At 43.0% G+C, this 72089-nt stretch overlaps 1 protein-coding gene and 1 long non-coding RNA gene across 2 annotated transcripts; one reads left to right on the top strand and one right to left on the bottom strand.

Annotated features, from left to right (window-relative positions):
• Positions 1 to 12664: 12664 nt before the first annotated feature.
• Positions 12665 to 26033, bottom strand: CALM2 (calmodulin 2). The gene is made up of 6 exons (XM_038132555.1): positions 25878 to 26033; positions 21591 to 21621; positions 16426 to 16569; positions 16241 to 16347; positions 15254 to 15389; positions 12665 to 13930 (listed from the first exon to the last, which is right to left on the bottom strand). The coding sequence occupies exons 1-6, from the start codon at positions 25878 to 25880 to the stop codon at positions 13902 to 13904; spliced, it is 450 nt and encodes a 149-aa protein (XP_037988483.1). The 5' UTR covers positions 25881 to 26033; the 3' UTR covers positions 12665 to 13901.
• Positions 26034 to 59752: 33719 nt separating this feature from the next.
• On the top strand, positions 59753 to 62578 carry LOC119699285. Its single transcript, XR_005256383.1, has 2 exons — positions 59753 to 59848; positions 61595 to 62578. It is a non-coding gene; the product is annotated as an uncharacterized LOC119699285 (long non-coding RNA).
• Positions 62579 to 72089: the final 9511 nt, after the last annotated feature.

Genomic DNA, 72089 nt, shown 5'->3' with positions numbered 1-72089 from the left:
CCATCATCATTAGCTATAGCTCCAGTTCACCATGTCTTGTAACTGTAAACTTCTCCTAATCAAAGATGACAGATCCTCAGACCTCATAAAAAACCTTGGAAGGAGCACGTTGTCCTTCAGATATACCTAGTTATGCCAAGCTTGAGGAGGTCCCAAAAATGCAAAAAGGCTTGTTGAGGGAAGCAACACCCACATTTTCATATTTCAGCTGACATCCAGCTGAGTGCTCTCAGCAGTGTTGTTTTCACTTTTTTGTTGTGCTGGGGGAAGAGCAATCTGCCAGGGCTCAGCCTACTCACTGCCTTCTCTCTGCCAAGTCTGTTCCACAGGGAATATGTGGGCAGGGGAGCAGGGCTGCAGTCCAGCCAATCCCTTACGTGCCCCTGTCCTCAACAAGCGGCTGCACAGAGGGCACTATGCCACAGACACACCATAGTAAGTATTAGGGATTGGCTCTCATCAGACCGTATCAATTTTTGAAGCGCAGTAAGTCTTTTCAGTTTCAGAGAAAAGACTGCCACTGTGGGCTGCCTGGTTGTAAAGTTAATTAGGAGAAAATGTCCAGGTAATTTTGATATTTTAGTTACTCCATGAATTATCACCTTCCTTTCTTTCAAGCAGCTGTCCGGAATCACTTGCTGTTAAACTGATGGTTTTCCTTTTATGGTTTACAGATTTGGTGGCTAATTGTGAAGAAAACCATTTTTGGAATGCCTGGGCAGTACAAGCGTGAATCACAGCAGCAAGCCATTGCTTCTGTCTCCCAACATGTATCATGGAACTATTTTCTTCCATCCCTTTTGTAGTACAGTACATTCTACATTATGAATCATTTTCATGCAAAAATAGAAACAAGTGATGACTATGTTCGCTTCACAACAGAGAAGAAAGGACTGGCATCCCATAATTAAATTACCAGGTTTAGTGGCATTGTAACCAATTGCTGCACACACGGCCTTGAGTGTCAGCTGTAGAGAGGTTAATAGACCCCTAACACATGTTTCCTAACAAAATATGATTTTTTAAAAAGTCAAATTCTGGTTCTTGGGGAAGATCCAAAGTAACATGTTGATATTTAGTGCCATTTTGGATGTTGTAACACTGATAATGCCATACCTAGAAGCAAAATGAAATGCTGCTGTTCACAATACCAAGCTATGTGCCTATCATCCCTATGAAGGGAACGAGGGGAACAAAGCATCTGGGAATTGGATGTACACTCTACAGGATTCTGGGGTGTGGGAGCTGAGATGGCAGCTTGTTCAGGCACTTTGTTCATCTCTTCCATCAATCCTACCTATGTCACACACTGGTGCTGCTGAACTGTGTCTCCCAGACATGAGCTACTTGGAGCCAGGAGCATAGTCCTCAGGAGCAAAGTGCCAAACCTGACCTAGTAATCCTGCTGGGAGGCTGAGAATACTAACTCATGCTTATTGCCCTCCTAACATGGCTGTTCTGGGGTTCTCTCCAGTCTGCAGCCCGCATCTGCTTGGGATGTGGGCAGGGAAAGCCTAAGCCTTCCTGCAGAAGATCATGGAGGGAGTCCCTTAGGTGCCTAGCTCAGCCCACAAGAGATGTCCATTTTGTGAAGTGTAGTAATGACTGGAGATGTTGCCATTTTCCAGCTGTTCATCATGGCCCATCTAGTTCTGCTGGAAGAAGAGACTTCAGTCACACTTGCATTTTCAATCTAGCAAATTCAGTCAGGTAAACTGAAGACACCAGCTTTTAAATCCCAGTCTTTCTGTCTGAAGTGATTGCCCCTTCTGTAATACTCCAGTGGTAGGGTAACTTGAGCATTCTTCAGTGAGAATACATCAAGCTGCAGGCTTGGGGGCCCTTTATTTTTTTGCTTTTTTTTCTTTACTGGGAGGAGTGTGAGTAGAGGGCTATTCAGTAGGGTGCCAAACCCACAGATGGGAATTATAGTTACACAGTTGATATTGCCTGTGCAGTGATAGTTGACAATTTAATAAACAACATAGACAATATATTGAATGGAGTAGTAAAATGGAGCTGCGGTGGCCTTGAGCTTGATCTCTCGCAGTAAATCAGGAATTGTATTACAGAGGCCAGAGAAGTCATGCTACTACTGAAGCGATTAGAGTTGGCCTCAATACTGAAAGGGCTGAAGGCATTTTAATTTTATGGAATTGTAATTTCAGCAAGAAGGAAATTTTACAGGTTTTTTTTTCCTGCCACATGGACATGATATGCATCCAATGCACTCACTCCTGTTTTCAGCAGCAGAAATATTCATCCTTTGGGCTCATCTACAATCTGAATTTATCTCAGCCACACTGCCAAAACACACCTCCTTGAAAATCTGGCAGATACTCTAAGTTCTTTTGAACTCTTAGTAGGGAAGAAATAAATCACTGTTTATCTTGTCTGGTTTTTAGAGGATGGTTAACATATATTGCTTTTCCCTATGCACACCAGAAATGACCTTCAAGGCTGAATAGGAAACACTAAAGTGTTTTAGTAGCCATCTGAAGATATTTTGGGTATAAATCCCAGAAACATGAGGTGATGAGTTGCCCTTTTTTTGGCAGCCATTTCATTGCAATTAAAAAGACAGTTCTTGCAATACAGTTCTTTGCAAGCTGTGCTTAAAAGACCAATGCTTTGGTGTGCCACAGAGCACAAAAGCCACAGGTCTAAGTCATGGGGGTAACAGGACCTCCCACATCAGCTGAGATAAAGTTGCTATTGTTTGTCAGGGTATTAATAGATGAACTTATCACACCTTTTTGCAACAATTTAAGGAGTTATTAACACCATATATGTGGTTGCCATGCTCACAGTGATGTCAAGAGAACCTACTCAGTGCCGCAACAGTTTCAGTGTCAAGTCTGTTGGTTTGGGTAAATTTTCACTTCACCTGCAGTTTAAGCAAGAAGCAGACTGTGGCAGTAAAGCAGCTGGGGTGGGGCACACCTCCGGTTCTGCTGGTTTTGCTGTGGAAAGGGACAATTTCCAAGACACTCAGTAAGCGGAGGACCTAACTCCATAGGCCACCACAGAGCCATTCACTGTATCTCATTTAGCAGTGCCTCTAGTCTCTGGCAAGTTCGAGTTTATTTAAACAAGGCAGCCCCTCATAGCTCTCTGGATTGCCAGCTCAGCTAGTGCTAAGCTGATTTGAATTACTTCTCATGTGCTCAGGTCACACATAGAGCTCCTATGCCTCAGCAAACATATGGCAATTTAGGTACACGTTTTGCATTTCAGATGTCCATTAATATTTTATTAGTGGAAATATTCATTTGCATAGTACTTACTGAAGTAAATTTTTGAGGTCCTTGGGACTGCAGAACAAAACAAACCACTTGGACTGAAAAAGAAGCAATTATAGTGTGTTAAGGCACCGTTGACACCGTTTCTGTTTTATCAATAATGTCTACTAGTTTTTACTTCAAAATAACTGGCTGTCATTCTAAGTACACTCAGGCAGTGTAGCCACATTTACTGTAAAATGAAGGACCTGTGTACATGACAAGGCACAAACAAGTCAGAGTGTTTTTCTTCAAAATGGTTGGATTTTAGATTGCTCTGGTCTGAAAAGATCTGTATGCACAGTGATATCCACCAGGTCTGTGTGTCTGCAGAAGCCTTATTTTCCAGATGCTGAGTGAGGACAGCCTCTAAAGTAAATTAGTATTTATGTCCCAGTTCAGCAAAGTTCATGCTTGATTTTTAGCATAGGCTTCACCTCTTACTCAAGTTAATTACACACTTAATTACTTTATTAAATGGGGATGAAATGAAGCATATCCTTAAGAACATACTCTATCAGGACCTACCCCACAGATGGTCAAGACTGAGGGCTTGATCCAGGTACCACTGAAATCAAAAGGAGATTTCAGTGGCCTTTAGTTGAAGCACATAAATGGGAGTCACAGGTGTGCTTCAATGTTGTAATACATAAATCAGTTTTCCTATCACATAATTTTCATCTGATTCACTTGCATGCAAACCTAGGAGCTGGAAGAGAGCTGAGGGTTTAATGCTGTGATATACTGTTAATGTCCTGGAAGCAAGTCAGCAGGGACAGCATGATGACAGGACCTTCAAGCTACCGATACTTCCCAGACTTCCACATGACAGAGAAGAACAATATGGTGGACTGAAGGTAGAAATTAACTCATGGATATCGCTCATCTTCTTGCATAGGTATTTTTCAGGGTTCTGTTCTTACTTAAGCACAGCTCCCCATAAGCTAAGGCTCCACTGATTTTCTAAAGCACTTTTTATAATTAAGTAATTGCACAAATCTGCTCTACTATAATAGAGAATGTTTTGGGGGAAAAAACGCTTTAAGATAAAAATTAAGACTTATGTCTTCAAACAAAAAAAGAAGAATTATAAATGGCAAATAGCCAAAAACCTCTTTGGTAAGTTAATTCAAATTGAGCTGAGAATATTGGATTTATTGCTGTGGGGAGGTTGACTGAGTGGCTCAAAATTCATATGCCACTTTTGTTTTCATCTCCGTATTACTGAGATTGCTGCACTGTGCCAAACAAGTAAGCCTGGAAAAGAATTTCCTTGCTAGGATCTACTTTGAGGCTGCAAGTTAGCAGAGGAGATAGACCCTCCCCATGATGAGTGAATTAGAATATACACTATCATGAGCAACAGCAAGGATCTGAAATGGGGCTGTTTTCTGCATGGCCACAGGTTCACGTAGGCTGTATTCAGTAGTCCTCTGTAGGCGCCCTGAACAGTCTTCTAAGCTTCACCGAATAGGTAAGTAAAATATCTGTTCAAGCGGCGAAAAGCTTTTTTGCTGGGTACCTGTCACACTAGACAGTCTCCTGTTCCCCAAGCTGTCTCAAGCACAGAGATTCAGGACAGAGTACTGCCCACAAGGATAGACAACTTGTGAACAGTGGAGTTAAAATGAAGTTATCTCACAAGAATGACTGCGGACGCAAAATGGTCAGAATAGCTGGAGTTCATCAAACAATTAAACACACCAGCTCTGTATTTTGAATAGAAAATAGGACCAAGAGGAGGGAGGAGCAGCAGTGTCTCTTTGTGATTTTCACAACAACTCAAAAAGTAAATAAGTAGATTTATTTGGAGATTTCTTGCATCCACAAAAGGGAGACTGGTGGTGAGAACTGAAGAAATAGGAATAACATGAAAAAAAATGTGTACCTCTCACTACAACACTCAAATGTCTCCCTGGGGGAATTAAAAAAACCCAGCCAACCTACTTCTGTACATGAAAATTATGTAAACACGAAAGCAAAATATTCTGAGGAACATCTTTTAAATCTCAGATGGTATCCTAGACTTGAGTTGGGCCTTTTTTCCTCAAAGCCGAAAGGCTGCTTTTAACTTGCCAATCATCCCGAAGGGCAAAATTTCATTGCTCGTCTTGTTCAACTGTAGCAGACATTGCAGGTCATATTTAGCTACAAAATAACAATTCCTAGAACCTCCACCCACTTACACTCTGAAAGTGAGCCACAGCTACTGTTTCTCATCTGTGCATAAATGCTTACCTTGTCTTTACAACGTAAGGTGCTGGGATTTCTTCAGGTTGCTTTTAAACCAGTATGTTGCTAACATTGTCCCTGTCATACCTCCAGAAATAGGAAGAAAGCACATCGAAGCACTTAGTAGCAAGATGCAAATTTGCGGTTTACAGATAGACAACCTTCTTCTGCCTTCTCCTTTGAAACTGTGTGTGGGCTTCACTTGTTGAGTTGGGCTTCTTGCAGGCAATGTCACACGGCATAACTACTATTAGCATTGGCTGATGGAGCAGGTAAGTTGAGTTTCTTGTGCAGTTTATTCTCTAAAGGCAGATCAAAAATAGAAACTCTCTATTTGTCTTTGTTTTAATTAGTGAAAAGCTGATGAAAGCACAAACCTTAATTGTTTCATCAGTGAAATTATAAATAGATTCTTACAAAAATTATTGAAATAGCAAAACAATCCAGACCTATGAAAAGCTGAGACAACCCTCTTGTCCAAAGAGGCTAGAGTATTCTTCAGAGTTGTACTAGATTGGAAGTGAAATTTTGCCCTTTGGGATGATTGGCAAGTTAGAATCTGTCTTTCCCCTTTGAGGAAAAAAGGCCCTCCAGTATCCAGTGGAGGATACTATTTACATGACTCCTTTCACCCTACTAAGCAAACAGTGAATGGATGTAACTCTAATCACTTTTGGTGAAAACAGGCTGCTTTGGCTCGGTGCAGAAGAGGGCTGAAGACATAAACATACACATTTAAATAGGGGATGCATTTTCCCCATGCTTCTGATAGAAAATGTAATTGCATCAGATGTTCTCTGAAAACTGCCAGTTTGCTTAAGAATGTTCAGCATATTACCTCAATAACTGCTTGCCTACACAGAATGCAAGGAGGTACTTTTCTCTCAAATGCAGATGAGAAATAAGGTCTCAGGCTTGATAATACTTCCAATCCGCTTCACAAGCAAATGACTGATTTTAATTATTTTTCAACTGCTAACATGGAAGCAGACTTATCTTTAGATAGAGGCAGCCAAGAAAGCAAGGACAATGCGTATGAACCCCTTTCCCTGTTTTCCCCAATTTCATTGCTTGTGTAGTGAGGATTACTTTTTAAGAAGAGAAAAACAGCAAAAACATTTTCTACATCTCTTCAGTAGCCAAAGAGAATTTATCAAAATCTTGGCAATAACACCCACATTCAAGTGTAATTTATGCCAGATAAATGAGGTATCTACATCATGGCGATTTAGGGACGTCCAGCTTGGACCACATGAAGATCTCTTCAGGGTATGTGGAGATGGTTGTCCTTAGCTAATGCTTCCTTGGGGAAAGGCAGAACAGAGGCAAATTCAAGGGAAAGCAAAAGCTGACAGAGGAGATTACTTTGCAGCATTTCTTCCAAGGCCCAGCAAAGAACCACAAAAGGGTTTTACTTTAGGGAAGCTACTGCCCTGCAGAAACCCCCACAGCATCCATCCACTTATGCTGCTATGCTGGAAGGAAATGGAAAAGCTAGCAGAGAGGCATAACTTCCCTTCATGATTAGCCTGGGCATCACAGTGCATTTCAAAAATGAAGGAACTTGTCCTGCTGGTAGAATAATGAATCATTAAAACGACAAGAAGAATTGCTAAAGTGCTCCTTTGCTCTTGGCTTTCAGATGAACTTCCAAACTGGCTTTTAATCTGCCTGGTGGGGATGACTTCCTCAGAGAGTCAAAAGAAGACAATCCTCTAATACTTTTTATCTTGGCAGCCTTTTAAAGTGCAATGCATGTATAAATAAATGCCATTATTAACTCCATGGAAAGATGCCTAGCATTGTCAGAGTTGGAAATGCAAATCAATTATGCAGTGTCTTATTTCTAGCATCTTTAAAAAAGGAAAAATTTTAATGACATATTACATTGCTTTGTGAATCAATTCCAAATTATTGGAAATTGTCACACATCCCCATTCATTAAGCAGCTGTATTTTTAAGCACATTCAAGACATTTTGGATTAATGTAAAGACTACACTGACCACAAAGCTTTAGAGTAGACCTTAAATTATGATTTTCCTAGTCTAACTTGGCAGCAATAAAAGACTCTGCATTTCCACTTCAGGCACAGGGAGCTTCAGAGGTCTTTCAAAGGCCTCAGGTTTAATTAGTCTTTGAAAAACAGTGGTTATTTAAAAGGAAAAAAAAATTATGATGCCTAGAGTCTTAAAGACCTTAAAAATAGAGGGAACTGTGAAACCCCACAGCCTTCCTGGGGTTGCAAATCATCTAATGGTTCAGAAATCATGACAGAGTGGGAAGATGGGAGAGAGCTAATCCTTCTTTTGCCGTTATATTTCAAGAGCTGTGTATCTTAGCAGGGTGAAAAAACCTCTCTCTAATTAGTTTAAAAAAACAAATTAGCTCTCACTCCAGAAAGATACAACTTCTCTGCAATTCCAGACACAGAAAAAGCTAGCAAATTCCTTCTCTCAAGAGCCATTTGTAGCACTTTTCTGGCTGCCAAAAAGCATGTGCCTTTTAAGAAGGTACCACAGGACCAGGGATGTGCTGTAGTGATGATACAGTCAGCAACTATCCAAATTTCAAGACTGTCAGACCTGGAAGGAAGGGGAATACCTGTCTAACCTCTGAGGGGTTGCCTTGTCACAAGGAACCAGCCAGCACAAGACAGTGATACCTAAATGACTTAAGGGAGAGGTACTGAATGGGGAGCTGGTATTGTTTGCTGATCAGGGTGTCAATTACTACTGATAAAAGTACTGGTTTACTAATAGGGAAGTTTAACTCCTGAGCAAGTACATGCCTACCCTAAGGTCTGATCTGACAGATGAAGATTATGCAATTGGAACAATCTAAATTCTCTATTTCAATCTAAATTCCAACTTTGGGGGCCATTAGAAATTTATAAACCCAGCTACCACCCTTGCCATTTGAGAACACCCTGCAGGAACAAGGCAGTGGTTCCAGCCCTAGAGTGTTGCTATTATTCAGAAAATAGTGGTGGATTCATCTTGCACCAATTATTAGACATTTGTATCAAACTTTTGTCTTCCTCTCATGCTATTCTCCTAATTTTATATTCTTTCACCCCTTCTTTTCCATCTCCTTTTTTCACTATATTTTCCTGTTCAGCTCCTCCTGAAAAGGCCAAGTACCAGTGTGCATTCGCTGCAGAATACTGCATGACACCCTGTTTGAATGGCAGGATCTTGGAGCAGGAGCTAGGAGCTATCTGCTACTCTGCAGACATACAGCACCCAGTTAAAAAAAAAAAAAAAAGCAGAGCCATTCTTCAACAGTGGGAAGCTGAAACTCTCAGTGATGTCATCAGGAGCTATTGTGTCACATCACCCAAGCTGTGCAGGGAATACGCCTCATCTTGAGGCTATTACTGTTAAAGTCATCTTTATTGAATCTTCTGTGTCCAAGGTGTCCCTGTTGATCTTTGCACAATTTCTTGAACTGTATCTCAGGACTGTCAAGTTCAGGACACTGAAATAAATGCTCTCTTCTCCATAGTTCATATTTGAAAAAGCCATAGGAATTCTTTTTCTAAGGAGCAGCTAGAAGGGAGTCAACCATTTCAATATGCTATTTTACATCATCCAAAGATGACACTATGACATAACACTTGCCCTTACAGGAAACTGAACAACTAAGGTCCTCATCCCTACTACAGTCATTTCTGTATTTTCTTCACAAACTTAGTGTAAGTCCTAAAATCCCTTCTTTTTTAGTGTATACACAGCTATCAACAACTGAATTCTTCAAAAACAGAGTACATAGATAACCTGACAAGCTATCTATTCTTGTAGGAGATAACTTTTTTCCAAAGCCAGAAACTGGAGCACATATAAGCTAGTTCTCCTCATTCCAATCACAAATCTGTACTAATGATAAAAGGCAGGTATAAACAGAAAAGAGAACTCTCAAATTCTCTGTCACCCCTTTCTCTGTCCCAAAGACAATTCAACCTCCTTTCCAAAGTTCTGTTAAGCATAGGTATAAAATCTAGTACACAAGTTTCAGAATTGTCCCTTTCGTTGAAGATGACATTTATTTGGTCATACTCACATTCCATCCCCCAGAATATTAATATACATTGCCATCTCAAATACCTACTATTCTCACTGGTAAAAAAAGATTACTTTTCAAGACTCAATTTTACAGAAATTTTACAGAGCTGCATGTTTTTAACTGAGAAGTCTGATTTAAAAAACTGAATTAAACTTCATTAATTGTCCATTACAGCATGAAGACTTCCATAGAACAGCCATTTTTAAAAGCAGTATTTGAAGGAGAAATTTTCAACTTTTTCTCTAGTATTTCCCACCCACCACCACTGGAAATGGCCAGCAAGTACATAATGGGAACTCCCCTTGGTTACTCAACAGTTAGCAAACCAGTTTTTCTCTTAAAAAAAAACTGGACTTCTCTTAAAAAACTGGACTGAGTCCAATAGACACAGTATAGCCACAAAGTGACACACATAAATGCAGGAAAGCAGTAATTTTATTACTCGTTGTGCCCAGGTTGTTGGTGAACAATTTCCGAGAGTGGCCTACTCGGCCAGAGCAGCAGACACAGCTGCCTTAGCCCTGAGAGCAGAGTCTTGAGACCAGTGGCTGAAAGCCAGAACACCCAGTGTGCATTGCCTGCAGCAGGGCCATCAGCTGCACTCCCTGCATTACCCGCTCATCTACCTTCTAAGCTATAGTATCACCCAAATAATAAGACTGATCTTATTAGCTGGCCCTTAATCCTCACTAACCTTCTCCTTTAGCCATTAGCTATCATTCATTTATTAAATGTTATCCTAACAGGCTGCAAATTGACCAGCTACTACTATTACTCATGCAGCCATGTATTTCCCCTTCAAAACTCCACAGCCACAAGTGATTATGAGCACCTTTTTTCAGGATGACTCACCTGCAACTTTGAGGTAGTATCTTAGTCCTGCCTGGTGATTCCTAACACTACTAGGGTGAAGTTAGAGACCTACTCTAAAACTTACCAGGCTGTGGCATGCAACTGTTGATCCTCTTTCACCGGAAGGATCATCAGATGAAGGTATGGTCGAACACAACAGTAAGCCCAGGAAGCCAGCAGAACCACGTTTGGGAATCATTTAGCTTGGCACAAACCACTTGAGAACACCTAGCTCAACTCCCTGCTCAAAGCAGAATCTGCTGGAGACATTTGCCCAGCACACCATCAGCTGGGTTTTCAATCTGCAGATTCCACATCTGTGTTTTACCACTTACTGTAAAATAAATGTTTTGTCCTGTTCAAAGAGAGTATTTTCAAATCTATGCCCATCTCCCCTTGCCAATGGTGCTACTAAGATTAATCTGGCTGTCTTCATTCCCTCCTGTCAGAGATCAGTAGGATATCCCCCTAGGCCTACACAGGGAGAAGTCTTCGGGCCCAAGATCTCCCACCTCAATGTCCAATTTGGACTAAAACACCACCAGCTGTTTTACTGCACTGTTGTGCCACAAAGGCTTTTGTTCCAGCTGGAACAGAACATGAGAACCTCCACACTGTTTGACAGGATGATGTATTGTCTCTTGTAAAGCTATCAGAAGCTGAACTTGAAATGTCAGAGTGTTCCTACACAGACACAAACATCCAGAAAACTGCCTAGAGTGACCCAAGGCCTGTTTGACAATTGCAAAACCACCTGCAAGTGCACCTCAGCCAAAAGGTTTGTGACCAATGCCATTAGCTTCCACCACACTTGACTTACTCTGTCTCAGAAGACATTCTTCCATTAGCAGAAAGTACTGAAATCTACCACTCCCACCCCACAGTTAAAGAATTAAGTATATACAGAGCTGTAACACTTCAATTACTGACCTAGAAATCAGGCATTTCATTTACATAACAGCAACATGGATACTCACCCTACACAAAACCAGAAGCTTTGATTCCTGAGACTAGAACACCCCAAGGAGGGAACAGCTAAAGTGACGGTAAATAAAAGTGGCCTTCTCACACATTCATCCTGCCAAAGGCAATTCTCTTGGCTAAGCCAGTCTTTCATCATCCTTGTGGGTGCCTTCTAACTCAGAATGTTGGGATATTGTGATATCCCATTGGAGAAAATCTTCCCCTTTTCACCTTAGATGTTTCCACGTACATGCTGAGCTGTAGCGAAGACTGAATGGGTTAAGTGTGATTCCCAACCTAGTGAAAATCAAGGCACCAGACTGGCTAAACCAAAAATTCTTGTCAGATCCCTGTTTGCATTACTTACCTATAAAAATGAGACATCCAAAACTCCAGCAATTCAGAATCTCAAGTGGCTGTTCTAATGCTTCTGGAAAATTCTCCTCAACCTGTGCCATCCTAGGGATGTCTTGCCCCAAGCTCTTAGAAGCACAGGAGGGAGACCGGGGAGGAAGTGTCAGTTTGATCACTTATTTTCTAGAAGGCAAATCTTAACTTGCTAGGAAATTTGGACTGCATAAGCTTCCTGAATCAGACTGCCAGCACACAAACAGCAGTTCTAAGGAATTCCAATGCTGGCTATCAAAACACTTTTGACAAGCCTCCTCTGGAAAATCAACAGAGCTGTTCATAGTCCTCAGAGAGCAGAGCTTTAAGATCAGTGACCATAAACACTTAAGTGCTCCTGAATTTGGATTGAACAGCTGTCCTAATTGTAGATGCGCACTGCATTTATAAATACATCAAAGATGATTGGAACAGTTTTAAAACATTAGGTAACTGCTCAGCTGGGACCACTGAGTGGTACCCAGAAGCAGGGGCCCATGCTTTGAAGGCCAGCAGAATCCCCAGACAAGATACCCATACAGCATATGGACAGTCAAGGCAGTTGTTGCCAGAAGGGTACAGAAGCAATGGGCATGAGCAGCCTCTGGCATTCTTTTGAGTTCTTGGATTTGTCCTTGGTAGAAACCAGGTTTCTCTTCCACTTGAAAAAAATTAAACCTTGACGGAAAACTAGTGCTAGAAGCACAGTCATGCTCAATAACAATTGAGGAAGAGAATGTTTTGCTTCTGTACTTTGAGCTGACTGCATTCTGAATGGCAACTCAGACATGGCAGTTTCAGAAAAGCCCAAGTGTGAGACTAAGTTACCCCAATGTAGCAACTGACAGGGAATAAACTCCAAAATAATTAAAAGAAAGCAAACAGGTTTAGTTGTCCGAACAAGGAATTTTAATTTTAGGTCAACTATTGAACTAGGTCAACATCCAGTTCACAATGTCTACAGATAGTGGGCATAGCCAGTCACTACGGTAAGTTTATTGAAGCACCAAGCTCCACACAAGACTGTAAAATACATTTTAAACTACTAGTAAGAAAGCTTCTTCAAGTCAACAATACTATTAAGGGCCAGAGTTTAAGGACTAAGTTTTCACCTTCCAAGCTATTTTAAGACAGCCAATCCATTGCATAAGCAAACCAAACTGCTACATACTGAAACACAGAGCAGCAACTGCATTGAACAATTCCTGTAAATAATTCAAGGATACATTGAAACAGTATGGGTAAATTGTAATTTTTTATTGGAAAACAAATATACAACTTGGAATGGATTTGAGGCAAATCGTGCCATAAGCAGATTTTTTTGAAAATAAGTGGCTAAACAAAGTTTAAAAAGCATAGTAACAAGAGGAGAAAATGTTTTCTGGCACAGGACCAGCAGTACAAAAAAAAACTTGTGTACGAGTACCTGGATAAATCACCCGTTTTGCATTAGTGCAACTTAAGTTTCATATTGTTGACTGTCAATCGTCTACAACGTTAAGACTCCACATTTCAACAACATGTTACAGGTATGGCCACAAACAAGTTACTGTGAAGTAAGCTAGGAGAATGACTTTTACAGTGCATTAGCCACGTGATATATGCTATTCATGTCATTTTATCCTGCGGTTAAGCTGCAAGAGTCCTTATCCTCCCATCACAGAAAGGGGTAAAAACTCCTATAGGAAAAACTCCTATGTACTCGTGAACTAGAACCAGCATGTTGCTTTAACTAAGGATCAGCTAATGCAGGGTAAACCCTAGCTTACTTTATGTAACTTGTCACACTAGTCATACCTAAGTTTCCTAGAGAAAGCTACTTTTTTAATAGACAATCCAGATGTTCCCTCAGTTAACCAACTTCATCTAACTTTAGATGTGCAGAAGGGCTTAAATATCCAGAGTAAGCCACATGCAACATTTGTTACTTAGATCAATTTTCCAAAAATCAGAACAATGACAGTAAGATAAAGGAGAAAAACATGAAGGAATGGCCTTCTAATTACTATACATGCATAATCTTTTGACAGTAAGGGAAAAACCTTTTACAGATAAGTTACAAACAGAGAAAAGGCAAATAAACAATTTTGTACAAGAAATTTAACACATTCTGTACAACGTCTTCACTTCGCTGTCATCATTTGTACAAACTCTGTAAAAGGAAAGAGTTGCATAAGTTATTTGAAGAAAAAAAATCTGAATTGCAAGATCTGAGAAGTGGCCTTACCAGTGCTGAACATTTGTTTCAAAACTGCATTTTCAGTTACATTCAAAAAAGCATCTTCAAGACAGGGCCCTTTTCCAGTAATCACACCTAAACTCATCCTATTTTTAACGATAAAAGGCCTTTATTTTTCTGTAAAAGTTGGTCCCTCAGTGACCTGGGGAACAGCTTTACTTCCAACATAAAACATTACAGGGATCCTATGCCCACAGACTTATAGATGGGGACAAGATATCAAAGAATGACTAAAAGATCACTACAAATCACACTGAAGTGACAATCAACTAATAAAGTGTACAGGCAGATATTGTGTCAATTTGAACTTTTATTTTCCAGAGCAGAATGGAAAGTCTTACTATTTTATTTTGTCTGGCTGGCTTTAAGCAACTGATTCAATGCTTAGTCATAAATCATTTCAAGTTAGAACCCACATAATAGGATTCTTCATTCATCTTGCTGCAACATAGTTTCAGGTACAATAATGACAGGAAACCCAGAATCTAAAAGAAGTTAACTGGTTGCTCAAGTTTTGAAAGAGCAACTGGAAACAACAGGGACACATACTCTCTAGAGTGCCAGTCTCTGAACAGCCTACTCAAACAGCGATGAAGCAGCAGCCTTGTACATACAAATTACTTCTCACTCACAGAAGTCTGTGTACCCTTAGGCCACAATGAAAAAGGCCTCAAAGGGAAGGCATACCTACACCTCAGAAACAGCACAGATATTATCTGAAAATACCCTAGATTATTGTTGCAGCTGAATTACACGAAATAAATGTATTTAAAATATCTTCTGAAGGTCTTGAAATTTCCACATATTTCAGAGGCTTTCCCCTTTTGATTAGCAAGTAATTTTAAAAGCATTAATGACAAAAGAGTGACATCCTACAGTCAGACCAACATGCATTAGTTAACAGAACAGTATGAACAATACGTGAACATCTCTTGACAACTTGCTTATTCTAATGGTCATTAGACATCATTAGATTTACAAAGTGAACTCTTACCCTGAACAGCTGAATAGTCCTTTTTCCGCCTTTGGCACAAAGGCAGCAATAACACTCAAACTTAAACCCATTGAGAGGTACACAATGTACATACTAATTGAACATTAGCTTAAAGGAACACTGTGTGTTCAGATGAACTTGTCTGAACACTGCTCTATTTAAACTTGGTGTGGCTATCAGCACCCACACAAGAACAAGCATGAGAAGTGCTACACAAAAAGAATCAATTAACAACTCCTTACCTTCATAGTTTACTTGACCATCACCATCAATGTCTGCTTCCCTAATCATTTCATCAACTTCTTCATCTGTTAGCTTCTCGCCCAGATTTGTCATCACATGACGGAGTTCTGCAGCACTAATGTAACCATTACCATCCTGGGAGGAGAAAAAGGAACACTGGAATAGACTTGCCTAAGGCCTAATGACTTAACTGTAACTTAAGAACATTGCAGAGCAAATGAACATTAAGAAGTTAACACAGCCTTAACCATCAGCACATGTACCTTGCACAAGGTACATGAGAACTGTAAGCATATCTTCAGCATTGTCCAAGCTCTTTGGGCATTGTAATATTATCTTTTAGTCTTTGACGGTCCTATTCTGACATTTTTAAACCATGAACAATGCAATCAGCACCTTTTGCAACTTCTTAGGTGAGGGATGCCTATTAAATCACATGACTGTGGTTCAAGTGGTGATTTCTTAGAACAGAAGCTACTTATCTGATTTGCCTGTTTCATGGGAGTCGAGCACAAAGCCACGAGGACTTCAGAGATGACTTTTCCATATTCCAGTACTAGCTGGGACACTGCATATTGAAGTGTACACTAACTCAACTGATGTTTTCCTCCCCACACCCCAAGGCACCTCACATGTTTTCAGCTCCAAGGTCCATCTTAAGTAAGCTGAGTAACTTCAGATTCTTTTAGCAATTTACTTAGCAAAGACTACATGAAAGACTTACAACATTAACATTTTAAATACTTAAAACATCTGGAAGTATTTCAGTATCTCAGCAAGCAGTACTTTAAATCGCGTCACTTATAACTATCCTGACAACTCATCTGACTTCCCCATACCACCACAGCAGACCGAGCTCTAGGGCGACTGGCCAGCCTAGAGGCTCTCTGTGACAGACTGCAGATATCCCTCAGATCTGTGGGAAAGCACGTTACAATCAGACTGAATTTTCTTAACAGAAATATTCAAGGTAGACATTACAGTACCTTGTCAAAAACACGGAACGCTTCTCTAATTTCTTCTTCACTATCTGTATCTTTCATTTTTCTTGCCATCATTGTCAGAAATTCTGGAAAGTCAATTGTGCCATTGCCTGAAAGGTTGAAAAGATCTTTGTTAGAAAAGCATGGTTTAGGCACTTTATTAAATTACTTATTAGTAAAGTTCTTACCATCAGCATCTACTTCATTGATCATATCCTGTAGCTCTGCTTCTGTGGGGTTTTGACCAAGTGATCTCATCACTGTCCCCAACTCCTTTGTAGTTATAGTACCATCACCATCCTTGTCAAATAGTGAAAAAGCTTCTTTGAATTCTGTACAAAAACAAAAAAAAAAGTTAATCCCTAGAACTTTGAAATGTTAGCAATCAAAAAATTGACTGCTACTGATCGCTGCAAGTTACAAAATTTGATTTCCATCTTCTTAGAAAATTTTGGTATACTGCTCAGCCTGCTATAATTGCAATGGCAATATGGCAGCATCAGCATCTGAAAACACACCCACCAGTCCACTGATGAACCACAAGCTGACCTAAATTAGGATGGAAGGTCATCCATTTCCAAAAGACTAAGATGTTTGTTACTGTCTATCTTGAATGAGGGTTACTAACATGGAGCTGAATATAGCTGACTGCAACTACAACGATCCGCATCCTTGGTAGGAATTGCATCTTAAAATAAAACAATATGGAATTGCAATAAAAAAATTAAAAATGGTACCTTAAAAGTACATATGGTACAACTTAATAGCACTTTAATTACTAATAGAGGAGATGAGTCAACGGAAAAAGGTATTATCAGACCAAACTACACCCAAGTTTCTCAATATAAGCCACTTCCGCTGGACACAGATGTCTGAACATTATATGCTACCACAATTGTTCAAGGAGGAAAGCCACTGGAGTCTTCATTCTGAAAAGCTGCTTACAAAACTGCTTCAGCCCTACTGTATCCTGAAACAGCCTTCACAGAAATGTTTCCAACCAGTTCTAAGACTGCTTTGCTTTGTTTCAACACTACCTCTTAACCCCCTACAATGGCTGTACTGTAGCCAGGAAGATTAATACAAGCATAACGTGTTTAATTGTCCAGTCCAAAAATGGAGTTGGTTTTAATCCATGCCATCTGTCTTTGGCCGCAGACCTCAAACTAGCTCACTGGCCTGTGGAAGCTCATACACACACGACAGTTAAGCAGGAGCATCTTGTCTGTTCCCTTGCAGACCTCAGATCCCTTTACAGCTTTTGAGCCTTTTGAGAGATGATGGTTCTGGACAACCTGTCAGCTCAAGGGTACTCCTGCATCAGAAATATTTCCAATAATTGTTTTTTTCAACATTTCCACGCAGCCAGCTTTCCAGATGGTGGGTTTCCCAGACCAGAATTAGCCACAGTAGATGTTTCCACATGACCTGAATGAAGCCTTTACTTCATACTCTGAAACTCTTGAGGTGAGCACAAGCTGGCAAGTGTTGAAGATTCAAATATAAAAATAGGTTTTTAATAGTTCATGAATGCAGCTACAACACCGGAGCCACACAGTCAAATTCCATGGAGGAAAAAAACCCCACTACTCTTCTACATTTATGTCTGAAGTGTTCCAAGCGCCAACCCCCACTGTTTAGCCCATCAGAATCAGAGCAAGGCTACCACAGGACCTGAAGAAACAGTTTCCAGCTAATATGTATAAATCACAAAGCAGAAACAAGTAGATACAACCTGTACCTGCAATTCCTTCCAAATGGTCTTTGAGGGGCTAGTTTCAGTTATCTTGAAGGCAACAAACCTTGAAGGTTTCTTAGGGCTGAGCTCCTACCCCAGGGAAGAAAATGCTTTTGGATCAATCCTAGTAGAGACATTCACAGTCTATCATGGAAGAACCTCAAAAGGGGAAAGTTGCATCCTCATGAAGAGTCAAGTGCTCAAGCATTATTCAAAACGGTTAGCTGTTAACCACTTCATCCTTCACGTGAAAATCAACCATCACTAACCAAAATGTAAAGCACACTTCACAGTACTACACTGACTCTGCTTCAAAAGGGCAATACTTAATTCATATACAAAACTCCAAGACTTGCTTTCTGTAAGATGGGCATTTTAGTGGTGTATTCTTAACACTTGGAAGGAACCATTCCAAGGACAACTCTACCCTTCTTTTACTCAAAGTTGCAATAGGTTAAGAAACAACCAGATATAAACCATAAAGAAAATAAAGCAAGTTGAGGATTAGCAGCATATTCCTGCTTGAAATGCTGAATCAAGTTAAGAATACCATTAAAATACCTCTCTAACCACTTCTAGGAACCACCTCCGGTAATTAGAACAAAGGAGTGACAACATACAAGATGCAGTTAGACTAGAACAGGAACAACCTGGCATAGCTTTGCAGGATTTGCAGCTATGGCTAGTGAAGGCACCTATGAAATACTGAAGTTCAGTGAGTAACTCAATTCTGGCATCCTGCAACATAAGGTTATAAAACATACCATGCACACTTAAACACCTTGATTTCATATAGCATGCAAAGCAAATCCCCTTTATTCCACACCAACCTGCAAATGAAAATTCTCTGCTAAGACTACAAGGTTTCAGCCTTTCCACCCTTCTGAAAAGCATCCTGCATCCCGAGAAAAAGACTACTTCCAGGCCCCATGAAAGACATGCTAATCCAACAATGTGAACTCTAACAACCTAGCTCAGAATGTTCTTTCAACCATAGCTTCAGAGGCATCTGGGCACCACATCACCTTTTCAAATGTAGTGGCAGCCTTCAGTGACCTAATATGTTCAGTGAACCAGGACTACCACATCCACTGCTACACTATTTAGCCAGCTATGCCTGGAACTTTTATAGGAGAATGCCAATTGTTCTCTTCACAGCTACCAGGACCTCAACACTTAAACATGTCTATTTCTACTACGACCAATTTTAAATCACTGCTGTGGCCAAATCCCCAACAGAGAACCACAGCACACCAAAGGAACGAGGCAGTGAACACCATACATAGGCCTGCTTGTACACAGAGCCCATTTAGAACTCTGAAGCCCAGGGGAAGAACAGCTCACTCGACCAGTCGGCTTCGGGACAAAAGCATCTCCAGGCTGCTCTGCCATCTGACCACCCAGGTAGTCCTGACCCCATTACCTTTGTAATACAACACTTAACCAAAGCGAGAGCCACTTGACTTCGCAACTCCAATTCTCACTGAATGAAACTGCAGCCAGTATTACCATTCTGCAGCTACTTGGCTTTCAGTATCAGTCTTGCATATAAACAAAATCTGGAAAGGTTTTCACCCCTACCTACACTGACAAGAAGCTTCACTCCTATATAATCAACATGTTCCACAGGAAATGCCATCTGGAACCTTTAACAACTGCATTGTGATGCTTCACAGCAGAGGGGGAAGGATTTAAGTCCTGGGGAAGTGGCTGCTTTAAGTACTCTGGTCTTCTGTTTTAGGAATGGCAATGTAATGTCACCTCTACCTTGCAGTACCATTTCCTATGTCTGCCTTCAAACCAAACGCTATGGATCTCCAGGGAAGCTCAATTAGTCTGGTGGTGGCTCAAGTTTTCCTAGCCAGTCTCTGTAAAACATTTAAACTGTACCTCTAAAGAGTCTTCCCAGGCAAGACCACAGACCACTGGCCTTAGTTTTGCTGTTTGGCCAACAGCAAAACTAAGCAGATGCAACCTTTGCTAAGCGGTACTGAGAATGATTCCTTCATACATCACCAGTGGGCTTATGTCTTCAGACCTGAGGCTCATGGTTTACTTGCAAATACATTTGCTTAACAAAACATCACAGCTGCCCAGCAAGTGGCAGGCCTTTTTACACTGGCTACTAAGATATACTTTCAATCCTTCCATGCAGTTGAAAGCCTCTATTCCAGTACGACAGGCTCGTCAATACTTACTTTTGCCTCTGAGGAGTATATGACCATTACTGAATAGCTAAAATTCACACTAATCCCAAGGTAGTGTTAGCAAGCTTCCTGATTATATTCCATAATTAGCTATGTCAACTAATAAAGCTTCTACAATTAACAACTGGAACAATGAACCATTATTGAAAAGACAGCAGCAACAATTGATAAAGCCTGCTCTAACTAAACTGATCACAAAATCCTTATGCTATGTAGGCCAGTTCCCAAAAAAAAAAAAAACCAAACCAAACTGAAGTTGAACTAAATTTGGCTTGTGCTTACTTGTAGACACTACCATGGCAACAAGTAAATAGACTAAGGACTTTCCACAAAACCATAATTAGTCTCCTTTGAGTAAAAGCAAGCTTCTAAAGTCTAAAAGCTACAGAAGAATGTTCCTAACACTTCAGATTTGGCAATTATGGCAAAAACAAACCAGCTCATAATGAAACTTCTGTTTAATACAGTGTCTTCAAGAGCTACACCACAGCTGAACAGTAGTATCTCAGAGGCTGTTCTTCGTATGCTTGACCTGGTACTATTAGATTAGCAGAACCCTAACATCCCCCAAAGTAATTTCATTTCACATGACAGTAACGCACATTAAGTCTTCCCAGTATTAACACCATACACTTGTCACATCGAAATCATGAAGCTCTTGAACATCCATGGCAAAGCTGAATTCCGTATTACCAGCTTTAAATCCCAGCTGTTACTGAAGTTAAGATCAGTCTACTGACAGCAATGAGACAGGTAAGTAAGTTTGTGCAGCCTGCATGAGGAGGTCATAATAACCACAAGTTTTTGCCATTAGTAAATGGCTGCCAATGCACATAACTCATTCTAATACCAAAATATAACAGATGCATATTTATTTAAGCATTTCAGAGCAAGTGCCAGACCATCAGAACATCACACACACAACACTTGTGTCCAAGTACACAATACAGTTCCAAATATGGAATATCAAGAGTTGTCATCATCAATCTGCTGTCATCAACAAGAGCCACTCAAACATCTTTGCTGACAGACAGCAAAGTAAATTATTTTGCCTTCTGTTAAAAAAGCACTGCAGATTCCAACCTTCACCAGATCTGCTGTCATCCCCTGTGCCCCACCACCCCTTTCAGTCTGCACTTGGGACAATTTTGTGAGAGAATAATCACCAGTCTACCAGCCAGAAAACTGTGAGGATTGTTTAACTATATTACCTACGTAACTATAATTCATTATATCCATGGTGCTTTTACAGTAGATAAGCCTTTAAAAATTAGGTGACAAATTAAAACATTCCACCATACTACTTTAGTATATAAGAAAGCTAAATATCTTGTGTAACACAGACTGTCGCTGGATTAAGAGATGTGCCAGGTCAAGCAGGAGTAGCAACACAACACAAAAACCTCACCTGCAATCTGCTCTTCTGTCAGTTGATCAGCCTGCAATAAAAGAGAAGATGATTACAGTTGTAGCAAAAGTTCAAGGCAAACTAAGACAGACTTGTAGAGGCCTCCGAGTATGGTAGCTGCTCTTTGGGACTGATTTGTAGCATTCTGGAATAGTCCTAATAAAGCTCAAAAGTCATCAGGATTGCTTGCTAAGTAAGAACTGGCAGCCTGTTATCCTCTCCAGACCCTGCAATATCCCATACTCTCAAGCAATAGATTATCATGTGTATCAATCAATAATCCAAGCAGTGCTTGCAAGCTCAAGGCACACAGGTCCCTTTAGAACCACAGACTGGGTTTAAAAACTCCTTTACACAGCACACTACTAACTTCAGCCTCAACACTGAACACTTCAGGTCTCAGTAATGCAGCAGTAACCTCCAAACGCCAAATTTAAGGCAGACTAGCTAAATCAGAAAAGCACTCTCTTCACTAAAATTAAATCATCCCCTGATTTACATGAAACCTCATGTCCAAGACCTGGCTAAGAGACAAGGTAGCAGCTTCAGTCCAAGTGGGTAATTTCAGTGGCACACAGCCTGCCTACACTTTTATCAGCCCATTGTCTGCATTGACTCAGTCAGCACAAGGTAACAGGGACAACGGAGAAAGGTTCTGTGGTCTAAGACAATTTCTGCATCAGCTGGGTAAGCTCCAGTGTACACCTCATTCTCCCCTCTCACCAGTTTTGATTAGATTTGATAGCAATGAAAACCATCAATCTTTCAGGCCAAACCCAAAATGAACTTTTGCTCTTGAAAGAACACCGTGTTTGAGGACTGTAGAAATACTCTCCCTAGGTTCTCAAACCAGCTGATTCTTCAAATTCTGGGTAGCTTGAGTTGAGTTGCGAGGTAACACACCTCCTTCAGGGAAACTTCCTGAACCCTTTACTGAAGCGTAAAAACCACTAAAATACAGAAAAGACACATTCACTGCTGAAACACACCAGTTTTTCAGCTTCTTTCCTCTTGTGACCATTTAAGCAGCAACCTTTCAATAATCACAGCAATATTGACTGAAAAATTTTCTGTCATAACTATGCCCACCAAAGTCTCACTCCACATTAGCATCTGTCAGGGAAAGACTCAGAAAAATGTATTTACAATACCTGTCAATTTCTACTTTGTCAATTTCAATTACATTTTTATACTGCATGGGAACATTTAAGTTACCAGCTGCTGCTTATTCTTCCTGTAACAGAAGTGAGGTGGCTGCTCAAGCAGTCGTACAAATGCTGAACTGCTTACAAATCCCTCTGTGCACACAACACAGCAACAGCCCAAGATAAAGGCCACAGACTGGCTGGGGCTCACCTACTTTAAGAATCAAGACCATGCAACCGAGGAGCTCCTACAGCAGCAGACAATGCTATTGGCAGCTACAGATTCATTTCTGCTGCAGGAACCATTCCCATGCAGGTTCCACTTTTTGTTAAAAAAGACTAGCAGGGCAGCGGTTCTGCTGAGAACATAACCAATTCAAAACTAAGCTTTGGCATGGAAATGTTCCACTGGTCACTTAGCAGAAGCCTAACAGATTTTCACCTGGCTGCAGAGTGTCATTAACACAGACTCAAACCTTTGCATGCTATTTACATTTTTATTGTTCGAGTTAAGAGAATGATGTGTTACATTTCCATAACATATCTATATCCACAGAAAACTGTAGATCAGATTTAAGCAGTAAGAACCTAGTTTATTCAGGTCAATACTTAAGGGTTATCAAGTTGAGTCATATACTGCTTTATATAAACAATTTTATGTGGAGACATGACATAGCAGTATGTAAGTTGTTAAGCATTCCTAAACTCTTCCTTCTTTATAAAGAGAAACTCTTCCAGCAATTTAAGACATCCTAACCACGAATTTGGATGAGCTCTGACAATACCTGCAAGAGGTGCAGTGTTTGAGAAGAGCACAAAGCTTATTAGAAGGCACAGGTACGAAGCAGTTGAAAGATAAGCGGGGAGGTGGGGCAAGGTTGAACAAACACCATCTGTACTCTGCAGTGCTGGGCTCTGCAGGCACTGCTGCGCAACAGCAGTAAAAGGCGGAGCCAGCGAGCCTGCCAGCTCCCTGCCTCCCGTGCCACCCAGGTGGAGGGCTATCGGCCTGGAACCCTGCCTGCCGCTTACAGGCCGCTGTGGCTTTCCTAGAGGGGCCTCCCGGAGCTCTTGATAATGGTGCACCCCGCACGTGACAGCGCGCACACCTCCACCCGTGCAACGCAACTTCCAGGCGGCTGAACGCTGACCGTGAGGCGCACATGCTGAAGGTCTGAAACGCCCTTACTGTGGCCGAGACCCACCCGAAAGCCTCATTCGATGCCATTTCCAGCTTTGACGTGGCTTTCTGTGATTCACGCTGCAGCACTTTTATTTTCATTGCAATAGCTCCTACCCCCCCCCCACACCCCCGACTGTGCGGAGGGCCTGACAAAGAAGCCAAACCTCCCAGGAAAGCTGCCGTGTGCGGCCGATGCTGTGGCACACGCAGCCTCTAGAGGTAGAGCTCCATCACAGCCGCTATGGCCGCTCGGCAGTGAGCAGCGTGGGAGCTCCTGCACAGCGCTGGCGAACGCTGCCCCAGGCAGAGCTAGCAGCGAACCGCAGCGCAGGTGACGCTGCCGCCCTCTGAGATCCGGCTCCTCGGTGTACTTCGCAGGCATCGCATCTGAGGGACAATTCAGTTCTGGCAGGACTAACTAAAGAACAACAACCGGACTAGGCTATACAGACTAAAATTAGGTTTATGGTAGGTTAGCTTGTTTTGGGAGCAAATCATTCTGTCTTATCTAGTATGGGTAACACTGGACAGTCACAGGTTGAGCCGGTCTGGTCTGTCGGGATGAACTATAACCACATCCAAAGTGTCACCGTGCCTCCTGGACACACCCATTTTTACACAGACCTTCCTTGAAGATACTCCATTTTTGGTTCTGCACGGATGATGACTAAATGCAGTAAGTCTTTTGTTACTACATTCGTTGCCTTTTTTCCCCTTCCTGCTTTATGGATGGTTTGCTGTGTAAGTTCACAATTCAAGATAAAGAATAAATTCAGGCTTCTATTCACCAAGGTTTTTTTTTTTGCTCAGAGACAGCATTTCAAAAAAACCCAAATTTCAAGTAGCCATCGTTCACGCTAAACGTGATGAGCTGACAGTCATTTGATTCCTCAGAAGAATATAATGAATGAAAAAACAATTCCACTCTACTGCACCTTCTCTCAATGCAGAGATAGCACTAAGTGGTCAGTGGTGCTGCTTTGCCAACGGAATCGCTCCTTTTAGTACGTTTCTCAGCATCCACTTGTTTTAATTTTAAAAAAACCAACAAACGCTAAACTCACACCCTTTAGACTGAATTTGAAACCATTCTCCGATTTCACAAAACGTGTTCTATTTCGACACTGGAATACAATTCTGAACGCATGGCTAGTAATATTAAAAACGCAGGACTGTCCCTCCGCAATGACCAAAATGGGAAGCAAAAATTGCTAAAAAAAAAAAAAAAAAAAACCAACACAAATAATTCCTTGTCCAACAGAGCCACCAACAGCATGGCGCTACCACGGAATCGACAGGGGCTCCAAAGCGAACTGACAACAGGTCTAGCGAGGAGGGCGATGGTGCAGTGAGGCACAGCCTGCCCCTCATCATCATGCTGCTCAGAAGCTGCTGGGCTCCGCAGTGCACTACTATGACCAGGCGCAGCACACCTTGCTAGCGAGCCGGACAGCTTAGGCTGCCTCATTCAGCCGCACACGCCGAGAGCAGGGAGGCAGGAAGCGATAAGAAAGCAGAGATGGTGCCATCGTGGCAAGCTCCTTTCCCCCCTCCTCCCAAGACCGCGGGTCCCCTCCCAGGAGGGACCGCTATCCGCCGCTCCCCCAGGCAACGCCCGGCGCCGCCTCACGGCGCTCCCGCCGACCCAGGGGCCGTTTGGATTTGAATCCACACCAACGCCCCAGGGCGGGAAAGGGACCCGGGCGGGACCCGCCGCCACCACTTCCTCCCACGCAAACGGCGCCTCCGAACGGGACCCTCCGCCCCAGCCCGAGCCCGCCGGCCGCGGCGAGGGACAGCTTCATCCCTCCCTACACCCTTCTGCAGGCGACCTCGCCCCACAGCGGCCAACACCCCCTCCCCCCCGTCCCCCACCGCACCGAACCCAGCCGCCCCCATCCCTCCGCACCGCAGCATCGCCCGCCGAACCCCGCGGCTGCCCCGTGCCCAGGGACTCACCATGGTGGCCCGGCCTGGCTGCGGGGTGCGGTGGGAGCTGAGGGCTGCACGGGGCGCACGCTGCGCGACCTTCCCGCTGCACGGCTCGCCTCACACTGAGTCCTGCCCGCCCGCCGGCGGCGCCTCATAAACCGCCTCACCGCCCGGATCGCTCCGCGCCGCTCCCTCCCCCCTCCCCTTCCCCCGGCACTGAAGTGGATTGCGAAACGAGTCCCGGCTCTTCGCGCTCTCCTCGGCAGGGCGCCCCGCACCCCGAGCGCCGCTCCTTCCTGCCCCAGAGCCCCGGCGCAGGAAGGAGCGAGGTGCGGGATTCTGCGGGAAGCAACGCTAGTGAAGCGGTGGGGGAAGGGGGGCAGGGAGAGGAGGGGGGCGGGGACCCGGGCTAGGGGACCGGTGCTAGGGACTATTTCTCTGGGCGGAAGAGGATTTTAGGAAAAAATGCCGAGGAGTGTGGGGACTCCGTAAGGAGGGCGCTGATTGGTGGGTTCGTACCTGCAATGCGTCACTCGGACATGCACACTCTGGGCTGGGAAGGCGGGCACCCCTCCCCCCGCCCGCAGTGCGTGAGGGCCGGAGCGGCCCCGCAGCCCCGCGGAGCCGCCGCGGCCGCGCCGTGCCGGGCCCCCGGCCCAGGGCGGCAGCCGCGTCCCCCGGAGCGCGTTTGCTACAGTGTTTCGAGCCATTATCTCCATGCTGTGCTCCGGAAAGCCTCACCCACACAGAGTTACTAAATGAGACTTGCATCTCGCACGGTCCAGAAAAATTCCCACCTCGCGCTGCAAGCTGGAGATGCTTCGTCACTTGGTAGCGTTGTTGAAAAGAATAGATTTTACAGAATCAATTAGGTTGGGAACGATCTCTGAGATCATCGAGTCCAACCCGTGACCGATCACCACCATGTAACTAGACCGTGGCAGCCAGTGCCACATCCAGGCTTTCCTTTAACACCTCCAGGAGCGGTGGCTGCACCATCACCTCCCTGGGCGGCCCATTCCAATGTCTAATTTCCCTTTCTGTGAAGAAACTCTTCTGCACGTCCGACCTAAAATCCTCCAATTAGACATTTTCCCTTTTCCTGCCTCGTTTCCCCTGTTAGGAATCACATATACCCTGGTCCTGTGCCTAAGGACAGGTGGCCAGCAATTCTGTGCTAAAATCTGGAATCTTATAAGGGTTTTCTGTAAGATGCATTTGGACAAATGGCTCCAGGTGCAATTTTCATACTTGCACACGTATTTTCAAAGATAACTCAACAGAGAGCTGTAATATTGGCTGAGTCTGGTGACAGCAGGTCGACCTGTTCTCTGTGAAAACCACAACACTCATTTTTGGGACCATAAATATATTATTAAACTTTGGGGGCCTGTGTTAAAGTTTTCTGACCTAAGTTTCAACACAAATCACAATACCAATCACATTTCAATGAAAAATTACCTACTTCCACGTTTATTGAAATAATTATTTAGTTGATATTTACATAGTATGTAAACAAATAGTTTTTATACCTATCTGTGCACTGTCAGTACACAAACTGGAGCAATGGCTGTCACTTTGCGCACTAAAGAGGTTTTACTCATCTCAGTTCTTTGCAGTCTTTGGTTTATAGGCCACAGAAATAGGATGTGCTTGGGATGGGACTGGCATGAATGAACTCATGAAACAAAAATTCTGTGAGTTTTTCCCCCTGAACATTAATTCAAATTCTCAGGACTGCTTTCTTTTCAGGATCTTGTATCCACTGAATTCAGAAACAAAGTAGAGGGAAAGAAAAAACAGAAGAAGGCCTAGTTTCTTAAAATAATCAAGGACCCTTTATTAAGTACAGTACCTCTCATCCTCACTTTGTGTTCATAGGCAATACATAAAATACCACCATGAAAGCTGGCCTTCAGCCTTGAAATCTAGCTGCAGGTACTGTTTTGTGATGCACTGGTTTATTGGGCCTCCTTTCCCTTTACCTGCATTTATAGGCCACATATCAGGTACATCTGAACTATTGTCTTTTCAAACTCTGATAACATTTTTCAATGTGTAATGTGTACCTAGATGAATAAAATTCTTCCCAGAGCAGGCAATGACTGCCAAGGTTATTGTTACCCACGCCTCTTCCAACCACTGCCATAGCAAGTAGGAGCAAATCCCTGCCTGTGGTCTGGCTATGCTGGATGCACACAGCTGAGCTTCAGTCGAATTTTCCTCCTCCCTGATGCCCCCTTTGGTTCAATTTTAAGGATTGCTCTGACATTCCCAACTTCTTTACACTTCTAGAGGCGTGAATCTGTGCAGAAAAGCTCTCGACCAAAAAATTCATCACCTGCTCCAGATTTGGGATAAAAGTGGCATAGCAGCACTCAGGGTGCATTCCTGTCACACCCTCAAATCTGGAGCAGAGCAGAGCAGAGTGCTGGTGCATTTTGTGGTGCAAAACCATCTCCTGTAGAGGCCTTAGCTTGGGTCCTGGCAACAGAATGCCCACAGGTGTGTGGTGCTGGGCCTCATGTGCCAAGACATCTCCTTGGCATCTGTCTTTTATCCTCACATTACCTCAGAGAGACAAAACATTGTGACACCTAGGTTGCTGAGGTGCCCAGGCTCAAGGAATCTGTTGAGATGTTGTAAATCTGCATTTCTGTGAAACTGATTCTGAGGGATTTGATGAGAAATATGTGGAAGGGCTGTATTGAGATAGCAAATTCTGACTGAGTCCTGTATCTGGAGTTTGCCACCAGCCCTCGAGAGCGTGGAGGCTCTAGGAAACATGAGGGCCACAGCATGATTGAGTTGTAGACTCATTAATTATGGCCTAAGGGTCTGCTGAGGAGAGGGACTTGAATGCAAGTGTCCCAGAGAACCTGACCACCATACTAACTGTTTTTGTGTATGACCCTTAAAGGATTTGGTATCTGTAATTTGTATTAAATTCTTCATACTCTTTTTAGTTACATTTAGTTTTCTCTAAAGAAGTGGTCATTCAGAGCATCCTCCCTCTGCTGTGTGTTTCTTAGGCCCCCTGGTTCCTGGATCTCTCTCTCTCTCTCTCTTCCATTTCTCTGTTCTTATGTCTCTCCTTTTTTCCATCTGCATTTTCCTACAGCAGCACCCATTTCCTGTGGGTTTCATCACCACCCCCACCCTGCTTCCATCTGTTGAAGAGATCAGCCACGAAGTTAACTTGCAATTACACTACCCGTGAAATTACACCAACACTTCCCGTGGCATTACTAAGCATTAAAGCGAACACCCCGGTGAAATTAATGCCGGGGGGGGGGAATTTGCCCCTTGCATAAACGGGTTGTTGGCAACCTCAGGTAGGTAAACCAGCAGATCCGCAGGTACAATGGGATAGCCAGAGAGGCAGAATTGCTTTTCAGCAGCCTAGCTGACACTCTCTGCGGCCTGCATGTGCCACGAGAGGCAGGGAAATACATCAAATGATCAGCCCCAGGCACAGGCTGCGACTCTGGCACCTCTGACAGAGCAATAATGGGAAATGATGGTCATTTCTCTGTTGCAGTGGTCAGGTATAGTTCTACCAGCTCGGTCTTTTTAACATGATAATTTCTCTCTCTGCTATGTAATTTAATAGATTTGTCAGTGTTTGTGATCTATGCTTTTTTTCTTCCCCCTGAACACAGAAATACAGTTTTATAGAAGTCCAGTTTAAGGACTGGGGCAGCAAATTAGAAAAGCAATTTGGGTTCCAAGGTTAGATGAGCTGTATATGCCAGCAATTTTCACAGTTACTCTTTGTGGTATATTTAATATTGTGTAAATGCAATTTGTTCTATCGTTTTAATAATACTTTAGTGGATCATTTGGACTGATGTATACAGAATGCTGTGCCATGGTACAAAAATGCTATAGCTGCTTTCCTGAAGATTATTGTAATAGTTTGAACAACCTAATTAGAAATTAACTGCAAATTTTATAAGTGAATTTCTGAGATAAGAAGAAAAAAGTTCTCTACTTATCATAAGTACTAACACTTAGCATTTAACTGCTACATACAGAAGGAAAATTGCTCATGGCTGTTTTCCCATAATGGGTCTGATTTTCCCAGCTTTTTCTGGAAACAGAGAACCTGCCCCCCCTGAGAAAGGCCTTTATCCTCAATTCCAGCTTTATAGGCAAAAAACTAAGGTGGAAATCAATATTTATTATTTATCCGCCCAGATGTATTTGGAAGGCCCATTCTGCTCTCAGCAAGGAAAAGCTTAGTTGTCTACAAAATTTTAAGGTGCTAAATGAGACATCTCGGCTTCTGGTATCCTGACAGCATCTATTGATGAAACAACACAAAATGCTGAGAACTGGGGGGGCTACCCTCCCCTCACCTGGATGGCAGCAGTGGATGGAAATAACCAGAAGCTTATTGACTGTGCTGGATGGAGGACACCTCCTCCAATATAAACATGGTTGTGGGAATAACTGCACTTTCTCCTTGCATGTTGAAAGCCTTCTCCTGTGCTTTTTGCCTGGTCCCTAGAGCACTCACACCTGGACTGCATAGTGCCCAAAATCATGGGGATAGCATTCCTTCCCCTAGGGAGTATGGACAGGTGATTCCTCCACACTTCACTTTCTGTGGGAAGTGCACAGATAAGAACAGTACCTGCCAGAAGGGACTGCATTACCCGCTTTCAGAATATACCTATGGCTGTGTCAATGCTGAAGGTGACCCAGGCATATCCCAGTCAGCTTTTAGGTAATTCAGACAGGAATACCAAGGCAGCTCTAGCAGTGTGGTGCCTTCACGGAGCATCAGACCCACTCGAGAAGCCAGGCAGGTTTGCAGCCAGCGGATACAGAGCTCTGTTGTTGGGATTACTCTGCTCCCCTCCTCCAGATTTTGTAAAGCTGATTCAGGTGACCTAAAACTGACTCTTCAACTATATTGTGACCACTCACTAACACAAAACAAGACAGGAGAGTCCAAAAAGGCAGGCAGGTGCACTCACATACAACTGGGAGGCTGGAGGAAGGCATAATATCTAATAATAGGCTCTAGACTAGTATTAAGAGTAAAAAGCCAATGGGACTCACAATACTTTTCTTATTTTTTATTTATTTTTAGTTTTTAAGAGATAAACAACTGCTTCCATTTTATGAGGATTTCTGATGGAACATTATCCGTAAACCTGCAGTATTTTCTGTGCTTTTGTGAGAAAAACCTAGCTCTAGGTCTTCATCTCACCAGTGAATCATTCTGGAAGATGAGAATGCTGCCTGGGCAGAGGCAGTAAGAGATTCCATTTCTAAACCATGTTCTTGAAGTACAGGAATAGATGGCCCTCACACTAACTCTGAGCAAGATCTTACTTTTTCTGTGTTTCATTTTCTAAAATACCTTAATAGGAGGGAAAGCATAAACCCCGTGTTTACTCCGAGATAACAGAAATCCCACAGTCATCATCTTTAGTACAGTTCTCTTTTCCTGGGACTGGAAATAACACTGTAACACTTACAAGAGGCAGCATAAGTCCAGGAAATGGCAGAATGTATTCCAATATTTTCAGATTCTGCAAAGGCTTATTTTTCTTTTCTTTGATGAGCTGCAAGAGGAAGTCATCAAGAGTCACCAGCTCTCCCATTCATGGGGCAGGAACCTTTGTCTGTGAGAAGCACCACCCAGTTATTATCATCACAACTTGACAAGATGCATCCAAGCAACTGTTTAAACTTCCCCTCATGTGAAGATCTAGAAAGACAGTGGTCAAGGAAGTACTTGGTAATTCTCCATTTTGACAGGAAGAAGTAAGAGGAAAAATATGCTTTTCTGGATCTGAAGACTCTTGGTTTTGGTGGCTTTCTACATGGAAGGTTTTCATCCTAACATATTTTTTCTTTATTAACAAACAAAAAGGACAGAATCATAGGTAACTGTTAAAAATACCTGGGGGAGGCAAAGCACTACTAATAATAGAGTTATTGCTGCAGCCTTAATTAGGGCATGGTGCCAAATACCTCTGTGATGAAAAACAAATCGATGTAATGATGCTTTCCTATTACCTTTTTTTTTTTTTTTTTGAGTAATTAAATGTCACAAAATATTTTCCATACTTCCTACTGGGGACCAGGGCGTATGGGACTGATTTACAGCAGAAGTCAAAAGGATTTTGTTTAAAAACAGTGCAGGCAAACAGATTGCTGGAACTGAAAGTTAAAATATATTTTAATTTTCACCACAGCAAAAGGTGAAACACTTATTGACTGTAAAATTTGAAATACAGTGTAGAATCTGACTAGGTTAACTTAGTATATCTACTTCCCTTTTTTACCCGAACATACATTGTTTCACCTAAGCTGAAACTGCTCTGGAAATTCAAACCCTGTCATTAAGTCTTGTGCTCTAAGATCCTGCATGTTTAAAGAGATTTATGTCCACACACTCTGACAGCTGAAGAATCCACCTCTGTTGAATTCAGTAGGCTTTTCACTGGCTTTTTTCAGCAGGTCACATCCTGAGCATCTTACTCACTTTTTCCTCTATTTCCACTCAGGCATGCTTTCAGAGGGGTTATCCAACACAAGGGCCAATTAAATACTGAGCAAACAGTTCAGAATTTGACTGCTTTTATAAATAATGATTCAAAGGTTTGATTTAGCTACAGATGAGCCTGAGCCACAAAAAAAAAATTGCATCTGGATCCTAACTGTGTCAACTCCCATGGCAGAGATTTTTTTTTCCCAGCCAAAGCTTGGCCTGAAAGTTCACAGAGAAAGACAAACTGTGAATCAGAAGCCTGCAGCAGTGCCCCGGGTGAAGTGCGTACCAAGATAGCCTGCAGCCACATGCCAGCTTGCCATTGACCTTTTATCTGCATAAATAGTCGTGACCTTTGGGCTGCTCAAATTAGTGCAAGCTGCTCGAGCAGGCAAGTATCACAGCCCTCTGCTGCTCAGGCTGCATCTCTTTGCCTCTTCCCTCTCGTGCCATCTCCTTCGCTGGGCAATGAAGGCAGGTGGGGACATGGGACAGCTTTCTTACCTCTGGGGACATCCTCTGCCTCTGCCACCCCTGGCTGGCTGGGACCGTACTAAAGCCTCATTACATCAACTCAGTGACACAGAGAAGACCAAGTTAAGGAGCTGACAATCTGCCTTTGGATTGATACTTTTCTATAGGGCACAATGAACCTGCTTCTTGCTGTGCCTCTCATTATCTTCTGTTACATAAAAGAAGTCCGAAGAGTTTTAAAATCAAAAGAGATAAGTTATTAACAAAATAGTTATTCTTTTGCTCAGCCTCAAAGTGAGTTATTTTTCTTAAAAAGAAAAGGTAGATCACTAAATCACTCTAATCTACTTTTTATTCACTGGACTGTATGCTGCATAGGGTTTAATGCCCATTATTTTCTCAGTAGACCAGAGCTAGCATGCTCTCTCATGTAAATAAGCATTTAGTCCTATCTCAAAATGCATCACTCGTGTCCCTGAAACCATAGCAGTTTTATTTATTTTTGGAAACAGGTATTTGCACAGTTTTACAAGCACATTTTTTCCCAATTGTTTAGAAGAGGTCCTTCAGTTGTTTAATGACAATATTGACTAGGCCTGAGGGGAAGAAAAAATGAGTGGGGTATTTTTAAGGATATAAAGCAGGAAAAAAAAATACAAACATTTTCAAACTTCTCCAAGACGCTGACTGCACAGACACATTTCAAAGGGAGGTTACTATCCCTGAAATTCTTTCCAAAGCTCTTTTTATCTGATTTTCTTTACCCAGAGTTTTTTTCTTTTTGTCTGTTTCAGTCATGGGCTACCAGATCCCAAGTGTATTTTTCCACATCATGTACATTGTCTGCATGATGCTTTAAAAATTCAATTGACTTTTACTATACATCCTGGAGACATATTTAATTGCACTGGAAAGGAAAACTGTCAGGCAGGTAGTGAGACAGCTAATAAGTAGGCACTGATCCCCATGTTTTTAAAACTAGATTTGAGGGAGCCATCCTGCAAGTGAGAGTGGGAGCTGCATGCTGAGGCACGTGCCTGCCGCCTTTGGCAGATGTGTTGGAAGGGAACTAATTGTTCTGCTGCATCACGTCCTTCAGCTCTGCAATGAAGTCTAACCCACAGCTGTCTGGGTGAGCTGAATCTTACCCCACATTTCAGGAATATCTGCTTGCTGGAAGGGCTGCACCATCACTCTTATGGTCCTTGGTCAGCCACCCAAAAATCAATTGTCTCTTTCCCAGAAGGATGGTATGGAAAAGTGCCACAAGTTCTGAGAATGAGTTGCGAGGGTGCAAAACCTGCAGACACATCTTTGTGCTGTGCAATTGGAGGGGTTGCAAGAGAGGGTAAGGCCTTCTTTCTCCTATTTCCTTGAGCAGCTCCACAGAAACAAGACCTTGTGACTCTCAAAGTCCATTTGCCAAATTACAGCGTCTCCCTCTTTAGTTACACCTGAGAAAGGGCATTTATGTTTTACCATAGAAGCCAATGAAGGGAGGGCTGGGGGGTCTGGTCTGCATCCCTCTCCTCTAGAGCCCCATGGAGCCCCTTGTGCACAAGCTGTGCTACAGCCGCAGAGAGGAAAAAATGTGGGCTACCCTTGCTGAAACATTGGCAGCACATCACTGTTTACAACTGGAATTTTTGCTGCGGGCTTTTACCAATGACAACTTAGGACAGGAATAGGAAACTTCACATGATGATGAGGTCAACTTTTTTTCGCTTGTCTAGTGCCCCTAGACGAACACAAAGCTGCTGAAGTTAAGATTTATGATTGCTTGCAAAAAATTGAGCTGGAGCCATGATTTTTAGCTTTTGTGTTATCTTTTATAGCACTTCCAGCAGCATACTCATTTGAAACTTTTAAAAGCAATTTGAGTTGCTTTCATTTGATCCTCATTTCTGCTCCCCCACTTGATTATCTGTGCCTGTCCAGGAGCAATTTTAAGTTGACCCATTCTCAAGTAAATGAGAGGGCACTGCGTGTGTTTGCAAAGCATGTTTAACTTGTGTCTTTCATCTGTGATTAATAGTAGATCTATTGAACTACATAAATAAGTAATTCCCTACAAACCTGACAAGCCAACAGTAATTTCTTCCCCTCAGAGTTTACAGCTTGCAGGTATCTTTTTTAATGGTTTCATTTCCTTTTGTGTACCTGGAGATAAAGCCGGTGAGCTAGGCAGTCATGTGCAGAAGAGGGAAGGCTGCTTGGCTGTTGTTCTCTGCCCCCATCCCACTACATTCAACATATATAAACATGCATAAAAACATAGAGTGAGAATAAAATAACCACTTTGCATGTCACTTCTGCTGACATGGTTTGTGCATGAGAAGTAGACTCCAGCTCGGCCTTCTGGTTTGGATAACAGCCCTGTAAAATAATTTCTACCAAGAGACTAGAGGTCTGGTTTTGTTCTCATGCAAATGAAATTAGTGGAATTATATAAGCAAAAAATCAGGGGCAAATGAGAGGAAACTCTTATTTGCTCTTTTGTGTTTTTATGGAGTTGGGCTTCCTACACAGAAGGTAATGCTCTCAGAAAGGATGGAAAGTGTGTCAACAGGCACCTGGCCTTGGGAGGACCACAGCACTTCAGCCTTGCAAGCTGTGTGAGGCACACTCAGAGCTGGCTGTCAGAGGGTGGCTTGAAACAAAATAAACACCCCAGACCAGGAAGCCCCTTGGAGCTAAGTAAGAGAAAACACTAAGTGCAGGGGGTCTAGATGAAATCCCATCCCCTCTCCACCTTGTCCAGGGGCCTATATCAAAGCTGTAGGAAAGGATGTCCTTCTAGCCTTTAGGAATCCTTTCCTAAAAATAATTGTGTAGGACCTCTCTTTGGAAGCAACGATGGGAGGCTTTTCCTCAGAATCCACCCCAGCATCACTTCAGGCTGTGTGCTGTGCTGGTACGGGGCTAAAGCTCTTTATCCGTGGGAATTCTCCTCCCTCCACCATTAGCTGCATATGTAAAACCCTGCATAAGCCATTGTAGTCTCTGGGATCTGGGGGTGGAGAGCGGAATGGAAGAAATCTTGTAGCAGAATATATTTAGCTTCCATCTCTTCCAGGATGCTCCTTCACACCTCCCAGTTAAGTGCATCCAGCCCTGTACTGAGCCATGAAATGCAGAAGAACCAGCAGAGCTTTCTGCCTCATTGAAGGGGCTCAGATTTATACTTTATTAAAGCAGCCTCAGTATATAAAACGTAAAACGGATCTCCCCAGTTATCAGAAAAAAGACATTTTAAACACAGTTCATGGGAGAGAACCTAGGTTGGTTCCAAATGCTATTTAGCTATACTGAAAAAAATTTCGTGTCCAGAACTTAAAAGTGGGATGAAGACTATTAGCTAAAAGGGCAGAAATCACATTAACCAAGCTGCCTTTTGCCTGCAATGTTTGGTCTTTGGAGTCTGTCACTTACCAATGCTGCAGAACTTATTAGTTGTCCATAAGGAGTGCTGCTGAAGGCAGGGAGTAACCAGTTCATGGTTATCTGCTGTGATCAAAACCCTGAGAGTTTGAAATGGATGTTATTCATCACAGCCACTGTGACTGAGGCCATTTCATATGGAAACAATTAACGGGCAAAAAGCATATCATAACAAAGGAATGAGAAGAAAGATCAGGAAATACAAGCAGATTGGATCATTCTCTAAAAATGGATACAGTATTTACTGTTGGCAAATATAATAAATCTAAGACTTGAATTACCACAGGACAGCAGACAGGACTCAGAATTGCAGATTTTTTAATGCAGTCTAAGAGGAAACAGTTAAGAATAATGGTGAATGTAGAATTTAGGTCTAGAATAGAGCAAAACGTAACTTATTTCATATGTGTGCAGAATGGAATCTGAAAATAATGCATTTAAAAAGTTACATTCTGAAATTATGTAGAAATTAAAAGCAAAGAGGAAATAAAAAAGTACGGTCCATGAGCATTTCCTTAAAAGTAAGCAGAAAATCTAAATGAACATTGAAGAACATCCACAGCAATTTGCACATTTTCTCGAGACCAATGTAAATGCAGCCAGAAACAGAAAATGGCTAAAGAAAAGAATCTCTTTCTAAGAGGTGTTTACTCTTACAAGCAGTAAAAACCCAGGGGTAGGGTTTTTCCCCTGCTGTTAGTGGAGAACAAGTGAGGCAGTTACTGGAAAGCATATACCGTAATAAAGAATTCTGAAACAGCATTTAATATTTCTGTCTGGCTGAGTAATTAAATGAACAAATTTTCAGCACTAAGTGATATGACATAGACTGTCAGTCATGCACAGCTGGGAGCCAGGATGTCCATGTCTCTCAATTCCTAAGATAGTCACCTGAACTTGCAGGAAACTTTGGAAATCACTTTCAGTAGCTACCAACACTAGGCCTCCTAGTGCTGTACTGCCATGCCCTGGTGCTGTTTGCACTCTCACACACCAGTTTTCAATATGTCACAACCTTGGGTGAATTTAACATAAACTTGCGTTGTCAGGTAGCAAACTGCCATCCAACTCCTCTCTCTTGACCATTGCCTAGGAGACTAATTTCTATTGCTGCTGAAATCAATTTGAGTCTTATGACTGGCCTCACTGGAGCCAGGATTTGGCTTAGTGTCTGGATGTAAGCAGCTAATGGTTTTTCTGACAACAGCTCAGAGCTGGTGTAAGTCAAAGCAGAAATATTTAATGCCTTGAGACTGGCAGAACATCCCATTCATGCTCTTGACTTAGCTGGCAAAAGGGGTATCAGGTATTGATTGGTGCCTTCATTCCTGTTCAAACACCCTGCTTTCCCCCTTAAATTATAGAAATGCATAAGTGGAAGTCATCTCACTTCAGAAAGCTAACTGTGAAAACACCCACTAAAACTGGCCAACGTACACTGAGTAAAGGGTTGGTCAGGGGAGCACCTGAATCTCCGAATGGGACACCAGAGACCCAGCCTAGTGCCTCCATGGTCATCCTCCATCATCCTGCCCTCCCTCTGCTCCCCTCACACCTCCACAACTCCTCACAACATGTGACATTCTGCATCTCACTTGTCTGAAGCTACCAGAGCTTGAGAAGGCTGTGCTGCTGGGCTGGGTGGCGTCGGCTCTCAGTGCTCTCCCTCTGGCTGCTTCTCCCTTGCTGGAGCATCCCTTGGAGGCAGTGAGCATACCCCCTGCACTTCCTGCTGCTCATCCCTAAGCCACCAGCTTTGATCACTCAGGCAACCATTGAGGCTGCCAGCTGCAAATACATGTGATTTCCAGTCCTTTCCCAACTTTGGCAAATGTTTTTGCCTAAGCAGTAGTGAAGCGGAGCATGGCAGGAGGCAGGCAGCAGGGGGAAGGGATAGTCCCACGCAGGATGTGAATCTCATCCATCTACTGGCTGGACACAGAAAGCAGAGGTTGCAGAACAAGTAATCCCGGGTGCCTTTGGCATTTTAGAAGGAGCTACATATATGACACAGTTTTTCCAGAACTTCCCTTTAAATAGTAAAATTTCTGCCCATTTGTATTCACAGGTCTTACGATCCTATTTTTAAACGGAATGTAGGTGTTCACAAACAGCGGGTGTGAGACTGACAGCACTAGACCAGAGCTCTCCATTTGCAGAATAACTGCTGCATTGACTACTATGCTGCAAATTCCTGTAATGGAAATACCAAGGACTGAGAGGGTCTTCCCATCCCTGGGCTTATTTTGCCTTTGTCCTTGCAGCTGAAGCTGCCTCAAAGGAAACCAGCAAGTAAGATGGGCTGTGGATGTGTGTGTGTGTGTGTGTGCGTTCACATGCATGTTCAAACTCATGCTAGAACAGACACGAGGTTATCAGTCCTTCAGACAGTAATTACTTTTAAGCCTCAGCAATCAATTTAAATTTTGTACTCCATTGCCATAGAAGTAGCTTTTCACGTGACGCATTGAGTTCTCTCAGACATCCTTAAAAAAACATGTTTAGGTCTCCTTCTTCTTTATTTGCTAACTTTTTGTTCTTAAATATAAACAGCTCAGGCCCGGGTACTTGTACCCAACTTTGGAAATACTGAAGGCTCCTACCAGTTTTCAGAGAACACCCTGAAGTACACTGTTGTGCATAGTACGGGTAGCTTATGCCTCTAGCCATCATTTAACAGGTGATTATGCAATTGAGAACAATCATGTTGGGCTTCTGATCCTTGCTCCCACTCCAGCTCAGGGAGAAACACCTTCTGAAAAAAGTCCATGGCAGAATTCCTCTGACCATTTAAAAAGCTGCCTTGTATTCCTTACCTGTCCCCTGAGCCATCTATTCTGCACATTACAAGGTCAGGAGTAGAGCCGATACCAATACCCTCCCTTTCTTGAGGCATGCCAGCTATATTACTGAATTAAGGGAGATCCTATATTTTCCTCCAAGACTATAGGCATGCAATTTCCAGCTATTTCTCTGTACCCTCCAGTCCTCATATGTTAATGTGCTTTGACTTTTGGTTCCAGTTATTAGGAAGGAATCTTCTTGAGCCTAAATTTTGTTTCTTTGCTTCCTTTCAATAATTTAAGGTCAAGTCATAATTTTCTCTTACTGTCTCTAGGCTTGTCTAGAGAAGAGCAAAATTCTTTTCATTTTTGTCATTTCCTGCCCCCTCCCCCAACTCACTGGAATGGTTTTGTTAATGTGCTATGCTTGTATGCTCAGCCCTCTGATAACTGTTTAAAGAGCTGCTTTTTCCTTGCAAAACTAGAAGTGGATCAAAGCATCATGCCAGTTCTGGATGCTAGCAAAAGCATAGGCAGAAGCTGCCTCTCTGCCACATCAGAGGTGTCGTGGTCAGGCAAGGAAATTGGAAAAAGACCAGTGCCTTGGCCCTGCCTTCCCATGCTCCAGCTGGGAAATCTGATTTCTGAGCTTTGTTTGCTTCCACAGTATTAGAAGTATCTGTTATACAGACAGAAATTCTGTTATAAAATGAATATAAATGCTGTTATGCAAAAAGATCAGGACCAAGGCTCTTAAGTAGCTGGGAGCCCAAAGACTAGATTTGGGATGATCCAAGGCCTGCCCCTGCAGAGAAACTGTATGCAAAACAGCAACACGGCCTCTTGCTGCGAGGTCATCTAAGGCTTCTTGTGTGCTCTCCCGATTTTATGGTGGGATCTTTTGTGACGAGGTTCAGCCCTGCCTCCCTTCTGTTCATTTTTTAAAAGTCCTTTTGCAGTAGTCAGTTCTCTGAAGTGCCGTTCTCTTTCCTTTGAATTGACTGAGAATCTGGGTTAAAGTGACTGACTGATGTGACAACAAAGGAGTGAATGTCATCAGGTCCAAAGGGTTTGATATGCTGTTGGTTATAAAATGTACTCGGACAGCCCAAGTTCTGTGCCAGATTAATATTTGATGTCATGGGACTTGACTGGCTGTAACTGAAAGAGCTGGGGCCATTGTTGGGAAAATGGCCATCTCCCTTTCAGAGGAAAGTTAGGACTCATAGGAGCTGACAGCCTGACAGTCTGATCTTCCATTCACCCATAGGCACCAGTCAGAGTGAGCAGTGACAATGCAAGTTTCTTCATATTTAATTCACTGATGGGTCAAATTCTCTTTGTAACCCTTAAGTATTGTGCATACTTTCTATTATCAGCCAGAACTTTCCTTCTTCCAACAGTATAGAGAGTATCAGTGCATGCTTCCCCTTGACAGTAGCTACTCCCTCTCTCTCCCTTCTCCCTCCTCCTTCCCAGCCATCCCCACCTCTCCAGTGCCTGTGGCAGCAGCAGTAGCCCGCTTTCTCTGGGTGAGACACCACCACCACCTGTACCGTCCTGCCTCGGGCTCCTCTGCTCTTTCTGTAGTGGCAGGCACTGTTTGGTCATGGTCACAGTGACAGCGACCCATACAGCAGCTGAAGGGAAGCTGGAAGGGGTCATGCCCCATTGGTGTAAGGGCCCCAAAGCAGGCTCTGTGGAGAGGATCCCAAGGCAGTATCCCCTCTCAACACCTGCCTTTCACAACCAGGAGGACTCTGGCTTGATGCCTTGCAGCACTGTGCTGGGCAGCACATAGTGGAGTGCAGGGAGGGTCACACAGGAGGACAGAATTTTCTGCAAGTAAGAGTCATGCATTTGCTACCATTATTGGTTAAGAGTCATAAAAGCAGCACCTAGGATGCAGGTGTGTAACTCTGCCCTATCTCTGTATGTGTGAGGGCCCCCTACATAGTCCATGCAGCTGCACAGTAGTCCAGTATGCTCAGAAATCCTAAACTCTCTCACATAAGGAGGCAACTATTTTGGGCTGCGTCATCAAGGCTTTCCCAAAATGGCCCTGTTTTGTCTGTCTGCTGATCCTTAACTTATCCAAAATCTCTCTCAGCTAATGAGGATCACGTGACAGTCACACTTCATTTTAAAAGGGTGGAGGGAGAAAGGAAGTTGGTGTTGTGGCATATAGATATTAAAAAAATAAATCAAATAAAACTTGGCATTGTAAATGGAAATCAATGGACTGCAAAATTGTATTTGTTCTAGCTGGAGAGAATATTTGCTGAGTTCCAAGCTGTTTGTCCCTTTTGAGGAGAGAGGGGGTCTGCTCCATTTGTACTGTAAGTGCGAGGCTGTTGTCAAGTGAGACTTGAACCTTTCTACCTTTAAAACAGTTTATACATTCAAGAAAAAAATATTCTCACAACATCCCGTGAGTCACAAATCTTAGCCCTTATTTAAAGAGGGAATGAAGGGAGAGTGGGTATTTTGTCTGAAGCCATGAATCTCTGTTAGAAGTTAAATGCTTGGCTTCTGGTGTTATACTGAGAAATTCTGACTATGTCCCTCTTAAAATTCTTTCAGTATCTACAAACTGCAGGCAACATAGTATCTGAACAGTAATAATTCATGATAAAGCACGGTAGTGGCTAGCAGGTACACCATGGCCCCGTAACTCCATGTGACCTTGTCTAGCTGTAACTTTCAGCTCAGGAAACCTGAAGATGTCACAAGGACAGATTTGTTTCTCATCTGCACTACACTCAACTGCTGCTTTTCTGAAAATCTTTTATAAATCCTGAGAAAGCTATATATGACCTAAAACTCTGCTCAACTAAAATATTTATGTATTACCTCACAGAACACACAAAAATGTTCCTATTATGAACAGTCCATTATTACCAACTTATCTATGACATCCGCTTTTTGTCTTTTCCTTTATTCTGTTAATAATGATGGTTATTTATATTAGACACAGAAACAAATAGCATTTCTTACTCATTGACTCTAAGTGCATGTAATTATCATATAAAACCTACATTGTTCTAAGGAATTTTATCAGACTGACTTGCATTGGTCAAAATCCCTCCAAAACTGTTTTCCCAGGACTTTACATGTACAGTCCTGAGAGTGGAAGGAAATTTCATTTCCAAAGATTGTGGTGCTTGAAATTCATCACCTTGAGGATGAGAAGCCAATCAAATGAACCTTGCAAGGCTGAAGGAAGTTGTTTTCAGACTTGAGACGGTACAACTGGGTAGGAAGTTTGGCAACCAAACTAACACCTGACAACAGGGTAAAATGAAAGCTAAAAAGAGAAGACAGTTGTTAATGATCACATCTTTTTCTTTGAAGTCTGACTAGGTGATGCTGGATATTAGAACGAGGCAGTAAAAGATATTAGGACAAAGAACCTGGAATTTGCGACTTTTAGCACCATGGTTGGTGCTCTGCAGGAGGAATCTCTTCATGCCACCAACCAGGACTCTCCTATCAAAGAGCTGGGTCTTCTAAAGCCGTTCTCAAAAAATTTTAACTGTATGGAGTATGCTATGCAAAGTACTTATCAAAAAATAGATACCAGCTCTGTCCTTGATATTAAATAGGATCATTTGGATTACTGCAATCAAATATTAAAAAAAAAAGAAGCATTCATTATGAATGTGAATTTACATCCCTTCAATTGTAGAAATGATCAGAAGAATATCTCATTTAAAATTAGCATTCTTTAAGTAAGGCTTAAAAATTGAATTGATTGGAGAATAATAGCCTATCCAACTCTTTGCTGCCTTCAACTCTCTTTAAAATAAGAACTTTTTCTTAAGAAATATATAAAACATTATTATTTTCAGCCCATATCAGTTATTCAGGCCCAATCATTTTGGGGTGAGAGTTATTTTGGGTTGGTTCCATTGGGATAAGAATGCTGATGGAGTTGGTAATTCCCTATATCAATGCTCTTGATTAACACCGAATGCACAAAGCGCTTTGTCCTTGAACTTTTAAAACCAAGGCCAAACCAGAAAGAAGGGGTTTTGTTTGCAATTCTGTGCATCTTTCTTGAAAGCACTGTACCCAAAATCCCTCCCTCAGATTTTGTTTGGGGTCACACTGCTGAGGCCTCCCCCAGCTACACCTGAGCCTGCTTGGCTCTCTTCTGTTTCTGCCTCTCTTCTACCCTCTAAGGAAATTGCTGCCTTCAAGCTGATCTCTGCTGAATGGGTGGATTAGTCCCTAGCAAAACCACCCTGCTGCTGGGTTCACGTTCCTGAAGAGCCTGACATGGAGCCTGCCCAGCTCCAATTTTTTCAGTGATCTGTTGAGACAAAGAATGGTTAACACCCTAAACTCAATCATCGCTGTTGTCAACGCTGTCCCACCACTGCTGCCACTTCCCAGGGCTGTAGCCAGAGAGCTCCAGTGTCACCCAGCCCAGAACCAGGGCTTGTCCACATTTTGTATTGTACCCCTTTGGCATTTCCAGACACAGCTTCTCAGAACAAGATTAGGCCATGGGAACTATTTAGGAATTGGCTTTGCTGCTCCTTCCATGATTATGACTTTGAACTAATGTTATTTGTGATGGCTTTTTGTCTGTCTGCCACTTCTTGCTATTCTCAGCTAGATATTGCACTGGAAATGCTGCTTAATAGGAAGCTACCCAAGGCTCCTGGGTGCCATTGTGCCCAGATGCCATCTTTCGTGAACTCCAGCACTCCTCCACACTGCCACCTTTGCATTGTGCTGTGCAGGCTGAGGATAAAGCTTTCAACTGCCCTGTGGACAAAAAAAGGAATTCCTTTTCTTCTTCAGAGGCTACAGAGAGGGAAATATGTGTTTTTATGGTGAAGGAGAAGGCTGTTTGCAGTGAATGGACAAGCTCCAACAGTCAGCATAAAACGTTCATTGAGTGGATGCTGAAGCCAAGTCAGATTATTTCTAGGGGATCATAGTCCTTTATTCAGTGGGGTGTTTACCCAGTTTCTTGTCTGTTAGCAAATTAACTTCCTTATATTTCAGAGGAAATGTGGTGAATGGCAGGTCACAGGCCAGTCACTCAACTGATGCCAGCTGACATCTGTACATTCAACCAAACTAAGAAATCTTTGGCCCTAGCAGAAGCAAAAGTCAACCATATGTACACAATATATATGCACACAGAAAGCAGCAAAATAAACCCCCACAACCAAACCCAGGCCAAACACTCCAAAGATTATAAGTAACTAAGCAGAACAAAGGTCTATCCCTAAATGCTAAAGATCAACATAAGGGCTTTTTTTATGGCTGATAACATACCATGCCCCACTGTTAAGGACTTTTTATAGCTGAACAAAACCTGACAATCAGTTTTTATGTAGCATATCTCGTAAAAAAAAAATGGGAAAGTGCTTGGCTAAGAAGGTCAATATTGTTATCTCTGTTCCTCGGAAAGCTGAGCAGCAGGGTGGAGGTAAAGGCGCCTAAGGAGCCTTACTTAGAAGGCTGTAGGAGTCAAAAAGTCTTTTCCATCAAAAAGTCAGAGGTATGAAAGGGCCAACTGTGCTTTACTAAGGTGGTTACACACACACTACCCCGTTTGCAGTAGGAATGTTTCCCAAACACTGCCAACATGAATACAGCTCCACCAACAGCGCTGGGAGCGCCTGTGGCAGCCAGGGCCACCCCTAGGCCAGGGGACAGGCAGACAGGAGTTCCTGCCCCGTCAGCTGCAGTATGAAATTACAGCACTTCAGCTGCCTTGCGGGAGCGGCGTGCGCCTGCCCGGCCACCACCGCCATGGCCCGGCCACTCACCCTTCCGTGAAGTCCTGCCACCCACCCTGGCATGGGGAGGATGGAGCAGGGGGAAGCACAGGCTAGGAGGAAAGCCAGGAGGGGGGGCTTTACTGAATCCATCGCTGCTCTTCCATCCCAGCCGCTGTATCCTTCCAGTGCTGCTGGAACACAGATGTGCCTGGAGCTGGGGCCCTGCAGCAGCAGCAGCAGCAGTGCCCGGGGCAGATGCAGAACAGCTTTGCAGCTGCACAGGGTCACTCCCTGCCCCACAGGACAGCCCTAGGGACAGTCTCCTGATCCCATGGTCATGCTCCTGACTGCTGGGAGGCAAGTAAATGACATGGCCACATGTATTGTTGGATTTAACATGAAACATGCCACTGGCCTGGCTCCTTGGTTTCCTACACATTGCCAGGGAGTGGAAAGAAATCCTCTCGCCACAGAGTTCAGAGTTCTTCACCAGGGAGAGAGGACTGGATCACTCTCTCTTTCCTTCTACATGTGCAGGAAAAAACACCCCTCTCAGGATAACTTATTAACCCAAATTACCTTCCACTCTTATCTCATTATGCTTGTAAGTCACACTGACAGGCTTTTGGCAAGACTTTCAGAGCCCTGCAAAGGTCCTCCCCATGGATTTTCAGACTCTCTCAGTGGAGACCTGCCAGTGCCCATTCCTTTACTTGACCAAGCAGCCTGAGCAGGGGAAGCTGTGGTGGGAGGCTCACTTCTGCAAGGCTGTTCCATTTGCCTCTGGTTTTCCCTGAATGAAACATGATCTTCAGTTTCCACATTTAAATCCCAGCAACATCCTCTGCAGCCTGTTGGTCAGTCTGCCTTTCAGCTCAGTGTGGGAAAAAGCTAGGAGCAGTCAGTCTGCCCGTAAGGATGCATATAGCAGACTATGCATCTATATGTTGTCATGGAGATGCCATGGGATTCATCTCAGGGTTTTGCTGGTTGGGTTTCTTCTGCATCACACATTCGTACAGAAATTAGGTTTTGACAAAAATACAGTATCCAAAGTTTTCCAAAGCATAAGTGGAACATAGATCTGTGTCAGAGCAGATCAGGTCACCTTACTCATGATGACTTGCATAGGCCTTAATTTTTTATTTTCCACTTAAATTGCTCCTGATTTCATATCCACATAACATCACAGAGTTCAGAGAATTAAACTAGTCAAAAATAATTGAGGGGAAAAAGAAGCAGGCCATATGTTTTAAAAGCAACCATTTCAAAATGCAAGATGACAGAATAAAATAGTCTTCTGCAAATAGGGTGGGACTCAAAATACCAGTCAGGGATTTGTCCTTAATAGTTAACCTGAGACATCTGAAACCTCCATTCTTTTCCAGCTTTACATGATGTTTTTAAAGATAAGAAATTTTACTGCTTGTGTCCATCCTATATTTTTGCCGATTAAAAATCTCAAATATTTAATAAACATTACTTTCAGTTAAACAGGGCTGTTAATTTTTTATCTTTTAAAAAGAGAAAGAAATAATCCATTTCCAAATTGCTCCTTGTCCAGAAAAGGCAAATCACGTGGCCCACCGAAATTCCACTCCTAACAGTGCAGGAAATGCCTGCAGTCAAACAGGCTAAGGATCTAACAGCTAATTGGGTAATCAGATGCAAACCTGAAGAGTCACCATCAGCTCACAACCTCCAGACCATCTTCAATCTGAGCTTTTTTTAAAAAGTACCACCTCAGTCTTTCTAGATAACATCCCTATGCTACAGCCTTTTCTACCTAACCACACAGTTAAACCTCTCACCCATCCAAGCTCTCCTTTAACTGCGCTAGATTACTTTCATTGCACTTGGAAATGGCAGTCTGCTACTGGCCTCCTCCTGAAGTTATTCAGATTTGAGATTACTGTAGAGAACCTGCTGCATTTTCATACCTCAGCTAGTGCAGATCCACTGACTGAGAAAAGCTCCCCTGTGTCTGTTGACATGAATAATCCCCAACATTTTTAATATAGGCTGCCTTTGCCAGTTGGCTGACACTTGTGCTATGCCATGAATAAAAGCTATTTGATGACAGTTGAGAAATGGACGTGAGACACTTGCTGCTGTATTTCCTCTGCTCTGTGGGAGCTAGTCCCTATTATTTGTCACGTGCAGGAATGTAAAGATGTTAAAGGCGACTTGGATGCAGCCACTGATGATGTGCTAGTGCAAAGCCATGCAGAAGTGAGACCCCAGACCTCTTCTAATAGGCTGCTTCTTATGTCCCTCATATGTCTTTGCCACCTATAGGAAGTTTCAGTCACTCTAAGTTTAAATAACACTCATTTTTATGCATTTACCTAGTTGGAGCATTCAAAATGTGCCTTCACTTCAACAGAAAAGATTCCTCATTAGCCAGCTGAAGAAAGTTTTCTGTGTGTCATATAAGCAATGGGATTAATAACGCATGGTCACTTCCCAGCAACTGCTGTTCTTCAAAAGACCCTTGTGTGTTTGTATCTGTGGAGTGTGCACTGTAGGAGAACCACAAATTCCTGCTGTGAAGAACATGCACTCCAGGAAAACCACGTGGGACAGCAGCTCAGATGACTCTGCATGAGGGCATGTGGTGTGTTAGTGCTGGCAAGGAAGAAAAAGGGATTTAAGGTAGAGTTGACAGAATAAGAAGAAAAGTGTTTGGCTAACAGAAAATGGGAGATGGATTGAGGGGTATGAGGACTGTGAAGAAAAAAAGCAAAAAAAAGCAAGATTGAGCCATCCAAGAACAAGATAAAATGAGCAGAAAGAGAGATGACTGGAAGAATAGGAGGAGGAGTGGGAGGAATGAGATTAAAGGCAAAGCAACTTACAGAGGACCTTGAAGGGAAAGATAGGGAGATTTACATGGAGGCTGAGAGAGACATTAAATCAGTGGGATCTGGGAGATGGGCTGGTGTGTCACAGCTGGGGGATTTCTAGCAGGACACTTCTGAGCAAACAGGAGAAGAAAGTCAGAGGAAAGGATGGGAAGGACAGACTGCTGCAGCACAGGCCTCTTTTGCATGGATAAGAGCCTTTTGAAGATGGACAGTAAGGGAAAGGTAGATTTAAGGAAGATTTAATACATCCCCATACTTAAGAGACAAAGCTTACTGATAACTCATTAAAGCACTTTTATTACCAGAAAACCCCAACAGACATCACAAAGTTTAAAGGCCTGTCAAAAAGAGGCACCACATGCTATACATAGCAGGCAAAATCCTTAGAAATATGGTCAGTGGCCTGAAAAAAATCAACAAGGGCTTCTGTCCTCAAACAGAGCATTCACTTGATTCCATTCCAAGCTGATCCTTGCCCTAGGTTTTGCCCTCACTGAATAGTGACATTAAGCAGATTTGCAGGTTAGTCAAAGTTTTCTCTCCACACAAGTAAGTCCTTACCAGGGTTTTCTCTGCAAACCTGAGCCAGCTGGGAAAAGTGCTGCCCTCTCCCCTGATTTCAGATCAGAGCTGAAGCTGACAAAATGCACCTGCCATAAGGACTCACCAGTAACAGCCCTGCACCTTCAATATAAAGTTTCAAGCACCTGGTATTAGTGTGACACTGGCGAGCTCTGCTGTCCCTGCCTGCTGGCGTGGAGCTCTGCAGAGCACTGAGCTCTTACAGGCACCCAGGGAGAGACGAGGTGGCCATGCTTCATGGAGGTCCTCTGCTCTCCAGCAAAATGGCCAAGACAAGAAACTGCACGCAACCTGCTGAAGCTGCATGAGAAAAATCAGAAGCTGGAGAGAATTATTTTCTGTCAGGAAGAGGGAAGAAATGGTGTGCATACACAGACAATGTCCTGGGGGTTATAAGGAGAGACATGGTGACACAATGATGGAACAATTTCCAGATGATCTGTCGAGCAGAAGATGCTTTGGAAAGCTCTTTTAGCCAGATCAGCTTTTGAGATGTGTGACTAACAGCAATAGGCCATAATAATTATTTTTTAAATCTCACTTCAAGCACAGTTTTCTCCTGATTATCACTAGAGCACATTTCTAGCACGATATATCTTGGTGTATCTGAAGCTAGCTCTAGGCAAAGATGTTAAAAACAGCATAGCATTTTGCTCTTGCAAGGGAGAAATCTCACAATTAGGCCATCTGCTACTTTGCACACCAGTGACAGCTTGGCCTCCTATTTGCAGATAGAACCAGGGCTGGCAATTAAATAGCAGCCCTTCCTCCCTACCCTCCTCCAACCTCAACAGCTCTACCCCTGTGCCACAGCTCCTCTTGTGCACCTCCCACCAAGGATGTCCTTCTTCACCTGAAAATGGATGAGCTGCCGGGCTCCTCTGCCAGGTCCTTCCCTGCAACTGGTCTCTGCCCCTCTCATTTTGCCCTGGGCTTGAGCCACAGCTCTAGGTGGGGTAGGCTGATGCTGATGTTCCTGAGGATGAGGCTGCAGCTCCTTGATGGCAGGATACTTATTCTCAGATCATGTCAAGTCAGAAGAGAGCTGCCTCTGCACCTGGTGTGACTGCTTTCATGTAGCTTGAGCCTCCTCAAGACAAATCTTCTGTTTCAAAGTCGACTGAGAAAATAACTGAGGCCACAGCAAATTCAGACTTCCTGCAGGCAGGAAGAGAGTGTCATTGCACTCTGTCCATACAAATAACTGCACCTCAACATGGAGGAGTCCACCCCACCCCACAACGCAGTGGTCAGCTGTGGTGCTGTGGAGCTCAGCACTGCTGGGCACCTTGGCACTTCCAACAAACCCAGCTTCTCCCAGAGCTTGAGCAGCCTAAATCCACATCCTTGCAGTACATCACAGTCCCCCGGGCAAAGAGTCCACTAACTTTTTCTCCCACGTGCTCCATGCACAGCGCTGGCACCCTGGCATGGAGACTGCAGCAGCTGTATTCTCCCCTTCCATTGCCAGCCCATCCCCTTGCCCTTGCTGCACTCATCAGGAATGCTCCCGTCCTCCACCCCTCTGCAGAAGACAGCTCTCTTCAGTGGGCTGCTGGCAGATAATCTGCCTGACTCATAATGGCTTGCTTTCTTTTAAGGAAGACGGATATCTCTGAAGTTGGTGATTTCTGTCTCTCAAATTCATCATCCTGTGCTTGCTGCGGTATCAGCAGCAGAATTCCTAGAGCACAGCAGCTGGATGCAGCGGCAGGCAGATAAACGCGGTGCACAGGCTTTGGACGGCACCGAGCCCCAGAGCACCGCTGTGCTCCTGTTCAGATACCATGCTTTGCCTTCTTTCAGCACATCAAGCACGTTGGCGTGTTTTCAGCAGGACCCAAAAACCCAGACACAAAAAGGCAGACCTGGGGCTTAGCTTCGCACTTACTTTTCCTCTGACAGTTTTGTATAAAGCTAAATATTCATGTAATCAGCAGGTGTTTCTTTAAGGGAGCTTGTTCTCTTAGTGCTAATCCGGGCTGAATGGCCGAGCCCACGGAATTTTGCTTGTGGCGCTGGATGAATTCACGTGTGGGGCAGCTGATCAGTGCGAGGGTCCCTGCACTATCTAGTGAAGAAACGGGGCTCCCTCAGCTCAGCTCGGCGAGCTACATTTCCCCTTGCTGAGCTTTCCGGCTTCGGCAGACATTTGAAGCGGGAGGAGGTCTGGGTCGATGGAGATGATGTTTGTCGTGGGGAAGAGGACGCGTTCCTGCTGCCAGGCAACCGGCGCTGCAGCGCCCGTGCCAATGGCTGCGAGCACCTCTGCAGAGGCAGGTCTACGGAAGGAGCGGCCAACCCGGGGCTGCTGGGGGGGCCCCATCACCCCACGGAGCCGGGGCGCCCCAGCTGCTCCCCCAGGGACCCCCCCAGAGGCCAAGCGGCGAGATTGGTGCTGTGCCCCCTTCCCCGCCTGCCTGAGGGTCCCGGTCCGGGGCGGGCAGGGCGCTCGGGGAGCCCGGAGACTTCGTGCCCTGCTTCCCGCTCTGGGTTCAGTCAGCGCTGCTCAGCGGGACGTGCCCTGGCACTGCGGAGCCAGGGGAGAGGCTGCTGTTTGCAAGGGGGTGTCTGCAGAGCCCCTCGCCCTCCCTCAGCACTTATCTTCAGGTGCCGGGGGGGGGTTCCATTCACCCATTCTGCAGCCAGCTCTCTACTCCTGCCCATTCACCCCTCTCCATCCTGTGGCACAGGCTGGCACAACCTGGGTAGCTCCACCACTCGCCAAATTTTCACTGTAAAACTGTGTCCCGAAGAAACAAACCCCTTCTCATCATCCTCTCTGCTGCATCTTTAGCCACCCTGGCAGGGGTAAAAAGGGGGGGGGAGGGAAGAGGGACCCCAGACTGGTGTTGGTACCAGCATGGGGAGGCTGTGCTGCTCCTCCTATTCTGTTGAGCTCCAGAGGGAAGTCCTGTACTCTACTCTTAGCCTAGGTCATGAATTTCTTTTCCCAAACCTTGCTGCAATCTGCCAAACTCAGCTTGTCAACTGAGGATACAATAGATTTTACTCATGACAGATATGCATACACACACATATATATACATGAAAAGCTCATTCAGTAAGATTAGGCAAAATTACCAGAGCATCTGCAAAACAGCAGTGCCATCCACTGAAAGCATGCCCTTTGCTTGCTCATTTTGATAAATGATTTCGATTTCTTCCAGTCTCTCACTCCAGGAATATTATTGTGGAGGCAACATGGAGGTCTATGTACTAATTGTTTCAAGAAATTTTCATGTAGTGATAGTTAGGCCTTTAAGATGTTACATTCCCTGTGGAAATTTTTATTCAGATTTTCATTTAGTTTTTATTCCACAGTTTAGGGGCAGATACCTGGAATGCTGAGGAACACATGTTGTCCCATCACGCTCGCTCCTTCCTGGGCAGGCTTTGGCCACAAGTCCAGTGGTGAAGACATAGCTTATTCAGGGCCATGCAGATGACACGTACTCTTGCCACTTTGCACAGCTTAAACCCTAGAAAAAGCAATGTGAGGTGAGAGAAGGTGAAGAGAAAGGCAAGATCAGATCATTTATTGCATCTCCCCCCTATCGTAGACACAGATAGATCTCAATGGATGAAGTGTTTTCTGCAGAAGTTTGAAGCCAGGGGACAGGAATTGTGTCCCTGCTGGATCCCATTCTTGCAGTGTGGGACTAGACCCCAGGTACAGTGAGCAACAGCACAACAGCGCTGGCGAAGGGTTGTTCAGAAACTGCATTTGTTCCTGAAGCTTCTTCCCCTTTTCCCTCTGCTCCTCGGGTGTGCTGGTAGTGAGGCAGGTGCCGTGGCTCCCCAGAGCAGATGGCAGGAGATGCAGCACTGCCTCCTCCAGTGCCGGTGGGTGCCGGTGACCAAGCCTCTGCTGGCCCGAGCAGCCCGGACTGGGGAGCAGACTCTGCTACAGTCGTGCGCAATGCTGCCTGATGATTCACTCCAACTCGCTTTTCATTCCCTTGGGAACACAGAAGGGAGCCAGGGAGCAAATCAGCACCCTGCAGATACAGTTTCCCCATGCATAAGCTTACCCTTCCAAGCGAGCCTATGTCCTTACTTAAGGGCAGTACGGAAAACCCGTCAGAATAAACACCAGTAAGGATTATTGTTGTGGAGTACGAAGGATTTAGCCTACTGCCTCCAACTCTCGTCAGTCCTAATAAGAGGTGAGGGGTGAGCCTGAGGGCTGTCCCACAAACTGGGCAAAGTGGTGATGCAGGGTGCTACCAGTAGGCCACTGGGCTGGTCTGGAAATAGGTTCTTTAGCAGAGTAAAAATACCTGACTTTGATAGCCAGCATGCTGGTTTATGTATGCATAATTTGCTGTGATCATGCTATAAATCAAGATGAGACTGCTAAAATTATGTATGACCTCATTTGATAGATTATCTAATAAGAAATTTGCTAATGCAGTTTATTACTTAAAAAGCCATACGACTGCTAAGGATGAGTACTTTACTGCAGCACATTTAAACCTAATTGTCAGAGGAGAAAAGCAAGCGGATTTCAGAGGTGAGTTAGAAGAGCATCCTTATGAGGATGATGTCTTCACTAAATCAGTGGTGCAATGCAGCAAGCAGGGTGGAAAGGAGTCTCCTCTGGATAAAGGTACAGAAAGCTGCTAGATAAGGCTGTGCTGTGTGAGAATTCTGCATGGACTCACTGATCAGTAGCACCTTTATAAATGTAAATAGTTGTATCCTAACTAGCATGCTTCCTTTTATTGTCTAATCTAGTGTTATCTTTTACTTTTTCTGACATTTCAGTTCTGTTTCACTGTCTTGCAAGCAGATCTAAAATCCCTGATATGTGCAAAGAAACTACTAGCCTAGACCTCTAGCTCTAACTTGCTATTCTGGTTCTGATGCCTGTCAGAATAAAAAGGGTAATTGTTTTGCTGCTATATGTTACCATCAAATATTTTTGTTCTTCCAGTCCTGTGACTCATTTAAAAAGACTGAACATCACTTTGACGTACACAAACAGAACTAGAAAGCAGCTCAAGCCAATGAAATAAAGCTTGTTTTGCAGGTTTGCTAACCACTTATTTGTTTCCATTCCCAAATTTATGATTAATATTATTAAAATATAAATGCTGTTTTCTTTACTGATGTTTTTCTAAAGCTCATTCTGGGGTCTAAATGTCTGTATATACTGCCTGGATGTATGATACTGTTCAAAGCCTCTGAGATAAACATTAAACCTCCTCACAACTCTCTCTCTGTGTGTGTGTGTGTGTGTGTGGAGAGGGAGGTGTTAGAGAAGTGATAATTTTGAACTCCATTTTAGGATTGGGAAAAATGAGATGGAAACATGAGAGAGCTTACAAAGGGCCACACACAAAATCATTATCAGAGCCAAGGCTAAACCTCTGACTTCCCTGATCCCCATCTCATCTCCTGACTGCCTGGAGCAAAACTTGCAAATGTCCCCTTTCTACGCCCCTACACCTTGAGCGAGCCCTGCCTCGTTAGTACCCTGCCCAAAAGGGGGAGTTTGTTCTTCTCCAGGGAAAACGATGGCAGAAATGGGGAAATCGGATGTTGCTGTACAGAAAATGTGACCATTGGCACAAGAAGGCAGGAGGTAATTTTACTGAGCACTGCTAAGTCAGAACAGTAGGTGATACCTCCGCATTGACTTAGGTGTGTGACTAATGATTTGGGATTGTATAGGAGCCACTGGTGTCACAAGAAAAACAAAGATACTTGTAAAACACTGTAAACTCCAGGGCCTGGGATCAAGAAGCTGAAGAAAGATATTTTGGTAGAGGCATAAATTAGAGTCAGACAGGGGGACTCCCCATGACATTTGCATAGGAGGCCCACCTAAATAAAATGATGCCTGTATTGATAATGTAGTGCCAGTTGAGGAGCTGGAACTGTTTCTGAGAGACGTGGAGCCTGCTTTTCTTTGTAAACACACAAAGCTCCATGTATACACCTGATTGGAGTGATTTATTTACAAAAGAGAAGAACACAAAGTAATGGCAATGTCATCGTCTCATTAAATGGCTCAGCTCTAAAGGGGAGAAGCCACTTGAGGGGTAACAGCATGGTTCACCATTTGTGCCTTTCCCCACTGACATTAATTGATAGAAGCTGAACTAGTGGATTTTACATTGAAGACATATTTCTACAAGAAGCTAGACTCAGGGCATCTGCTCACTCACCTTAGACTGTCAAATAACGCCCTGATTTTAATTTTTGGTCACAGCTGATACACCTTAAGACATAAGTTTCATCATAAAGCTTTCATTAGTCAGTCCTTGAGTCATCCTGTTTCATGAGCTCTTACCCCTACCAAGATAAAATCTAGCTATCAGTAACAATTCTCAGAGACCTACCAGTCAGTGACTCTGTGATGCAACCTGTAGCAGCCAGGCAGAATTTACTCCTCCATATTTCATCTCCTGCCAGCCATCAGCAAGGCAGAGTAAAAACAGCTACTCTGAGCCCACATTATTGCAGCGAGATTCCAAGAGAGAGATGCTGAACCTCATTTAAAACCAAGGGAGAACCAAGAGAAGAAATAAAAGTCCTAAGCCTGTACCCTTGAAGCGGAATGGGGTTTTTTTCCTCAATACACATCTATTCAAAATAAATGCTTCTCATGCCTGCTGGGCAGTAAACCTTGCCATGTAGCTGCATAAACTGTACTTGGCCATATGGTTAGCAATGCACCATGACGAGAGACATATCATAAAAAGAGTACTGGTAGAAATATTCTTCAAACACCACTTATGGGACCTAGAAATACCCTCTAGAAGAATCAGACCGTGAAAGTACATATTGAGGTTGCTATCTGGTACAACAGGCAAATGCTCCTGCTGTGCAAATCAAAAGGTAGATTTTTTTGCTTTGAAAATATTAGGTAAATATTCCTAGACAGACAGATCTTAAATATATGGCAGGGACTATGGCGTGCATTTGCTGATCAATAGTTAAAGACTGCCCAGAAAAGTCCAGGGGATGTGGGAAGAGACCAAGGCTGCAGCTGTGGTCATACCTGAGGACTAGGATACATTCCTTCAAAGGGTGGAAATTCCACCCTACCACACATTCTCCTAGATCATATGGGAGATGTTTAGCTGAGTCACCAGATAAGAGCAATGTAGAAATTTCCAAAGCTGGAAGGAGCAAAGTTTTACAGACATCCTATTATGTACAACTTACATAATTTGAGTACTTAGCTGCTTAGATAATATAGTGATAGAACTTTACAGAATTAAAAAAAGAAAAAAAAAAAAGAAGAAAAACTTCTCACAGATAATATATATAGCAAGAATGGAATTAAATTAATCAAAAATCAGTAAAACTAGTCCCATTTTCCCTCTGGCTTTATTAAACATTTTCAAGAGGGACTTAATGCAACAAAGGTGATGCCTCAACTCCTATAGCCATGACATCATTTACGCTGAACTGTGACTTCTCAAAGCTTGATTTTGCTTTTGGAAACAGAAGCTTCTGGTGACTAGACACAAAAGGCAAAGATCAAGGTTCAAATAGTCTTAAGAGGACTGGGTTTTTTTCCTGTTGAACTGCAAACTTGCACTAACTTCAGTGTGGATTCCTACTCTGGTCTGTATGCAACACCTAATGTCTTGCAAAAGATGAGCTCTTATCTCCATGTACATAAAGATAAACACAGAAGTCTTGCACAAGTGGCTTCAGCAAAGGACTGTAACTAATGTAGAAGAGCAACCATGCAAGCATGTTATACCTAGAATTATTTCTTCTTTGATCACAAACTTTGGGGTTTATCTATGTTACATAAAATACCGAGGACTGGCTAAAGTCGTAGCTCTATATCGAAGCACAAGGAATTACGTTGATCTGTGTAAGGTGATCACATATTTGGAAAACGTATTTTGGCCTGGATGCTGATAGACTAGAGCAAGGGAACAGAAGGAAATAAGCCCTTTTAGAAGATAATAATCACATACTTCAGTAAGGCGAGCAAGAAAGAAGTATGTCCTACCCAGTGAGAAACATACCCTTATTTCATATGCACAAGCCATGTTATCTCTAATGAAATAACAACACCTTGTGCTGCAGAAACAGGATGGATACACACATGAACAATACAAGGGAGGCTTACTTCAGAAGTGTTTCCTCTGCACTGCTTCTGGTACCTTCCTCTGCTTGCTTTTCCAAAGTAGCATCTCTCTGGTGGTTCAGCTCCTGTGCAGATTATTCAAGGACTCTTTTTCAAGTACCAGTACACTTGCAGGGATAAGGTTTATCTGAAAGGCAAGCTGTGCAAACAAATATACAATAAACTTATGTGGTTCCATATTTTTTTCCGCTCCAAAGATCGTTCTTCCATTACCTGATACATTGGTGCAAAATGCATCAACAGGCTAGAAGCTGGTGTGTAAACTTCACATGCCAAACATAGGGAATGCTAAGGACATCCATAGCTGAAGAGTTTCCATGATGGGAGAAGCCCATATTCATGTGAGGGTGGAAAACTTGGTCTACCAACAGTCAGGCCATTTGCTTTGGAATAATTTGATCACTGTTGGCATTAGACCAATCATAGTTTACATGGTGCAACTGTGCTCAGGGAAGCATAGGCTTCCAGCTTCCACAACTAAACACAGGACTGAAAAGGACAAGGAACGATAACAAAGGAATTCAAGTTATCTACTACCAGAAAGCAAACCTGATTTCCAACCAAACACCTGCCATTCCTCATTTCCTTTGTGGAGTCTCATGGTTAGCCAGGGATTAGAGGTAAGATGCCAAACAATTTTGCTCATTGACAATAAAAGTCGAACAGTTCTTTGCAGGAATAGTTAAAAAAATGAAAGGTGCACATGTCGTGCTACTCTTCCATCATTTTGAAGTCATTCTTCAGGATATTATATTACTTTTTGTCTCTATTTATTTCCAAGTGCTATTGCTTGGCAGGCAAAACTTTTGGACTGTGTTATGTACCAATCCTTCCAGCATCTAGGTTTTCACAGTGTTATTAATACTCCAGAACACAGGAACAGATCTAAAATAAATATCCCACTGTACTCTTCACTGGGTCCTATGCATCAGCTACTGCAGTAGGATAAAGAAATGCTTGGTATTCCACAACTGGATGGAGAACAGAGAAGGGAGAGCTCACAGTGAAATGCTGGGAGCTCGCTCGCTGTAAACAAACAGGATGGAAGATAAATCAAAGCTGTTCTTTGATCCCAGCAGTCCGGGCCATGTTCTGTTTGACTCTGCACCCAGCAGAGAGTCAGCCAAGAGCCCCTTTGCTCCCACATTCACCAGCGTAAGGCATTATTGAGCCTCCCCATCCCACAGAGGCTGGGTTGGTGCAGCATTAATCAGGCTGGGATGAATCTGTGCAGGCCAAATAGGGGCAGGGCCCTTGCTCTGTCCCCAAGAGCAGTGCAGGAAGCCTTTCACAGAGGAGCAGCTGGCTCCGCTGCTCAGTGCTTCCCTTGACCCAGGTGCCTCAACTCCAACACTAATCATGCTTCCCTCTCCGCTGCTCCCAGAGGACTTAAAGGTGTTCCCTCAGATGCTATAATTTAGCCCTTCCAGGCATCAGTCCTGTTCACCCATGCGAGGACAACAGAGTATTTAAAGCTGAAACAGCCAAAGAATATATTCAAGAATCTATGATAAAAGCTACAATTTTATGCACCGTGGAGCATCCATCAAGGAAATGCACAGAGCTAGTGCCACAAAATAATTACATGTGCTGAGTCCATTGTAAACACAGCTTTTATGTGCATCAGCACAGCTGGGGACAGTGTTTAAAAATATAATTATGTAATGCATTTTATGTAGTCCGTGAGCCATTCAAGCGATACCATCGGTTCAGCAAAATTGCATGCAGCAGGTCTGTATCTATTGGCCTGAGCAAAGAAACATTTTTCAGGAGCATTATTTTTTTTTCCTGCCACAAAATAGATTTGTCTCCGATGCCTATGGGGGATTTGTGTCTCTGTCATTGGCCACTTTCTCTCCTACTTTCACCAATGAAGGAGGAAGAAACGGGGAGTTATTTTTGGCCTTGCAGCAGACTCCAGCATCTAAATCAGTTAGGTCTGAAACCACTTGGGGTGGTGCCGGTTCTGTTTTAACGGCTTTAGAGGGAAGGAATTTGTGATGTCTGACTTAGTGAAAGGAAACAAAGCGGCTGTTGTGCGGTGGAAGGGCAAGGCAAGGTTAAGGCTCTGTGTAAGGAAGCCGGGTCCAGCCTTCAGCACTAGATGTGCAGCAAAGGGTGAGCTGTGGCTAGGGCAGCACAGAGGAGGCTATTACCGAGCCACACAGAGGCTACAGTTAGCAGGAGATCTCTATTAAAATGCAAAGAGAAAGCAAGCTTACAGCTACACTAACTGCTGACACCCTCATACACTCTTCCCACTTCCACCCTCCCCCCCCCCATTTATTTTATCCTTGCAAAGCTTATAGTGTATGAGCTGCAAAACACATAGACGAAGCTTTGCTTTTCTTCTTGTTCCATCTGCAATTGCAGCTCAGTTGACGTGATGCAACAACAAAATTTCTGATACAGTGCTTCACTGTGCTGCTAAATGATAGGAGCTTCAGAATCCACAGATGTTTATCTGAGACAAAAATTGAGGTTTGTAGATACTACTTAATGGTCATTTTAAGGCCCCAAGGCTTTCACTACTTTGCAGACAGTAGATTATATGTCTCGGCTAAATCCTACATAGAAAATGACTTTTGAGCTGTCAAAGTCTCTCTAGGAGACCAAGAAAATTGTTGTTGTTTTTTTTTTTTTTTTTCATTTAAAGAGACCATTAAGGAAATCTGTACCTAGTTTCATAACAGAAGATCCACAGGTGGGAGTCGTGAGATAGCTTCTTCAGCTAGAAAGGATCTGCCTGGCACAGAAACAGGACTTGATGCTGATTTCTAAATGTAGAATCTGATATCAGAAAAGAGATTTCCTTTTTTCTGTTAGATGCTGGGTCATGTGTAGCATACAGAAAAAGAGAGTGAGGACCAAAATCCTGGTGTCTGCATTCCTGATTGCATGCTGGCATCATTGAGAAAGAGAGGCATAGCTCCTTGCATTCTCCCTTCCTTCCTATGAATATTGTATTTCTCTTCGCTTAGTGGGGCGGCATTGATCGGAAGACAGAAGATATCACAGCCAGGAGAGCCCATCACTGGCTGCAGCATGGCACAGCAGAGCCAAGTGGGAGTGCTGCTGTTGGATCACACCCGGATGATCAGCAATGCTCGACAGAACGGCTGTTTGTCTGAAAGAATGGCAGACATCATCCAGCTACACTTTCAAAAGGAAGCAAATACAGCACTGTTTGAAAAATCTCAGAATTGCCATATGTTTGATTCCAGAGCTCCTAAGGTATCTATATATTTCCTTCCCCATGGAAATCTCTGTAAAATACATTTTGTAGATGAAGTTCTTTGTGTTCTCTGTGGCAGATTGTGCAGATATAGACTGATACACTGCACATCACCTCATTTCAGAGAAAGGGCAGCTATCCATGCCTTGCCTCCACTGCACAGCCTACTGGCACATGTTGGTGACCATATTTCATGTCACATTACACAAGGAGGATAATGTTTCCCATGAACAATTTAGGTAAGTAAATGTTCACACACACACACACACACACACACATATATATATATTACAGAGATAGTGAGCAGAATCTTTATACATTACTAAGGAAAGATTGATTTGGGGGATGTCTAGGCAGTTAGAAGGTTTCTGAAATCAAACATGAGGAAAAGAAAACTTTTGCATTTCTAAAATCATTCAATGTGATTTTTAAAGTTGCACATAGTGGAATTTTTTCTGGGAAACTTTATCAACACAATTACTGCTTTGCAACACAAGGACATACAGTATAGTTAGTCAAAATGGAACAATTACCTCCTATCATGCACATAAACAGGAAGTATAAATAAGCAGTACTTTAAAATTAATTTTCTGAGCAGAATTGGTCAGTGGCCAACTAAAAAGTCCTTCAGTCTGAAGTACCAGTATCAAATGAAAGAATGTTATGGCAGAGATTTTTTTAAGATGCAACATTTTATATTCTCATGGGAATTTGTAATTGTCCACTTGAAATGTGCTTGATAATTTAGAGCAATACATATTTAACACAATGCCTGCAGACAGTGAGCTGGATTTTCAGAACCACACTGTTGAGCAAACACAGTCACAAGGTTATATGTCTATGGCTTGTTTATGCATGAGAATTCCTTTGTAAGTCTGGTTCAGCATGTATGATACCGACAGGTGAAGACCAAACTCTTCTTTATATGTCTTGTCTAATCCAACTAGTGAGGTACGAGTATAAAATGAGTTCAAAAATTTACAGTTTTGGACCCTAAAATATTTACTACCTCCCAAAGGAAACATGTTAAGTAGAGTACTGTCAGCAGATGAGACATGGGGAAGAGGCAGGAATGAACAGGCAATGCAACTTCCTCAGGATCACATAACAGCTTTGTAGAGGAATTCACAGCAGAGCCCCTGACTTGTGTTCCACAGATTGCTAACCACTCTCAGGTCCAAACTGCTTGCAGTGTGCCTTTCCATAGAATATCACAACACTGCACTACCACAGAAGCAGCAGAGACCACGTTCATTGAACGTTTGTTAAACAGATCTGGTTTAAGGTTCTTAACAAAAAAGTTACTTGAAAGGGTATGCTCTATCCAAGTGCATTCAACAGAGCTTTATGGCTTAAAAGCTAAAAGCAAATTTGATTACAAAAACCACTTTCAAATGGGATGTGTTGTATATGATCACAGGGAACCTTTAAAACATAAAATTAAATAATTTATGTCAGTGCCTTCTGGGTGAAGCCTAGTTGTGAATTCAGAGGTAGAAATATGCAGGCAGAATGTTGTGTCCTAGAAAGAAGAACAAATGCTACTTCTACCTTTGTGAGAGAACAGAGAATCCCAACAGTGACGTGAGCACAGAAAAAAAATAGTTAAAAGCAGGGAGAATCCTTCAGACTACGTGTGCAGTAACTTCTGAATATCCATAAAGAAGTTAGTGCTAGCTATACTTATTAAGCTAGCAGAAGTACCTAGGTGTAACTAAAACTCTGATACCTTGAAGCCAGTCACTCATTCTGAAAATATGGTACATATGTGAAACTGTTACCTCTTCCAGAAGAGACAACTGCCTTGGCACAGCAGACTAAGAAACACTGCAGGGTAAATGGTGGGATTTGGTCACAGGTCTGAAGGAGTGTTGTAAGAAGAACCCATCAACCCCTTGCCCTTAAATTCCTTCAGTGCTCTTCCTTTAATCCCTCGTACTAATGTTATTTATGCAGTGTTTATTAGAAGAGGTTTCTAATTTCAGGTGCCTTGCTAAAACCACCCAGCTGCTAGAGGTTTGCACTCCTCCATCTCTGAGATAATGGAAGCAATGGGCAATACCTGGTCTCATCTCCTTCCCTATGACTGACTGCAGTAACACATTCCCACTTTTTCAAATACCACTACTCAGCACAAATGGCTACTCAAGCTGTATTTCCTTAAAAAGGTGGGAGTTGGGGAAGCATTGGCTATTTGGAGACTTGCAGGCAAAATATGTTTTTTTAAGAAAGAAGATACCAACAGATGGATTTCATGAAGGAAAAACACAGAGCAAAATGCCATAGCCAGTCCAAATGGTTACAGCGAAGAAGAAATGTGAAACTGAAACCCAACTTGTTAACTGTATCTTGGCAGTGTGCAGTTGCAGGTAATAGCTGTCTTTCCAGTCCAAATTCATGCACTTCCCAGCCCATGAAATGGAAAGTTGAGAACATAATCATCCTGGCTGGCAGGCAGAGCTGGTGGACGGCAGCTTTGAGCTACTTGGAAACTACAAAAGAGACTCAGTCTTTAGAACAAGAAGGTGCTGGTCAGCCTCTTCCTTGGTGACCCTCCAAAGCACCTCATAAATGAGGATGTTTCCTTTCACTCACTGTGCACAACAACAGAAGTGGTGGTATGGCCTCATCAACAACCAAGACAACAAAACATCTTTTAAGTTGTTACTGTTTTAAGGACAAGGAGAAGGTGATAACCCACATCTACCTGCAGCACCATGTAAGAGCACGGTGAGTGTTTCTTCCCCACTTGGAAAAAGTAGGTAGATGTGGAGAAAGGTTCACAGAAGTTCTTACCCTCCATTCTCCCCTGAATTTTCTAGAATTCATGGCCGCTGGCTGAAGACAGTTTTGAGTTTTCACTTACCTGGCACATGCAGGTGAGAAGTTGGTCTGCTATAAAGTGAGAGAGTTAAAGGCAAGAATGGACCACTATAACCACCTTTTCTAATCTGCAGTGCATTTTATTTCAATCCAGTAACTTCCATAAAGAACCACATAACCATCTATTGAAGTAAAAATCTGGCTAAAACAGGTTTCCTGAAAATATATTAATTCTTGTCTCAAGAAGAGTATATGAACAATCACTCCTTAGATGTTTTTTTTTTCCAGTAATAAAAATTATTTCAAAATTAAGCAAATTTCTAATTTGTGCTTATTTGCCCTCAGGTTCCAGATGTCTGAGACATACTTCACCAGTCTCCACACATTCTCTTGAACCATTTAATGATTTTTTGGTAGCACCATCTTTCTGTGAGGGTACTTTATACTGAGTAAGTCAGCTTTTAATTTTCTTCCTGATAAAGCTAATCCAGCTCTCCATTGAGGCTCTCCTACTAAAGATTCCAGGCCTCAAATCTGTTTGTGGCTTTCTGTGAAATCTTTAATCAATACCTAGGCACCTAAAATATCTGTCACAAAATAAAGGATATTGAGACAGAAAAGGGGCATACGAGGAGAAGGAGTGTGCTCTTCAAACAGCAAGTCTACAGCATTACAAAATACAATGTTCAGATCTAGAATTCATCTGTTTTACTGTTTTGTTAAGTTCCAACCTCACCTTTAAATCTCCTACATGTACAGGAACAATAAATTAGGGAAATCATTGCATTTTCATGTCTGAGGACAAATGTTAGACCCTCCCCTGCATTGCAAAGAGAGCTGCTTAGGCAGCGTGCAGGGCAGTGTTCAGCCAGAGGCTGGGATTAAGGAGGTGTGCAGAGTGTACCCAGGACAGCCGGCGCTGCCTGGAGCTGCCTGGAGGCTGCTCTGCCTCCCGCTGCCAAGGGCTGGCCGGGACTGCTTCCACCCTGCCCTGCTGCAGGTCACCTGCCTGCACCCAAACAGGGCACTGATATTTGGGCTGCAGGCCGTGGCTATTCAAGGACCCAGTTCATATTTGCTAAGCTGTTAATTACAGTGTAGGACTTAGTTTCTAATACCAGTGACACAGCAGGAAGCTCCCAAAGTCCCTGCTTCACCCTTCTCCACCAGTACCTTGGGGACTCCATACTACTATTACTTTCACATCATTATGCTTTTAAAAATGATCAGATCACGGTTTCAAGAAGAAGCCATCCTTGGAATGGCATATATTTAAAAGAAAGGCAATTTCCAATTACTAGAGTCTGTAAAAGCCAGAGATCAGATTCAATTACGCTGCACTTTGCAATTTACAATCTGTTGGTGTTCATTTCAGCAGAGGCTTGTTAAATGCTCTCTTGCTGCAGACCTTCAAAATGTTCTTGCCAACTGAAAGAGCAGTGGTTCTTAGTCCAGAGCCTTGCCATAGCTTAAGCCACAAAAATCCAGATCAGACTCCATCCTCTGCTCAGAAACCCCACTTAGGCAAGGATGGCACATGGCTGGGTTTCAGCCCAGTGAAGGAAGCTGGTGAGCTACTGAGCAAAGGTGCTGTGAACCCACATTTAAAATGTGAAGCCACCAGAATATACAAATATGGAATATGTCAGATTCTGACAGGCTCACTGACCTATTATGGTTCCAAGTCCAGAATCTGAATGTCCTTGGATTTGCCTTTTTTGAGAGTGAGGTTTTCTGGCTTCACAGTTTGGTTGATATTGCTGCGGCACATAAGTCCTCAGAGATAAGAGGCACGCAGTGGAGGTGCTTGTCCTGATGTTTCCTGATGCACATTCAGCAGATCCAGAACCCAAGGCAGGTGGCAAAATCCAAAGGAAGGGCCACAAAGGCAGTAGATTCCCAGGCAGGTGATCTTTGCAGGCCTCTTCTTGTAAGTACAATGCCAAATATCCCTTTGATGTGCTACTATAAAAATTGAGCAGCAGTTCTAAAGTCAATAGAATTGTATCAGTTCATACCAGATCAAAATGTGGTGCTCTCTAGGAAACTGTGTATTAGTGGTATATAATTGATTAATTGAAGACACAGGTTTCCAAAGAATCCCTGGCTCAGGAAAAATGCAGTGTCTTTTGATGTGTTACAACAAAGCAGATTCAATATATATCATTAGAGTTCATAGCAAAAATATTTGAAAAATTGGAAATTATTACATTTCTAAACTCATCCCAGGGCTAACTCAGTCGTTCCTTCCCCCATTTCTGTACATCTGCCGTATGGACCTTGTCCAATACCTGAAAACATTAAACTAAAGCAGGGGAGGAGAGCAACAACAGAAACAACAGCAAGCATCGCTCTAAGTAGTTAAATATAAAAGGTATTTTCCAACAAGAAATGTGCTAGAAACACTAAACTGATCCACTAACAAGGCAAATCAAAATACTTTAAGATTTGTTTAGGAGACTAGATACCAACAAAAGTCACTGCCATTAAATCTTGCCTACTAACAACAGCTAAGTGCAAAATTAGAATTGCTCCTGAATGGGCCATTGCCCTGAGGTTGTGGTTATTTACCTGCAGTGCAGTAGTGCAGTGCACCATGAAAGTTCAAAGTGGGCAGCTGCCTTTGTGGATCATGGGATATATTAATTTTGTGTATTCCATTTGCATTTATTTTAAATATTGTGACCTCTCTGCTCCCCTTTCTGCATTTCATTGTTTTAAGTTTGCCTTAGTAATTGCTAGTAATTTTTCATTTTTGTATTGGTTTTGGGTGTGGTGGAGGCCAAACATACTTATCTGCTATTGTTCCACTAGTTCTGAGCTACATTACCCATGCCACGGGCTACAGGGGTTTTGTGTAATCAGGGTAAATCAGAGTGATTTCAGAGAAATGCATGGAGTCAAGCTCAGATTGCACAAATTGCTCCAAAGTCAGAGGAGGAACGAGGTCATATAGCAGACAGCAATCTAAAACCTAGATTTGAACAGGTGTCAGTTGACCCTCCTGCCATGAAGAACGATCAGAAAAAGCACCGGGGGAGGATAAACGGGAACAAATCCTGAAGGAGCTGCAGGCATGAGAGCCCTGGTTCTCTCAGAAGTCCAAGGACTGCAGAAGCATGCAGCAGCCTGCAGGATTGCTGGCTCTTACCATGCCAGTCCTTGGGGAAGCACAGCCGGGGTTGCCCTTGGGCAGCATCCAACTAGAGGTTTTGTCCTAAACAGTGGGGCTAAGGGCATTCCAAGGAGGAGGTAAAGTTGACTTTGGCAGCCTTGAGGAAAATCTCAAGGCAGTTTTTGAGGTGAAATGAGGGGAAAGCTAGAAGACAGGCAAACTTGGAAATGCAGCAGCTGCAATATTCATCAAAATTTAAGTCACATATGGATTAAAAATGAAGACATAACTTCTGAGCTATGAGTATCACTAGGAAAAGGAGACAGGCAATCCAGTACCACGGGAGTTTCAAAGCCCTGTGTTTTTAGCTGAAGAAACTAAATGTTAACAGGAGACACTGACATGAAGTTGGCTTTTATAAGGAAGAACTTTCCCTTCCTCCTCCCAGCATGGCAGCAGGCCAAGCTGAAAGCCGATGATCAAAGGTCAGTCAGCGCTCCTGAATCTCACTAGTTATCAGGATCTCCGCTGGAAACAAATGCTTTCACACTGCAGTTGAGCACGTTTATAAGGGCTGCTGAAAGCTACATTTCAATTAATGCAGAGGTAATACACTTCGGGTTCTGGGCAACATCAGCATGCAGATATTTCGAGTGGCAGTGAGTCAATACTCTATTACTAGCAGCTCTGCAGGCAAAGTGCCCGCTGGGAATAGGGAGGCAGCTATAGTCTCCTCTACCAGGAGGGGTCCAGGGTGGGGAAGCATCCACTTTTGCTGTTTGCCCTGTGCTAGGTTTTTTGGATTAGCCGAATTCTTTGGTTTCTGTGGTAATCAGCTCAGCACCACTGTTAGAAGCCTACATTTAATGTACCAACTTTTCAAAACCTACCTCAGAACAAGACCAAGCTTCTGCAGATGGGAAAGCTGGTAACAAGAATTTTGAGAGCCAGCTTTTGTCTGCACTACTCAAGTAGGTCTTAGAGGACTGCCCGCCTACATTCCCCCAAAGGTTCACATCTCATCACTTCTGTTGGAAAGTAATACATGTGTGTATGTGTGTGTATACATACACAACTTGCAAGGGATCACACAACTGGGGTCACAGAGATAATTAGTTAGGGAAGGAACCACACAGCATTTCACATTTCCTGCACAAAAGACCCATAGGTTTCTCTCAGTTTGGGTCTTGGCTATCAACTGCATTCCACTTTGTGACCTTCAGCTGTTGGGAAGTATCTTCTGGACTAGACAATGAGGAAGAAAGTGGAACAGTATGTGAAGATTGGTGTGGGTTTGTGTACTTTTAAGCAGGGTGGCTCATTGATGGCACATGGGCCACACCTACCTGGAATTTTCTGTCCCTCAGAATGAATCCGGGTAAGAACAAGTTACTGAAGGAGAAATTTAGAAAAACTACTTAGGGATCTGTCTGAAAAACATCATCCTGGTAAACAAAAAGGCAAGGAATTGGATTTTTTCCCCATGAGACTGTGCCTGGCAACTCCATCCTGCTCTGTCACACTCATACACCACAGTGCCTGGTGGAAAACTAAGAACTTAAGAAGGAAAATGGCAAAATCATCCATATAATATGGGTGGGCTAAAATAGAGCTGAAGAGGAAATAAAAGATATTATATCCACAAACACTGATTAAGTTGTAGGCGTTAATGAAGAACAAAACTTTCCTTTCATTGAGCTAAAACAGTAGTTGGGACTGAACATTACCCAATATGCATAAAACAGAGAAATAAAGCTGTATTTTTTTTTTAATGAATGAAATTATCTTGGGAGATGGGTGGCACAAAGTCTAAGCACAAATGAAGATCCACTTCAATCTATAGAATAGGATTTAAAGCCATAGATTTTTTCACCAGGGCTCATTTCATCCTCCAGCAGGCAGAGAAAGGAACGACAGAGGAAACTAATCCAGCCGCTTCAGAAAATAAAAAATCCCAACAACTAACCGATAAGCTGGAAAATAGCAGCTCAGCATGCCTTGTGGGTTTTTCTCCCCCTTTTAAATTATTGCAGCATTTTTTCCTCCGCACTCTATTCAAGTTCCTTGTATATTCATCACTTCAGAAAGGAGTTTGGGTGGAGTGGTAATGCATAGCCAAGTAAATGATTTGGATTTACTTATGGCTTTCTCAAAAAAATGCAGATTTATCTTTGTATCTGCAGATTTTGGAGATGTGCCAACTAAGAAGGTAAAACACAAAGAAAGCAGTAATTCCATTTTTTTCTGCTTAGGAATTAGCTCTTCAATTACAGTTGGGAGAAATTTTTTTCAAGTCTTTGTCTTGTTGTTGAAACACAAAACTGCTTGTTGTTTAGCAAATAATCTTTATGTCATGCAGTGTTTAAAACCCTGTAGTGACAGATCTCTGCATAGGATACCTCCACATTAGTGTAGAACTTCCTGACTTCACTGTGGCTTAGCAAAGATGTGGAGCTCACTGCACATGGAACCCACATCAGCAAAACCCATCAATAAAATTTTACATGTTTCAAAAAAACCCACACCACCAAATTTCGATATACCTGTGTCTTCCTTGCCAAAGCAGTGCAACTGTGGAAAAACTGAAAGGAAGAAGGCAAAACTTCCTTTCTTACTCTATATCAGGGCAAAGAGAAACTAGCTTTCACTTGCTGCTTTTCTCCTAGGTCTGCTGTTCCAGCTGACCTTTGAGCAGGGCACAGACCATAGTGCAGCAAGCAGCATTGTAGTGCAGCTCCCGTGAATCACCCATTTTCCATGTGGAGTTTAACCTCATTATCACCTCTGTCACACTCAAAAATGGACCCTTGACATCCACAGACTATGATTTAATCTGCGCTCTGCCTCCCACAGAGCACTTAGTACTGAAACAAGAATGACTGCATTTCTTTAAAAGTTTGTCACATTTCATTTTGCAGATCAAAAAATTAAGACATCATGTGTATCAAATTCACCCACTTCAGTTACTTTGCATGTAAGCTTGATTTCATTAATTGTTCTGTACGGTGTATTCATTTTGAACACAAAGATGAAAACCCCAGCCAGAGTCAGGGCCTGCTGAAAGCTCTGACTCATTCTCATATTTCTCTTTGCTCCAGGGCCTCTTTCTTCCTAACCTTTATATTCTCTCACTGTAAAAAAGACTCCAAAAAACCCCCAAAAAACTTCTTCCCCCATTTACTGATGCTAGCAAGAGTAAATGGTTTTTGTTCACAGCCTTAATATAGCATCATCACCATTCTCCTCCAGGTTTTCAATGAAGCTGCCTACTTCCTCTCATCAGTAGTCACCAAAATCAGTTGAAACATTTCTATGTATTCCGGTGGGCACTGAAATAGGCCATTATAAAACCTAACTTGTGCAGTTTTACTAAAATCTACTTAGTTCTAGGTGATTTTTTTTCAGAAAGGATTTTAATACTTGAGTCCGTTACATCAGTTACAGAACAACCCATAAGCCTTTGGCTGCCAAAGTGAAAATAAAAGGAAACACTCATTGAAATCATCCTTGCAACACACACAAGAGCTCTGCTTCTTCCAGTCTTCTACAACTAGGATGGGGAAGGACTTCATGGGTTCAACAAGTTAGTGAACATCACCAAAAACCTCCAAGCATTTCAGTTAACGTGGTGGGCAATCAAAAGGCAAAGGAGAAGACAGCCCTCCTACCAGTCTTCTCTCTGTGGCATCTGCTGTCAGAATTTAATCTTTGCTAACCTCTGACAGATGCACAAACACTCTTCCCCCAAGGTCTGAGGTGGCTCCCCTTTGTTCTTCACACATTAATCTGTGCTAAGGACAACTGCAGCACTTCAGCTACAACAGGTGAGAACTACTAGGCTCACATGATGAACTTCGTGGCAGGCAAAGGTTCATCAAAAAGGGGGCTTAATTATCTCTTTTTCCTTTATTAACACCTATTGAATCTCATCCTGTAATCTCAGGCAACACTTCTCACTCATGGTGAGCCCGTGAATGAGAGCACATTCAGTGTCTGGCACAAGCCCTTCTTGCAAGTGTTCTGCTGGTGCTGCTCTTTCTTCTCCCGGTTTTGAAAATCTAATTGTGATTTGCAACATGCAAAGCGCCTCAGCAGAGGATCAGCATTTCAAGGTGGCTCGCATTTTTTGATGCTGTTTCCTCACCACATCATACATACATACTTTTGTTCCCACTTACCCTATCGTAACTTTGGATACGTGAGGTGGTGGGATTGCTTCACACAGCAGGGAGTGCAGAGCAGGATGACTACATCTACTATAACTGCACTGAACAGAGAGAAGTTGAGAAGTTTTCCTCTAGGAAGGGATTATTCAGCTTAGTCATAGGCTCGTTTATATCAGATTCTCTCATCACAGGGTCATGACCCAGCTGAGATGACTTAATGTTCTATAGATTTCAGAACCAAAGTCCTAGAAAAAGAAAAAAATACCCCATCAGTCTTCAGCCAGGTTGAAGACTTTTCCTCCTCCTTCCTGGCAAGAAAGCCAGCAGCAGCAGCAGCATTATGTAACTCCCACACAATGTGGGCCCCAGGAGCTGCTGTTTCTAAAGCATCATGCTCTGCACCTTGCACTTTCACACTACTCCCTAATGTCTCTTCCCAAAACTGGGACCTACAAGCCCAGCCCGAGGCTTTCAGGCCCTTTTACAAGGGTCTTGCTTCCTTAAAGGCTTCACTGTCAGATCCTCAGTCTTAATTCCTGCAGATGTCCTGTATCTCCTGCATTTCCCTTCTCATGAGAGTTTATGTCTGCCCCCTTCACCTGTGGTGAATAAAGCAGAATTAAGGTTGAACTCCTCCTCCTCCGAGGGGTCCAGCTCACCATATGACAGGATGATCTCCACAAGGGGTAGCTTGGCCCATTGGCATCCAAGTGCTCATTCCACCCGAGCTTCTGGGACACTGGCTGCAGCTCAGCAGGACAGATAGACATGTCTAACTTTAAACATGAGAGCAGCCCCCAGGAATCAGAGTAGTGGCACTGCCTACTCACCTACCTAAGTGCTTAACTGCACCAGAGCTGATGTGACCTAGCTTTGGCTCTGGATTTAAATGCTGGAAGCTGAGTTTTTGCTTGCTGCTTTAAAGAAACAGAGCAAGCCTCCTTTTTCAGATACTGAACTCCAGCTGGTTTAGCTAATGTCAGGGGAAATCATGAGTCCTTTGGAAATCTCTGAAATTTAGGCACATAATGTGTAAAGGAAGATTGTACAAACAATGCAGCCAAATAAGTACATCTTGGCGATAGAACAGCCATTTACTGAGGAAACAGCATACAGAGAAGAGGAATTAGCTGGGAAATATTGTTTTGTAAAATTATTTGTACAATTTCCATGTAAGCTATCAGCAAATCTCGGAAATTACCTTGGAGATTTCCAGCCACTGGCATGCTGCTGCCAGCTCTCTATTTCTATGCCACAGAGATAAAAAAGATCTACTGAACAGTCCTCCCTTGCTTCCATACTGCTCTTACACAATTTTCCCACTATTTTCTACACGGTGACGTTTTTAAACAATAAAAACTTCCACCTGGCATAGGACACTCCTGCTCTCCCTCCATTTCTGAAGCACAGTATGATCAGTGATTCACCATGGATAACAAAGAATGAAGGGGCTGCAGAATGGCTCTAGAAAAAAAAAAAACAAAAACAAAAAAACAGACCTACAAGTCCCCAGTTGTGAGAAATGAAGCCAACTTTGTCAGCCCTGCACTGCCACTGCAGCACAAAGTTCTTGGTGCAGACAGTCATGAAGGCCTGGAAAGAGACCCTAGGAAGCTGCACTTCTACCAGTCCTCCTGAGATTTACTGGAGCAGGATCATAAAGTTGGGTTGCTATTTATTTCCACATTAACTCCACTGAATAAGAGTGAGTCAGGTACAAACACTAAAACAAGAACAAACCTGGCATTTAATCCAAACCCTGAGACTTGACACAAGCATAAAAATGTAATATATTTTCTAAAAGGTTCAATTTCCTTCAAATGCACTTATCTCTAGGGTTGCAGCTGCCAGCCAAAATCTCTCTATCTCCAGAGATAAATAGTGAGATTATGAGATCATATCCTCTGAAATTAATTCCCTGGTATTCAGTTTCTCCAGCTTCGATCCATGAATTCTGCACAAATTGTTTCAGGGAACACAGTGCATCTCAGCTAAAGATTACTTGTTAATAAACAAGATTATTTTATGAACACAGAAATTAGAGAAGGTCAATAAACAAAAACTATTTTAATAACATCTTCTGCATTGTTTCCCCAAGAGAACCAGAGCAGAAAGTGAATTGATGTTTCTATGAAAACTCCAGCTCCACATACTCTGCTGCTGTTAATCAGACTTCTTAATTGCTCTGGAGCAAGACTGTGCATGAGCTGAGGGTGAGGATGCTTCTTGACTGGGGGTCAAAGACAACTCTGCTAAAATGAGCAATAGTGTGATAAAATAGCAGTAATGTGATAAAAACCAGAAATAATGTGCAGAACATGGGCCTCTCCAAGAAGTGCAGAATGCATCTTAGGCAGACGGGTTATGTGCTTTTAG

The sequence above is a fragment of the Motacilla alba genome, chromosome 3, assembly GCF_015832195.1.
Source record: "Motacilla alba alba isolate MOTALB_02 chromosome 3, Motacilla_alba_V1.0_pri, whole genome shotgun sequence".
NCBI lineage: Eukaryota > Metazoa > Chordata > Aves > Passeriformes > Motacillidae > Motacilla > Motacilla alba.
This window is presented reverse-complemented; position numbering and strand designations above follow the sequence as displayed.

Coding starts and splice junctions, on each gene's coding strand:
- CALM2 (XM_038132555.1), bottom strand. Junction 16,570..21,590: donor GACAGAAGAGCAGATTGCAG/GTGAGGTTTTTG, acceptor GTTTTTGTACAG/AATTCAAAGAAGCTTTTTCA. Junction 16,348..16,425: donor CAATGAAGTAGATGCTGATG/GTAAGAACTTTA, acceptor TCAACCTTTCAG/GCAATGGCACAATTGACTTT.